Here is a 72,089-nt window from a genome sequence, read left to right as displayed (position 1 = left end):
ATATGTCTATAAAATTGTATATGTTAACTTAAAGAGCCCGGAAAAGGAAAACAAGACTATTTTATGGTTAAATATAATTCAAGAGGAACTAAACAAAGTGGATATTTCAGAAGTGATGAAGCTTCTGCTTTCTGAATATTTGTCAGCAACTAAACAAATGAATTAAAATTTGGATTTTAGAAATATAGTAGAATTTTTCAGATATAGGGAAATAAATTCTATAAATCGTGCATTAAAAAAATGGTATCCAAACGCTTTGATTTTCTGCCCTAAATGTAAGCATAAGATATTTTTCTTATATGAGAAAAAGGAAAGACAGGCCAACTCCTATTTTATTAATACAGTAATTTTGGGGTGCAGATATTTGATCCTCAAATCGTGGAAGAATAATAAGGAACCTTCTCTTAATAAACTTATTTAATGCAAACACAAGCAGTAATAGAATAATTGGAACAACAAAGGAGGGGGCGCCCTAATGGGGGATAATCAATAATCCTAATAATTATATAAGTGACTTAGTCAGTCCTCTATAGCCGTCAATGCAGGCAAGATATAAATATATATCACACAACCTCATATGAGAAAGATAGATTAGATTGTATTGTCTTCTGTACTAGCACTCCAACAATTGTAACAGCAAAATAGATATAATATATATAAAGCACAACCTCCTAAGAGAAAGACAAAGATAGATTAATATACAATAATAATAAGCGGTGATTAGACCTAAATAAGCAAACTCTCAATATGGTTTGTACATTGATTGATCAATGCACTATATTATATAGATAAAATATAAAATCAAATAATGAGAAAGTCTCTATTGATAAAAAATGAAGAGTCACTGAGGTGAAGATCAAGGCAGCTATCTGTAGAGATCCAGGCCGGGATCCAAAGCAGCCATCTACAAAGACAAGAGAAGACAGATGCGCCACATGGCCTAATATTGTTTGGTCCAAAATGTATTGATAGATGTACAAGGATTGAACTCACATTGGTTTAAGCACCTCAATTAGTGCTATGGAGACAGTCTGCGATCTCTTACAGTCACCCAGGGGACCAACCTCCGGTATGATGTCTGTATCAAAACGACATAAAGAGACACAGGTGCCTATATGGCCTAGTATTGTCTTGACAAGGTGATCAATGTGATAAGATGAAATGGTACTCACAATAGTTGTAGCATCTCCTTTGATGCTATAAAGGCAGGATGGGATCAATGAAGTCACCCACCAGACTTATGCAAAGGCCCACTGGATACAGATGGAAGTCAGGAACCACCAGTTGTCAGGAAGACCCAGGATAAGAACCCCCTCTCAATCAGAGGGATAGAAGGCAAGCAAACAAGATGGTAGCAAGTGTTCAGGATATAAAAGAAGTTTTATTAAAATAATAAAAAACAGGGCAACGCGTTTCTCAGCTCTAGGCTGTTTCATCAGGCTTCATAAAAACATTTCATTTCTATCCCTCTGATTGAGAGGGGGGTTCTTATCCTGGGTCTTCCTGACAACTGGTGGTTCCTGACTTCCATCTGTATCCAGTGGGCCTTTGCATAAGTCTGGTGGGTGACTACATTGATCCCATCCTGCCTTTATAGCATCAAAGGAGATGCTACAACTATTGTGAGTACCATTTCATCTTATCACATTGATCACCTTGTCAAGACAATACTAGGCCATATAGGCACCTGTGTCTCTTTATGTCATTTTGATACAGACATCATACCGGAGGTTGGTCCCCTGGGTGACTGTAAGAGATCCCAGACTGTCTCCATAGCACTAATTGAGGTGCTTAAACAAATGTGAGTTCAATCCTTGTACATCTATCAATACATTTTGGACCAAACAATATTGGGTCATGTGGCACAATAGAATAATTGGATCTGTCCATGTGTTTCAAGAAAAAAAAATCAAAATGATGTAAGAAAATGGTCAAGCTTTATTAAAATATATAAATAACAGTACACAAAATCATTTTTTGACCCCATTACAAAATGTAATCTATCTGGATGTACATACTGAAGTAGATTGATGACCAGTTAAAATGTTCAGGGACTCCCCCACCCCGATCTGCTTTATTATATTGTTATTTTCCTTAAGGAACATTAAGAGGTGTATACCTTTGAGTGCCTCATCCTTTATAAATCAGAATTCAGATTGTTGTGTTTGATGCCACAAAATGAGTTGAATGTTGGTTGATGATTTAATATGCTAAGTCTATTGTTATTTGTATAAATGGAATCTCTCAGGTGAGAGGATTTAACATTAAGAAGAAAAATTCAGAAGATATGTTATATTGTTTATTTGTATTTTATTTTAGTTTTTTTCTCTTTAGTGATCTGCAAATCACACTTTTGTATTATGAATTTTTAAGTGGCATTCAATACAGGATGCAAATAGTTTTTTTTAATTCTTTCAATAAAAAGACTGAAACAGAGAAATAAATTATTTTATATAAAACTGAACACATTTTTTTTTACAAATGTCTTTATTAAGGTACTAAAGCACAAACAGGGAGGGTATTTAAACTACTTTGAATAATTTATAATGGTAGCAGTGTACTATACCGTTACAACCCCTAATAAAGTTTATTTTCTAGTAGACAAGTCCCTCTCTTAAAACCATATATTAATTTTGCCTTTATAGCCAGGCGATTACTTCAAATTTAAACCTAAGGGTCTTCAAGTTAAAATAATAAAAACCAATTAAACTCTAGTGTTAAGCATGATTAATCTTTCTCCACCCATTGGATGTTACTAAATAAGTAAATGGCTGGAAACTTACAATTCAGTAAATTATTGTCATGTTTTCTAATTCTTTATTTTAAAGGGCATACCATCCTTCCTACATATTTGATATTGTCACTTATACAACTTAGCAAAAGTGCTGGTATCAGAACGCATTTTTAACATGTATTTCATTAGAGGCAAAATTGTAACTTCTATATGGACAGTTATCTTTATGAAAAACATTTTCTATCCAACCAAGAACCTTTGAAAATTAAAAGGCCTTTCTCAAACCTTTCCTTCCTATGTAATGTCAATGAGAAAGTTATTGTAACCACAACTATAAGCATGGCTATCAACAATATTTATGACTCATTACAGTCAAGTTTTAAGACAAGGCATAGTACTGAAACTGCACTGATACGTCTACTAAATTATCCAATGATTGGAAAAGACAGGGGTGAGTGCTCAATACTAATCCTCCTTGACCTCTCTGTGCTTTTGACACTGTGGACCAGGGAATTTTACTAAACCACCTGCAATATGTCTTTGGGCTGAATGGTACCATTCTAAGATGGCTCAAATTATTTCTGCCTGACAGAACCCACAGAGTGACATCCAGAGTTTGCACCTCTGCACCTTTCCACTGTCCACTTGGTGTGTGGAGTCCCACAGGGTTCCTTCTTTTTTTTTTTATATAATTTTCTTTTTATTGAGGTCATAAATCATAAACATATTAATGTATATTTGTCCAGAAACTTAAGAACAATAAGAAGAATACACCAAAAAGCAAGGATACAAAATACACAAGGTATTCATACATATCTTATAAAAAAAAGAGAACAATAGAAGATAAGTTTCCCCTGATACACACACACACACACACATATATATATATATATATATATATATATATATATATATAGGGAGTGCAGAATTATTAGGCAAATTAGTATTTTGACCACATCATCCTCTTTATGCATGTTGTCTTACTCCAAGCTGTATAGGCTCGAAAGCCTACTACCAATTAAGCATATTAGGTGATGTGCATCTCTGTAATGAGAAGGGGTGTGGTCTAATGACATCAACACCCTATATCAGGTGTGCATAATTATTAGGCAACTTCCTTTCCTTTGGCAAAATGGGTCAAAAGAAGGACTTGACAGGCTCAGAAAAGTCAAAAATAGTGAGATATCTTGCAGAGGGATGCAGCACTCTTAAAATTGCAAAGCTTCTGAAGCGTGATCATCGAACAATCAAGCGTTTCATTCAAAATAGTCAACAGGGTCGCGAGAAGCGTGTGGAAACACCAAGGCGCAAAATAACTGCCCATGAACTGAGAAAAGTCAAGCGTGCAGCTGCCAAGATGTCACTTGCCAGCAGTTTGGCAATATTTCAGAGCTGTAACATCACTGGAGTGCCCAAGAGCACAAGGTGTGCAATACTCAGAGACATGGCCAAGGTAAGAAAGGCTGAAAGACGACCACCACTGAACAAGACACACAAGCTGAAACGTCAAGACTGGGCCAAGAAATATCTCAAGACTGATTTTTCTAAGGTATTATGGACTGATGAAATGAGAGTGAGTCTTGATGGGCCAGATGGATGGGCCCGTGGCTGCATTGGTAAAGGGCAGAGAGCTCCAGTCTGACTCAGACGCCAGCAAGGTGGAGGTGGAGTACTGGTTTGGGCTGGTATCATCAAAGATGAGCTTGTGGGGCCTTTTCGGGTTGATGATGGAGTCAAGCTCAACTCCCAGTCCTACTGCCAGTTTCTGGAAGACACCTTTTTCAAGCAGTGGTACAGGAAGAAGTCTGCATGCTTCAAGAAAAACATGATTTTCATGCAGGACAATGCTCCATCACACGCGTCCAAATACTCCACAGCGTGGCTGGCAAGAAAGGGTATAAAAGAAGAAAATCTAATGACATGGCCTCCTTGTTCACCTGATCTGAACCCCATTGAGAACCTGTGGTCCATCATCAAATGTGAGATTTACAAGGAGGGAAAACAGTACACCTCTCTGAATAGTGTCTGGGAGGCTGTGGTTGCTGCTGCACGCAATGTTGATGGTGAACAGATCAAAACACTGACAGAACCCATGGATGGCAGGCTTTTGAGTGTCCTTGCAAAGAAAGGTGGCTATATTGGTCACTGATTTGTTTTTGTTTTGTTTTTGAATGTCAGAAATGTATATTTGTGAATGTTGAGATGTTATATTGGTTTCACTGGTAAAAATAAATAATTGAAATGGGTATATATTTGTTTTTTGTTAAGTTGCCTAATAATTATGCACAGTAATAGTCACCTGCACACACAGATATCCCCCTAAAATAGCTATAACTAAAAACAAACTAAAAACTACTTCCAAAACTATTCAGCTTTGATATTAATGAGTTTTTTGGGTTCATTGAGAACATGGTTGTTGTTCAATAATAAAATTAATCCTCAAAAATACAACTTGCCTAATAATTCTGCACTCCCTGTATATAAATATATATATATATACATATATATATATATATATATATACACACACATATATATATATATGTATATATATATATATAAAAATACATTCATGGGGGCGTGTCTTGGTCGTGGCCGTGACCAGGAGCAAATATATGGAGCTCCTTAAGTAATCTTACTAATCTATAGTTTATCCTCCTTTGACCTCTCCATCCTGCTTTGTAACTTGCTAATTCAACAAAGGAGAAGACATGAAGCTGTAGGATGTCTCCATTTTTCGGAATCTACAAGATGGGCCTAAACTGTTAGGACCGTGAACATAGGCCGCGACATCATCACACGTGTACATCACCCCCCTCGGACACCTACAAGTTCCGAGTAGAGCAGTATTTACCTGCTATAACCTTCTGCATGCAGGGGAACATCATATAACAATAGCAACATGGAGTATTTTAATGCTATTCTAAGGGCTAAACTGGAGGCCTTGGGGCACCTAATGGACTGCAGGTTCGCGGATCTAAGTAGCACATGCCTAGTGGCCATGAGTTCGTTAGGCCCCATCGCGAATGTTCCAGAGGCTAGAGGCACGGAGTGGCCCATTGGGACCGCAGATATAAGACAAGAGATGACCCAGCAGACGCTGATGCACAGCTATAACCAAAAACAGAATTCCAGAACACGAAGCTTACCTGTGAGGTCTGACACGGAGTATGTTGCGCTGCCCTCGGCTCCCCTGGAAGGGGATGCGGCCGGTCCCCGCAGGGGAAGAGGGGGTTTTGCTGTCAGGCGAGAAGCTAGAGCATCTGATCTCACCGGACATTCTGTCAAAGTCGGGACTATGGCCCCTAACATACGGCGAGGCAGATGCAGAGAGGGATTGCAAATGACTGATCGAATGTGGATCCGGGCGGGCATGCTTTTTGTCTGGGTCTTTTCTCCGGACCGGCATGTCTCCCGGTATGTTTGCAACTTGCCTCGCAGAAGCTGTACAAAGGTTGGAGTGGGGTGAATTTAGACGGTTTGTAGCTGAAGACCTAATACCTAGAATCAGGTATCTATATAACTGTGTTTGCTGGACTCACTAATGAGATCTAAATAGTTTGATATGTGGGTCCTTAACTTTCTGGCTCTTGCAATTTTCATATCTTTTTGACTTATTTTGCTTTATATACACACTCATGTTGTTTACAGTTGGTATTTAGCAAATGCTGTGCAGCAGTATGCTGGAGGTCTGGATTGACTTTACTGGAGTTTACAGCTCTTCATAGCCGACGGAACATACATTCATCTTTGCAACTGTGGTCACTGTGTCAAGCTGCATGGTTTAGTTTATATATACAAATATCTTGCTTAGCAAAAATCTTAGGGATATAAAGCATATAATGCATGTAGTTGAGATCATTTAAGTAACAACTGAAGCCTTACCTTACACATTATGTGCCACTTGATAAACATAATTCGAGCTATATAGGGGACATGTTATACAGTAAATGTCAGAATATTACCCTAATTTTGACTGCAGTTTACAATGCTCCTATCATGAAGGCTAGGTATATATTCCAAATAGCCTCCCTATAGTTAAAAATGTGTGTAGTCACCTCCAGGCTTATCTGGATTCTATTTTATTTTATTTTCTCTGCATTTATCAGTGCCTAGTTGTTAATAATTTGCTTAACTAAGGCCTAAGAGATATAAAATTAGACACAGAGGTAAACTAAGCCCCAGCAAGAGCCCTTTATATTTTCTATACCACTTTTGTTATATCCTATTTACTGCCAAATTAAGTATTCTCTTGTAGTTACATAGGTGTTTGAGCACACAGCAAATTAGTATTTTAAGATATGGTTGCTATTTATTATGTCCTTGCTGTTATGATCATGGGATGTTCTTGTGTATGTATGATAGGTACTTTGAACCACCATCATTATGTCATAATTTATAAGATATAACTCCCCTCTATTGCAAATATACCCTCTTTCTCAATTTTCATAAATAGAAGTTCGATATCATACTATAAGGTGTCCTTTTGCACAAGGAGAAAAGTTTTTTTTTTTTTCTAAAGTATTTTCCTCTTATGTAACATAAACGTGAATAGGTTCCAGAGTAATCTTATATGTTAAAGTGAATGTAAATTTTACTTATTAAAATTAAACCTACTTGCTCACAATGTTATAAATAGTCAAACCGCATTAATATAATTATAATAAAGACAAGTTATATAGTTTTATTTAATTTATAACTTATCTCCGTTGTAAGCACTCAACTCCTCCCAACCGTCTTCTTCCTGGACTGCAGCCCTATATCCGATGCCTCATTTCAATATTTTACGCCCACCCCGTGACGTTTGTTTGAAGCTCGTTCACGACCAGGGCCTACATTTGCGCATGCGTTTAAAAAATTCAGGAGAAAACGCGCATGCGTATAGCGAGCTAAACTCTCTAAAGCTCTGCACCTCCTTTCCCATTGCGCATGCGTTTAAACTCCGTAAGGTATTTGGATATAACTGTTTTTAATAAATAAAGTTATATAGTTACGATCGAGACATGGTAATAAACAGATGAATTCATAAAGCAATATCTATATTTAATTTTCGTTAGAGTATTGTCTTCGATGTTTGGTTGCGATTTTAAAGACATTTTTTACTTATGCAGTGCAAGCGCATTTGGCGGAGCGAACGATACTTACTTGCAATTGCTCTACAGGTCTTAGAATAAATGAGATTCTATCGGTATTGCGCATGCGAGAATTGAGGACGAGCATTGAGTATGCTACGTCATCGAGTAGTTCACGCATGCACAGTTAAAGAAAGTGACGTGGAGAACAACCAGCCTGACGCCCCAGGGACGAAAAAAAGATTAATACAGCGAAGTGTCAATCAGATAAGAAAAGTGGGAGCAAAAATGCAGGCGGAGGAATCGGCGAAAACAATAGCAAGTAAAATTAGATATTTTGACTTTTATTTACATCTTGAAAAAATATGATGAATGAAACTAACGTTTATTTGGGCAATTAAACACTTTGATGCAGACCTATTTGTTTGACTTTACATGCACTTTAAGTGAAGAAACATGGTTTATGGTGTCAACTATGCTGTATATTTTATCTCTTGCTTATTACTACTATACTTTAATTAGTATTTTGCACCCTACGGGGTAAAAATGTATCTCTCATTTATGATCTATATTCTACATGTGACAGCTGAAAATATCATACTAATGGACAGAACACTTTGCTAATGAGGTACTATAGTAATATTCTGTAAAAAAAAAAAAAATATATAAGGTATCAATGTAAATCTTACAATGTATATATCCGAGGTATACTGGTAATATAGTAGGATATACATGTTCTCAATATGTCTATCATGATTTACTATTGTTATTAGCCATGTTCATTTTGTAATAATTTGTTTTCTTGTTTATATGTGGCTCTTGTTTTGCTAATTACCTTAATAAAAATCTTTGATTTAAAAAAAAAAAAAAAAACATTCATGACAAAAATATGTACCAATAGACATGAATCATTAGCGATCCATCAAAACAAACTGAGAGAAATAAATTATTCTGGACCAATAAGTTGTGACCCCTTTATTTTATTTAAAGGGACACTATACCCAAACATTTTCTTTCATGATTAAGGTAGAGAATATAATTTTAAACAACATTCCAATTTACTTCTATTACCTCATTTGCTTTATTCTTTAGATATACTCTAATGAAGAAATAGCAATGCACACAGTGAACCAATCACAGGAGGCATCTATGTGCAGCTACCAATCAGCAGCTATTAAGCATATCTTGATATGCTTTTCAGCAAATAATATCAAGAGAATTAAGCAAAATAGGTAATAGAAGTAAATTAGAAAGTTGTTTATAATTGTATGCTCTTTCTAAATCATGAAAGAAAAAATTTGGGTTTCATGTCCCTTTAACCCCTTAACGACCGAGGACGTGCAGGGTACGTCCTCAAAAAAAAGGCAGTTAACGCCTGAGGACGTACCCTGCACGTCCTCGGTGTGGAAAGCAGCTGGAAGCGATCCCGCTCGCTTCCAGCTGCTTTCCGGTTATTGCAGTTATGCCTCGATATGGAGGCATCCTGCAATAACTTTTTTAAGCCATCCGGTGCAGAGAGAGCCACTCTGTGGCCCTCTCTGCACCGGAGATCGGTGGCTCACTGCGTTGGTGGGTGGGAGCCGGACCGGGAGGCGGGTGGCGGCCATCGATGGCCCTGGTGATGTGGAGGGGGGGCGGGATCGTGGGCGGGGATGACCGGGGGCGCGCACGGACGCGCGCGCGTGCACGGGAGGGCGGGGGCGGGCGCGTGCACGGGGAGGGAGCGGGTGGGAACCGCTACGCTACAGAAAATGCATTAATAAAAAATGTTAACAAATGTTAAAAAATTTCTAAAAAGTTTAAAAAAAAAAAACCATCAGCAAGGTGGTGGGGGTTTGTCTGTGTGTGGGGGGGAAGCTACACTACAGAAAAAAACCAAACAAACAAAAAAAAAGCACTTTTTCTTTGCAAGCTGTCTGCCAGTACCCAAGATGGCCCCCAATGAGGCAGAGGGGAGGGTTAGAGAGCGGTTTTGGGGGGGATCAGGGAGGTTGGGGGCTAAGGGGGGATCCTACACAGTAGCATATGTAAATATGCTAAAAAAATGTTTTTATTTTTTTTTAAAAACCCTTTTATTTTAGTACTGGCAGACTTTCTGCCAGTACTTAAGATGGCAGGGACAATTGTGGGGTGGGGGAGGGAAGGGAGCTGTTTGGGAGGGATCAGGGGGTGGGATGTGTCAGATGGGAGGCTGATCTCTACACTAAAGCTAAAATTAACCCTACAAGCTCCCTACAAACTCCCTAATTATTATGTAATGTAATTTAGTTTCCTCAGACAGTTTTGTCTTTGTTCTTTGCACATCCTTGCACGACTCTCTCTGTTACCACAATTTATCTAATCAAGTAATCCCCAGAGTGCTATAAATGTAGTCTATCTCAGATAGGGTAACCTAATCTATCTGTTAGTTTTTTGTTTAAACTCCCTAATTAACCCCTTCACTGCTAGCCATAATACACGTGTGAGGCGCAGCAGGATTTAGCGGCCTTCTAATTACCAGAAAGCAACGCCAAAGTCATATATGTCTGCTATTTCTGAACAAAGGGGATCCCAGACAAGTATTTACAACCATTTGTGCCATAATTGCACAAGCTGTTTGTAAATTATTTCAGTGAGAAACCTAAAATTGTGAAAAATTTTACTTCTTTTTTCAATTTGATCGCATTTGGAGGTGAAATGGTGGCATGAAATATACCAAAATGTGCCTAGATCAATACTTGGGGTTGTCTACTACACTGCACTAAAGCTAAAATTAACCCTACAAGCTCCCTAAAAGCTCCCTAATTAACCCCTTAACTGCTGGGCATAATACACTTGTGGTGCGCAGTGGCATTTAGCGGCCTTCTAATTACCAAAAAGCAACGCCAAAGCCATATATGTCTGCTATTTCTGAACAAAGGGGATCCCAGAGAAGAATTTACAACCATTTATGCCATAATTGCACAAGTTGTTTGTAAATAATTTCAGTGAGAAACCGAATGTTTGTGAAAAAATTTGTGAAAAAGTGAACGATTTTTTGTATTTGATCGCATTTGGCGGTGAAATGGTGGTATGAAATATACCAAAATTGGCCTAGATCAATACTTTGGGATGTCTACTAAAAAAAAATATATACATGTCAAGGGATATTCAGGGATTCCTGAAAGATATTAGTGTTCTAATGTAACTAGCGCTAATTTTGGAAAAAAGTGGTTTGGAAATAGCAAAGTGCTACTTGTATTTATGGCCCTATAACTTGCAAAAAAAGCAAAGAACATGTAAACATTTGGTATTTCTAAACTCAGGACAAAATATAGAAACTATTTAGCATGGGTGTTTTTTGGTGGTTGTAGATATGTAACAGATTTTGGGGGTCAAAGTTAGAAAAAGTGTGTTTTTTTCCATTTTCCTCCTATATTATATGATTTTTTTATAGTAAATTATAAGATATGATAAAAATAATGGTATCTTTAGAAAGCCCATTTAGTGGCAAGAAAAACGGTATATAATATGTGTGGGTACAGTAAATGAGTAAGAAGAAAATTACAGCTAAACACAAACACCGCAAAAATGTAAAAATAGCCTTGGTCATAAACGGACAGAAAATGGAAAAGTGCTGTGGTCATTAAGGGGTTAAGAAAGAAAGAGCAAAGCAAAAGTGAAAAGAGTAGAAGAAAGGAAGAAAAAAAACCTGGTGGGAGAGCAGGGGGAGGAAGGAGAGAAAAAAAATAAAAAAATATATTTTTTTGTTGTAAAGACCAGCTCATACAGTATCCTCCTTATTCACTGAGCCCTAAGTTTTGAAATGGGGTCAAGAGTTGTCTCTGAGAGTTACTCCTATATAATTTAAGAAAGTCCTGCCACTTTATACAAAACTTATCCTGCCTTGTTTCTGTGTTATTGGAGCTATCAAACTGTTCAATTATGTACTGATTTTGTGACAAAAAGGTTAGGTTATTAACAATTGGTTCCCTTTTATTCTTCCAATTCTTAAGAAAAAGGTATCTCCTTTATAGTTCTGTTTATAAAGTCAATGTTATAACATTCGTCCTCTTTATCAAATAAGAAAAATATATGATTTATCTCCAACATAATGTTAGCTCTTATCACTTTCCTCAGCCAAAATTGAATACGTTGCCAAAATTTTTGTATTTTGGGGCAACTCCAGAACATGTGAACCAGGTTGGCCCCATGTGAGCAACACAGAGGGCATAAATTATTCAGCAATGGGTACCATTTATTTATTCGGGAGGAGGTAGATATGCCATGTTGATCGATTTAAAGTGGGACTCTCGCCATACTGCAGAGAGGGTAGCGTTCTCTACGTTTATAATACTACACTTCACCATATATTACCGTAGAGACAGACTGCCATTTTAGGCCGATGTCTAGCATGTTGAGCTTACCAATATTAGTTAATATCATTTTATACCAGTAGCTGATAGAATGTTTGCCCATTTTAAACAGAGATAGGCCCATCTTTATAAATGGATGTGACCAAACCATATTAAAATCTTTAGTTATTTCAAAAAACTAATGACATACCTTTAGATATGCATAAAAAAACCACGTTCCTAAGACCGTAACGTGCTTTAAGAGTTTTGAAAGTAAACACTCTAGGTGTATCCATTTCATTAAATTGCCACAGATATATCAGCCCACATTTAGCCCAACGATTAAATAGCTTACTAGTAATACCTCCAATAAAACACAGATTGTTTGCGATAGGCACTAGGTCAGAGATAAACGTATTACAGTTTAAGTTTATTCCAATGTTCTACCAGGCGTTAATAATAGAGTATAGTGTATCTTTTCTTAATTTTTTTTAGGAATAAGCCTAGTAGGACAGTGTAATAAGGCACTTAAAGAAAAAAGGATAAACTAGTTTGTGTTCCACTTCCAAAAAGGCAATATAGTCCCCTCCATTGAGCCAATCCATAGCTACTTTAGCTAGACACATATTATTATATATGGATATTAGGGGAAGTGCCAGTCCTCCATATTGCCTTAGTTGAGCTAACTTTGACAGAGCTATACGACTTCTGCCATTCCCCCATATAAGTGACCTAATACCCTTATCTAGAGCCTTGACATCTTGTTTAGTTACTAGGATGGGTATATTTTGCATTAAGTATAGAAGTTTAGGCAGGACAATCATCTTAACTTAGTTAGCCTTTGCCGTGATAGAGATTGGCAAGGTGGCCCACTTCATTAGATCTTGTTTGATTTTCGCGAGTAGGGGGGAATAATTTAACTTGTACCAATTTGAGGGGTTTGTACCAATATTTATCCCAAGGTACGTGATGTATTCTGTGGCCGTCTTAAACTGGAAGGAGGGATGAACCTGTGTTGGTCTCTTAAGCCAGAGAATTTGTGATTTGGAGGCATTAATTTTATAACCAGAAAAAGAGCCGAATTCTTAGACTATGTCTAGGATCTTGGGTATCTCTAATTTTGTATTGTTAAGAAATAAGAGCAGATCATCTGCGTATAGCAACAATTTAAGTTGTTTACCTCCCAAAAATATCCCCCTCAGAACTTGCCTAAGTATTATAGCCAATGGTTCAATAGCTATATTAAAAAGAAGTGGAGAGATTGGACATCCTTGACGTGTTCCTTTAGCAATAGGAAAAGACTCTGTGAGAGAGCTATTTATAAGTAACGATGAAGAAGCATTTACATATAATGACGATACAATTTAAGAATTGGTCTTTAAAACCAAACTGTCTCATAATATAGAATAGGTGATCCCATGTGATTGAGTCAAACGCTTTTTGAGCATTGACAGAAAGCATAGCAAAATTATGAGAACATTTGGTACCCCTCTCGGCAGTAGAATCTATGACAAAGTCCAATAAAATAAAGATTTTTCTAATATTAGCAGAGGGATTTCTATGGGTCATAAAACCGACCTGGTCCGCATGTATCAGAGAGCCCAAAACTACTTTTAATCTGTATGCTAAAATGGCTGTCATTAATTTGTAGTCTACGTTTAACAAGGAGATTGGGCAATATGAATCTATTAACTCCGGGTCTTTGCCTTTTTTTGGTATTAGCGTAATCCTAGAAGCAGAAAAATAAGAAGAGGGGACTTTACCATTACAAAAATAATCGTTAAAGAGGTTCAACAGGGTAGGGGTTATTTCAGATTTGAGGATTTTATGTAACTCCCCAGGTAATAAATCTGGCCCTGCTGCTTTATCTAATTTACTCCTATCTATTGCCTGATGTATTTTGCGTTCTGTGATGGGTGTGTTTAAGATATCTATCGTCTCCATAGAAAGCAGAGGCATAGAGATTTTCTGCCAAAACTTGCTTTTATTGTGGTTATTTATTTCTTGAACAGAATACAATTGTTAAAAATAGTTTTAAAAAAAATGCAGAATTGATTGCTTTAATGTTAGTTATTCTAACGCCGTCTTTCTTGATTACCTTTATAAGCTTATATTGCTCCTGGGTTTTAGCAAACTTAGCTAAGAGCTTCCCTGTCTTGCTACCATATCTAAAGAATTTGGCTCTAGATCTAAGTTCCTGAATAGCTGTTTTCTGCATATTAATAATTTCCCATTCTTGCTTAGCTTTAATATATCTATTCCAATTCACCTGGTTGGGCAGAGATATATAAGAATTATATTTATTTTTAAGATAGTTTGATAACTCAACTTCCTTGGCATAGTATTTCTTCCTCAACCTAATAGAATATTTCTTAACTTCCCCTCTAATAACAGCTTTAGCCGTTTCCCAAAATATCTCTGATTTGTGCGAATATAACTCATTTTGAATAGCATATTCATGCCATATAGCAACAAGCCGTTTTTTAAAGTCAAGATTATTAAATTAATAACGAGGGAAGCTGTCACTTCTAGATGGATTAAAACTCATGTCACCCCACGTCAGGTGCAATGATATAGGTGCATGGTCCAAAATAGTAAAGTCCCTGATCTGCGCTTTTAGATTAAGCCCAAAAACCTTATCTGAAACTAAAAAATAATCAATACGAGAGAAGGATTTGTGTTGTTTAGATTCACATGAGAAGGCACGATTATCTGAATTATAAAATCGCCATACATCTTGATTTTTAGGGTACTACAGAAAGTTTTAAGGATTCTAGCAGCTTTTTTACATGTTCTGACCCCATAGTTGTTCGTTTTTTGCAATCTATCTAAGTTATTAAAGACCATATTAAAGTCACCAGCAATAATTAATTTTGAATTTGCATATTCAAAAACATTTTCTTCAATTGTACCCAAAAATTTTCATCAATTTTGTTTGGTCCATAAACATTACATATAGTAATTAAACACTTTCCACAATTGATTTTTAAAATGATAAAGCGCCCCCTGGGGTCTAGCTCCTGACATGTAATTTGATAATCTAATCCTCATCTAAACAAAATTGCTACACCCTGTTCCTTCTTATCTCCCATGTTATTTGCAGTGTATATACTTCCAATGGAATATATCATAAGGTAGTGTGGCCTCAGCTACCACTGTTTTGCAGATGACATACAAATATACATCGCCTTCAAGCCAAACTCAAATGTTCCAGTAGAAACAGTGAATACATGTCTTGGAATGGATGAGTGTAAGTTGGTTGAAACTAAACCCAGACAAAACAGAAGTATGTGATGGGTAGAGATAGTATGATGATAACTAAGCAGCAGCAAGATCAACAAATTGGTCTAGAATGTGGAGGATCAAAACTACAAACATCAAATCTAGTAAGAAATCTTTGTGTTATTCTTAACAGTGAACTTTCTCTGAAACATCAGATATCAGCCACAGTACAAACCTCATTCTTTCATTTAAAGTAATGGTAAACAATATGAATGTAACTTCAAGCAGATAGTTGTAACTTAAATTGCATTCTTATTCTTTTAAATAATTTTTCGATTTTAAAATAAAGCAATATTTAGAATCTTTCCGTCATTACCTTCTCTCAGGCTTCTTTCATTATTCGGTCTTCACTTTCCTGTCTTCTGACTGCTCTACACATCATGAAGTAGCAGAAAAAAAAATTCACACAAAAAGGGCCAGATTACAAGTGTAGCGGTATTTTGCATTTCCGCTAGAGTTCTAATCAAGCTAGAATTAAACTTTTTGCACTCGTCATATTGCGATAGTATTATGAGTTGAAAGGTAAAACGTATTGCTCCCCCGATAACCCGACGAGCATAAACAGCTTACTTCTAGCTAAATTAGACTGTCACGCAAACATAACCTATTCCCCCATATAAATCAATGGAGAAAAAAAAGTGAAAAAAACTAACACCCGACTCGCAGCCAAACATGGTCGCATATTTTCATATGCGCGTACCCGATCGCATATTCTAATATGTACAAACCCAACATGAAAATATGAATATTGAATTAATATGCTTTTACATGTTTTCATCTACCTAATGGCAAAGGGCTCCGATGCACTTATATATATGCGTATATATGTATTTATGTTTTTATACGTATATATATATATATATATATATATATATATATATATATATATATGTGTAAATAGATATATACACATATAAATAATTTAGACATGAGTATGTACAGGTATGTGTCTCAATGTTAAAGCCCTTTGTCTGCTTTTTTTTTTTAAAACCTGAGACCACATATCTTTGAGCCCTTAAAACATTTGTGTGCAATTTTAAAAAAAATAATTTTTATTAGATGGTGTTATTTATTAGATGAGTGTAATTGTACTTTGTAATGTATTTTTATGTGTTTTGTGACAGTTTTTTTACTCGTGTAACAGTTAACCACAGCTCTGAGATTGCGGTAATGATTCTAGCATAAATTGTGCATGCCCTCATGCGATCGCGCTCAACTTGTATTATGAGCGCAATTTAACCAGTGTGCAAATGATTGTGACCCCACCCCACTTGTAATCTAGCCCAAAATATGGTATGCAAGCTTTTAGTCATGCCACCTCATCTCTATGGAACACTTTTCCCAGCACAGTGAAAGAAGCCACTTCTCGGAAAATTATAATACAAAGACTCAAGAATTACCTTTTTGCACAAACCTTTCAGAAATAAAATGTAATGTCTAACCCTCTTATGTAAATATACCTTGTGTAAAGCGCTTTAAGTTCAACCTGGAGAAAAGTGCTATAGAAGTTGTTATTATTAAAGGGATACTAAACCCAATTTTTTTCTTTCATGATCCAGATAGAGGCCTCTATTTAACAAAGTCTGGCGGACCTGATCCGACAGTGCGGATCAGGTCTGCCAGACCTCGCTGAATGCAGAGAGCAATATGCTCTCCATATTGCAACCCCGCCCCCTGCAGACTTGCGGCCAATGGGCCGCCAGCAGGGAGGTGTCAATCAACCCGATCATACTCGATCGGGTTGATTTCCGGCGATGTCTGCCTGCCTGCTCAGAGAAGGCGGACAGGTTATGGAGCAGCGGTCCTTGTGACCGCTGCTTCATAACTGCTGTTTCTGGCAAGTCTGAAGACTTGCCAGAAACACGGGGCATCAAGCTCCATTTGGAGCTTGATAGATAGGCCCCAGAGCATGCAATTTTAAGCAACTTTCTAACTTCCTTCTATTATCATTTTTTCTTCGTTCTCTTGCTATCTTTATTAAAAAAGCAGGAATATAAGATTAGCAGCAATCCCATTTTTGGTTCAGAACCCTGGATAGCACTTGCTGATTGGTGGCTACATCATTGAAGAAAAAAAATTGTGTTTAGTATCCCTTTAATATTAATATTAGGTGATGTGCCACCATTGAAATATTTAGCATAAAGTTTCCTATTATAGAAGCCATCTTGCTAATAATTTAAACCCATCATCATCTTCATATAAGACAGAGATTACATTTTTAATAATCCTCCAAATTTGATAGTACTCTTTACTAATCTGTGTTACAAAACAACATCCCTAGTAGATAATAAATTAGATGTTAGTCGATAAAGGTGAAATAAGACAAACGTTTAACCATTATATATCCTTTTATTCCTGTTTTATAATAAAAGCCTGCCAAGTGAACTGACAATAATACCTTTGAAAAGACTACCCATGTAACAAGCCTTTGATTTAGCCAGAAATATAACTAAGCCAATTTTAAAGTAATCAACTGAATTGCCAGCTACTACCTCCTCATACAAATAGTTCCACAGTTTGTTTAAATGGAGATTAAAATCACCCAGACACTCATAAATTTGGGTGATTGACATGCCATAGTTTCGCACAATTGGTTGTGTGAGAGCAGGGGGCAGCATTGCACAACAAGTCTTGTGCAATGTTACATTTTACCACGCTATGCTGCATCTCAAGTGGAGACTGTAGGCGGATAGCTTCTCTACTTGATAACTTGTCCCTAGAGTCTGTCTAATCTCTGCTCACAGCTAATAAGGACAGTAAACAACCCCCTCCCCTGGCTGCATTGCTTGTACCCCTGAATACAGCTTTAATCCATGCCATACAAGTAAATGAACCTGCTATCTGACTTTTAAAACACAGTATTTTACTTATTATTTTGAATCTTCATACTGCCCATCCAGTTCTGTTCTCTTTTTTTCTGAATTAGCCACCAGGCATTACAGCCAGTTAGAAGCCATACTGCTGGTCTATTAATCAGTCATAGTGCACACTTTGGTTTTTCCCCTGGATGAAATGAAGCTGCCTGCCTGCACTCTCAAGCTAGCAATCAATACACAGCCAGCAAGATGATAAAGCAGGTAATAGAAGATCTATTGTTGATTTTGATAGGCTGTATGACAAGATTATTAATTCAAAGATAAACAATCAAAACAAAGATAAATGATCAAAGGGTAGCCTGAAGATTCAAAATTGTAAGTAAAAGACTGCATTTTAAAATACATAGCACATTGTTTTACTTGTGTGGTATGGTTTAAAGTGCAGTTCAGGGTAAAGTGCAATGCAGGGTGTTTTTTTGTTTGTTTTTTTTTGTTTACAGTTTTACTGTCTCTTTAAATCTTCAATTTATTTTACTAATTCTGTACTTTGACAAATATAAATTCTGCTCTTTCATGTGCATTCCAGAATATTTTTGAGTAAAAATGTCCATTTAAAGGGACACTGAACCCAAAATTTTTCTTTCATTATTCAGATAGAGCATGCAATTTTAAGCAAATTTCTAATTTACTTTATTATTAATTTTTCTTCGTTCTCTTGCTATCTTTATTTGAAAAAGAAGGCATCTATGCTAAGGAGCAAGCAAATTGTTGGTTCAGAACCATGGACAGCACTTGTTTATTGGTGCTGTCCAATCAGCAAGGACAACCCAGGTTGTTCACCAAAAATGGGCCGGCATCTAAGCTTACATTCTTGCTTTTCAAATAAACATACCAAGAGAATGAAGAAAATTTGATAATATGAGTAAATTAGAAAGTTGCTTAAAATTACATGCTCTATCTAAATCACAAAAGAAACAAATTGGGTTCAGTGTCCTTTTAAGTAACTCTCACAATCTATTTTAATAAAAGTAAGCATTTTAGGAAAACAACTCAGTTATAATTAACCTTATTTAGAAATAATCACATGAATCAAAACAGCTAATAGAGAAAGCTTTTAGGGAACTGATGTGTCACAAACCATTATAAATAATAAAATAGAAAACAGATGAGTTATTTTTATACAGCACTGTATGGTTTTCCAAAATTACCTTAAGCAAGCTTGCAGCACTACTTCCCATGCAAAAGGCAGACAGTTTTTGGTATGTGAACGTGAATATATTTTTAAGTCGGTCCCAGTGAGCTGAATCTGACATTTCAGCATGCAAGAAGCAAACTTTAATTATCTTACTATGCCAAACAATAATACAGTAAACCTGGTAATAGGGAGTAGATGCTCATCCACAAGAGAACAAAGAATAATGAGCATTCCTAACAGAGCAGTAGCTTAGTGATATCTCTATGGTAAATTTCAAATCATTATTTGATATTAAAAATGCCCTTGCTAATCATTTATTAATCAAGAATCTCATAAGTGGTTGTGAAGTCAGTAGATACAAAATTAAGTTTTAATTAGTTTCTAGGAAAATAATATGTATGTTTCTGTCAGAGCTCATACAAGATAATAGGAATCTAGTCAGAGAATATATTACAAAGGCTGTAGCATAGATTGCTAGTGTTTGATGGACATATACTAATGAAGCAGTGTCAATTCTTTTTAAATTAGGGACCACACTGATTTCTTTTTTACTCTAGGAGCAAGTAAAAATGGATCTTCCATCCACACATACATGACATGAATGAATAATCTGTAGATACACAGTTCCCACCCAACCAGCATTTTATAGGATGGTAGCTCTGCCCAACAGTTCTTTGTGCCACTTTCCCTTCTCTGTGAAACCGAGCACCACCTTAAACCTGCCAGCAAAGATCCCCCTATGAACTACTGATTGGCCAGCCACACCATTAGATTTGACCCCTGACCCAGGCGGTCATCACTTGTTATCTTACGCCCCCAATGCATCCTACTAGACTCTGGGCTACTCCAATTTTTGTTACATTGCTTCCAGCTTCATGTTTGCCAAAATATCCAATAACTTTCTAGTGAACCCCCTCTGTTTTTTTGTGTATTTTATACTTTTACTTTAATTGAATTATTGTATACTTTTTAAAACTCTATTTACCCATAACTCCCTCATTTTTATTCCTGTTACAGTCAAGAAATTGGTTAATTTTAAGTCAATCTTGTATGTATAGCATGTATTATTTATTTGTCAAACATTTCTTAAAGGAACGGTGTGCCATCCAATTTTCTCTCCTTCTCCCCTTTAATGTGTTTCCAATTAACATTTTTACTTGCTGGAGTGTATTAAATTGTTTACAAATAGCTAATTTAGCTTTATTTTATAAATTGAAATAGCAAATTTTGCCTTTACCTGTCTATAATGAAAATGTCAAAATATTGGCTATAGAAAGCCTAGGTAAACAAGAGCAAGAAGAAGAAATTACACTTCCAGGGAGGGGGTTGGAGTGATATGAAATAAAATGCTAATTTTTAATTGTTCTCTCGCAGTATTGGGCTTTGGTATACAGACAGAGAAAGCATATTTGTGTGTAGAAAGTGATAAGATAAGGAAGTCTGATCTTCCACAAGCTCAGCTATTTAATAAATAAATATAAACAAAAAGGAACAAGTTCCCCCTACATTTAATACTTTACAGTTGGTATAGCAAATCATTGGAAACACATTAAGGGAAAATCAATTTTACAGTACAATGTCCCTTTAAAGAGAAAGTCTCCAATTAAGGAACAAAAAGTAAAATCTTCATCTTAATCTAGTTAGAAATATTCTGCCATCTTTATTACTTCTGATAAAAATGCCAGATCTCCTCTTCTCCTACAGGGTCACTAATAGGAGAAAAACAAAGCAAAAAACAGAATACATAAGGAACATTACTTTTCCTTTTCAAATGAGGATGACAGTATCTTTGAGGACAAAAAAATGTAAATCCTTGAAAATTCACAATATATTGACTACACTTACATTAGTTTATTCTTCTTTAATTGTCAAGGGAAAGATTGTTTAAATACTGATAACCTTTATCACCCCCAATCGTCTGACTGATCCTTTTTTAAAATATAAGGAACAGTGTTGCCCTTTTTGGGAACAAATGGGTCCTTATCACTACAGATCATTGGGTTCTTCAAATAATTTCAGGACTCTTAATAGAGTTTACCTCATACCCTATCCTACAATATAAAAGGCCAAGTGTGTTTGTCCGAAGCTGTCATGCGCAGTAGAGACAGCACAGGACAAACATACCTGGCCTCACCTGACATGCTGTTTGTGGCGGTGGGGTGAAAGTGGGCGTGGCCGTGCGGGGCATAGCCAGGCATGGTTGGGGGCATGGTCGGCGCGAGAGAGAGGGGAGAGAAATAGAAAGAGAGGGAAGAAACAAAAAGAGATAGGAAAGGGCTAAAGAGAGGGGAAAGAGCAGAAGAGAGGGGAAGAGAGAGCAAAAGAAGAGAGAGGGGGAGAGAGGGGGAGAGAGCGCAAAAGAGAGGGATGGAGAGAGAGCAATAGAGAGGGGAAGAGAGAGAGCAAAAGAGAGGGGGAGAGAGCGCAAAAGAGAGGGGAGAGAGAGCGCAAAAGAGAGGGGGAGAGAGCACAAAAGAGAGGGGGAGAGAGAGAGCAAGGGGTGGGACCACTGTACTGCAAAAAATGGCCAGTGTAAACAGGCTTTAGGACTAGTTCATCTTATAAATCATCATCCCATCTCTTTTTGTGAGACAGAAAAAATCCAAATAATTCCAAACCCTCAAGACCATTATATATAGAAATAAATAGTTCTTCTCAACATAAGAGAATAAGCTGTTGTCCCTTATATCGCTTCAGGAAATTGATTGACTAGAATGTCTGGATCTTACAGATACCTATTTAACAGTCCCTGACTCCCGCAACATTGGAAATTTTTGAGTTTTGCATGGGAGATAACCGTTTACAACTTTACTTGCCTTCTATTTGGTCTCTCCTCGGGCCAAATGGATTTTTTAAAACATTTGAAGCCCACCATTTATTGATTTCATTTCAGAGGGTTTCATTTTATCATATATTTCAGTCATAAAAGAGTAGACCTGAAACTTGGGAGAGGGGGAGTTTTTAACAAATACTAATCCATCCTTTGCCCCACAAAAATATATTTCTTGGTTTATAATCCAACAAGAGCAGTACATGTTTTGGTGTTAAATGTATACTATAACTCAAGATTCCACTTAAGAAAGAGGAAAGTTAAAACCACAGTCTAATGACTTAAGAAAGGCCCACATGTGAAAGTAAAATCCTGAGTACTTAATCCTCTGTAACATAAATCAGATGACGTCTACATTGCCATTGTGTTTGTGTAACATACCACATAAATGCTACCTTAACTACCTATACATGTTATTGCTGACAGAAAATATTTGACCTTTAATGACTACAACGTACCCTGTGCGTTGCTGGTCATTAAGGGTTTTTTGGCTGTAATAGCGTGGATGTCAGCGACAGCTGCAAGACCGCACTATTATGACCAACCTCCCTCCTGCAGGCCTCCTGATAAAAAAAACAGCCCATTATAAGACCAGCAACGTAAAGGTTATGTCACTGGTTGTTAAGGGGTTAAAAAAAAATTAGCGCAGTCTTCTGAAAAAAGAAAAAAAGAAAATTTATGCTTACCTGATAAATGAGATGTCATCAATTACTAGTGGGAATATCACTCCTGGCCAGCAGGAGGAGGCAAAGAGCACCACAGCAAAGCTATTAAGTATCACTCCCCTCCACACAATCCCCAGTCATTCGACCGAAGGGAAATGGAAAAAGGAATAACACAAAGGTGTAGAGGTGCCTGAGGTTTAATAAAAAACTACTGTCTAAAATTTAAGGGTGGGGTTGTGGACTCACCAAATACTGAAATAAATAAATTTATCAGGTAAGCATACATTTTATTTTCTTTCCTAAGATCAATTACTAGTGGGAACCAATACCCAAGCTAGAGGACACAGATGACTAGGGAGGGAAAACAAGACAGACAGACCTAAACAGAAGGCACCACCATTTAAAGAATCTTTCTCCCAAAAGAAGCCTCAGCTGAGGCAAAAGTATCAAATTTGGAAAATTTGGAAAAAGTATGCAGAGAGGACCAAGTTGCAGCCTTGCAAATCTGTTCCACAGAAGCTTCATTTTTGAAAGCCCAAGAAGAGGAAACAGCCCTAGTGGAATGAGCCGTAATTCTCTCAGGAGGCTGCTGACCAGCAGTCTCATAAGCAAAAGGAATAATACTTCTCAACCAGAGAGAGAAAGAAGTAGAACTAATCTTTACACTTTTCTGAGAAACAAACAAACAGGGCAGAGGACTGGCAAAAATCCTTAGTCGCCTGTAGGTAAAATTTCAGAGCAAGCACAATGTCCAAGTTGTGCAACAAACGTTCCTTATGAGAAGGATTAGGGCACAGAGAAGCAACAACAATTTCCTGATTAATATTTCTATCAGAAACTACTTTAGGAAGAAAACCCAACTTCGTACGAAGATCCGCATTATTAGCATGAAAGATAAGATAAGGTGAATCACACTGCAAAGCAAAGTTCTTAAACTCTCAGAGAAGAAGAGCTAACAAAATCTTCCAAGATAATAACTTAATATCTATAGAATGCAAAGGCTCAAACGGAGCCTGCAACAAAACTTTAAAAACAAGGTTAAGGCTCCAAGGAGGAGCAACAGACTTAAACACAGGCCTGATCCCAACCTGGGCCTGACAAAAAGATTGAACATCTGGCATATCCGCTGGACACTAATGTAACAAAATAGATAATGCAGAAATTTGACCCTTCAGAGTACTTACTGGCAATCCTTTCTCCAAACCTTCCTAAAAAAAGACAAAATCCTAGGAATCCTGACCCTACTCCAAGAGTAGCCCTTGGATTCACACCAATAAAGGTATTTACGCCATACCCTATGGTTAATCTTTCCAGTAACAGGCTTACGAGCCTGAATCATGGTCTCAGAAAAACCACGCTTAGACAGAAGCATTCAATCTCCAAGCAGTCAGCTTCAGAAAAATGAGGTTTGGATGGAGGATTGGACCCTGAGTTAGAATGTCTTTCCTCAGAGGCAACCTCCAATGTGGAAGAGATGACATCTTCACTAGGTCTTAATACGAGATCCTGCAAGGCCATGCAGGAGCTATTAGAATTACCAATGCTCTCTCCTATTTGATACAATACAAGTAAGGACTCATGCAAGTAGAACAAATGGAGGAAACAGATATGTTAGATGCTCTGGCGGCTCCTTGGGATTTCAATCTATCAGGGCGGCCTGCGAATTTTGTGACCTAAAACCTTATCTTGGAATTCTGCCGAGACGCCAACATATCCAACTCCAGCACCCCCCAATTGAAGGATAACCTGGAGAACACTTCTAGATGGAGAACCCACTCCCCGGGATGAAACAACTGTCTGCTCAGGAAATCCGCTGCCAGTAGGAATGTGGATGGTAGATAGAAAGCAAGTGTGAGCTTTCACTCACAGAACAATTCGAGCCACTTCCTTCATGGCTAAGGAACCCAAATTCCTCTGTAAGTCACTGAAGTGACGTGGTCCGACTTGAACAGATAAACCGGGCTTAGGACAACTGAGGCGAAAACCTCAGAGCATTGAACAATTGCTCTCCACTCCAAGATTTTTATGAAGAGAGCAGACTCCTCTTGAGTCCAAGGTCCAAACGCCTTAACAAGTCCCATACTTCTCCCCAGCTCAGCAGGCTGGCATCCATTGTCACAATCACCCTGGAATGCCTCCAGAAGCATACAACCTGAGACAGATTCTCCTGAGAAAACCACTACGGGAGATTCTTAATGATGAACTAGATTTATCCTCTAAGAGAGATCCGAATGGTCATCCATTGAGTGAGTAAGCATAACTGCCGAGCTCTCAAATGGACTTGAGCAAAGGGAATGATGTTTATGTAACCATCAGACCAATTACCTCCATACATTGAGCCACTGAAAAGAGAAGGGAAAGTCAGCTGCAGCTGAATTCAAACTCCCAACCCTCTGGTTGCAAGATGGCTAAACTCTCTGCTATCAACTGTTCGGCCAACAGCAAGCTCTAATGGTTCGGGAGATAGAGGCAAAAGGAAGAAATCTTTTATTTTCTGACCATTGTTAGAGATATTCTCCTAGCTAGATAATCTATTAAAGGTCCTTAAGAAATCACCCTTGCAGTTGGAACAAGAAAACTCTTCCCGAGATTCCATTGCTATCCATGGAAACGTAGAAAAGACAAGATCTCTCGAAAGAGAGTTTGCTCAAAGGAAAAATGACACCTGAACCATATATAGCCACTCCCTGTCCAGGAGGGGCATCCCTGTAATTCCACGAGACCTGAAAGAGTCTCTCGGATGGTGAATCTCAGGAACTAGAGAAGATCCTGTAGAATGGAAACATGAAGATACACATCCTTCGGGGCTACGTTCGTCATGAACAGACCCTCTTGAACCAAAGGAGAAAGGAATTCTATTTTGAAGGATGGTACTCTGAGAAAGTTGTGAATGAATACCTAGACCCCATTCCCTTACTGGAATTGGAACTATCACTCCCAGGGAGGAAGGTCCTGAACCCAGTTCAAGAATGTCTCCCATCATACCTGGACTACAGATACTCCAGAAAAGAGAAAACAGACCCTGGAAAGAAAGCTTATATTACTTCCCCCTGGACCAAGACTGATTGGTTACCAAGAAAAACTGGACTGTAGTAAGAGGAAAAAGAAGAGACTTTCCTTTAGTCTATTTATCTTTACGTGTGGTAGAAAAAAACACTTTTCCACCCATAAAGTCAGAAGTTAATCTGCCAGACCAGACCCAAACAAGGTCTCAACTTGTAAGGAAACTCCAGAAACTTAGACTTGGAGGTAACAAATATATTCCAAATATGGCCGCGAAAGATCTCAGCTAACAAGAGTTTGGCCACAATGCCCTGCGGGCTAGCACAGCAAGTCTAATTAGACAAGGCATCGCACCAAAAAGATGCCGCACTTGAAACAGTGGCAACACAAACTCTGTAGGTTTCCATGAAAACCTAGATGATCAAACAAATCTCCAGCTTCTTGTCTATGGATCCGTAAATGAGCAGCTATCCTCTATAGGGATCAAAGTCTTTGAGCCATAGTAGAAAAGGGCCCTTCTACTTAAGGCACCAAGCATTTAATGGAGCCAGTGACAGGAAAAATCCTTAAAAGGATGGAAGACAGGGAGAAAGGTAACCCTAGATTCTCCTATTCCTGTGAAAAATCGCCATAGCACGACAAGAACACTTCCACATAGGAAGGAACATCATAGAAATTATAAAGTTTATTAAACTTCCAGGGGTTGACAAAGACAGTGGAATCAGTGTCATCAAAGTCATAAAAGTAGCCAAAACCTCCTTTAACAATACATGAGGTGTTCAAGCATACAGCTGATGGATACCACTTCAGCATGAGATGAAGGATTTATACTGTCCGAATCTGAGAATTCACCATAAGAAGCTACCGTTGAATCCTCCTCATCAGCCCTATGAGAGAGAGCATCATATCTGTACAAAGCTTTGAAATATGTAGCACAGAATTGCATAGACCAATTAATCTGTCTAAAAATTGTCCTGAGGGATATGAGGCTCAATAAAAGGAATTCATTTTAAATATAAGGGACAGAAATGTTAAGCAAAAACAAAAGAGAAAGAGAGAGAAGTGAGAGAAGGAAAGAGATAGAGAGAGAAGAGAGGGAGAAAGAAAGAGAGAGAAGAGAGAGAGAGAGAGAGAGAAAGAAAGAGAGAGAGAAGAGAGAAAGAAAGAGAAAAAGAGAGAAGAGAGAGAAATAGAGAGAAGAGAGAGAAAGAGAAAGAAAGAAAGAAGAGAGAGAAAGAGAAAGAGAGAGAGAATTTTAAAGAACGTGTCTACCAGAGCACGTTTGCACCATGCTTAAAGCTGATTCTCTGAATGTTCAGAATAAGCAGAAAAGAAACGCTGCTCCGTTCTCACACCGGAGAACGAGGCGGGGTTACAGCTACTGACACAATAATATCCTAAAATGGCATTGCTTCTCTGAGAACAAGGAGGTGGGAGCATCGTCATGGGGATGAGACACACATATATCGCACTGCATCCTTCCGAGAAAAATACTAGCCGAAATACTTTTAAGTATTCTCAGAGACCAGTAAAAAATGTTCTTACAGGGCAAACAAGTAAAAACAAATAAAAATAGCGCCACTCCGCTTTCTTTCAACAAGCGGAAGAAAAAGGCACACCACACTAGCCCCATAAGAATGGTGCCGAAAGTGACAGAGCGTGCTCTCTTAAATGTCTCCGCTATAGATTCACCAGATTTAGCGTAGGATTAACCCTCAAAGTTTAAATAAACAGAGTTTGTTGTTTAACAGTTTTTAAGCAATGTTCTTTGAAGTATAGTCAGTGAATCTTAAAACTAATTCTGAGCACCCAATAGAGGGTTAACTCCATCCTTGCATTGAAGAAGATTAACCCCTTAGTCTCCATAATCACATGTCAATATAGTGCCTGCCCACTGCCTTCCTCTATGAAGGATTTTGTGTCCCAAATTAAATGCAGGGAGTCTTTAACCCCTTCAATGCCAGCCTCCTAGCCCCATAAGACAAAAGGCACTTACCTGCACATCTAGCTGTCCAGCAGTAAGACAGCTCACATGGAGTAAAAGGATGCCACTCCTTACAGAGACCTGTGGGAAAAAAGAAAGAACAGAGTAAACCTACTCTTGCTTTCTATACAAGGGCAGCAGCATGTTAGGAAAATGCAGCAAGGCCCATCTCACAAGTTCCTAACTGCTTTAAAGCGACCACTGCCCTTCTGAAGAGGCCAATAGGGAGTACGGGTAGACCCAGTCCTTGAAAAAGGGTAAAGAACAGAGTAAACCTACTCTGGCTTTCTAAAGTAGTTAAAATCTTGCTTGTAGCGAAATAAATCCAATTTTCTTCAGACACCAAAACTTCCCCTCCTCCATGCACCAAGGCAAAGAGAATGACTAGGGATTGTGGGAAGTGGAGTGATACTTAACAGCTTTGTTGTGGTGCTCTTTGCCTCCTCCTGCTGGCCAGGAGTGATATTCCCACTAAAAATTGATGACGTTGTGGACTCACCATATCTTAGGAAAGAAAAGCAAGTTTAAAATTATGTGGTCATTAAGAACTACTGTAGATAATGAGAAAGTTGTTTGAATGCTTTTTATACTAGTTTTAACTAGGCCCAGATTTTCAAAAACTCTCCAGCATAGAGAGAAATCACGCAAAAAAAAATGGGATATTTAATTTTTTTATTATATTGTAATGTCCTTCACACCTAGGGGCCGATTTATCATCCTGTCCGCCGCACATCAATAAATGCCAACAGCATACTGCTTCTTAACTCCTGTTTCCGAGAAACAGGTGCATTAGGCTCAATAAGGGCCATAATAAATCGGCCCCCTAGAAACATGCATAGTGAGATAAACAGCTTTAAAGCTAAAATTTGCTGTTAATCTTGCCAAACTTGAGAGCTTTAGAGAATTGGGTTCTAAATGAGAATACAAATCTTAAATTTGTTAATTGCTCTTCAATGAAAAAGATAATCAGGGGGGGGCGGAGCCGGCCGGGAAAGAACATGGCCGCAACTAACTGAAGCTCCGGCTACATCCACTTGATATAAGCACAGCTAAGGGGGCTAATGCACAGTAAACAGGCATGAAATAGCGTGCCATAACCACTACAACAGGGGGTTAGGTGTGGAGACCGAAGGCAGACGTATAAACGGCGGAGGAACCCAGGCAGCACCGGTTACTAGCAGAGGCCTCTCTGAACTACCCACGTGGCGAGCAGTATCTCCCGGTTGGAGAAAGACCGACAAAACAGGTCTGGGGCTTATAGAGCAGAGCACTTAAAAAGGCAACTCCAGACATTGGCTTTAAAGACAGTAATTACTGCCGCTAGCCGGATCGCTGACAAGACGCTACAGACCCCATTACAGGGAACGAGCAGGTACAGAAACAAACCTGTGACAAGCAGGAGAGAGCAGCAGCAACACCAAAATTAAGTAAGTTGAGCAACTCAACTTTATCTTACTTTATTAGATACACGAGCAAAGAGAGAGGCTCTGCACACTGAGCGAACTGTTAGCTAATGGGACATAACCCAAAACCACATAATATAGACGGAGCTGGTCACCACGCACGCACGAAAATAGGCCCTGGGGGCATAACTACACAGCGACACATCAAAGCTATATTCAAAGGGATATATAGAGGAAAAGGGCCACAAACTTCAAGGAAAAGACATCACAAGGGAACCCCGCTTAGACCAACATTATTGTTAACACTTTATGTTAATATTGCCACATGGCTGCCAGAAAACAGAAGCCTGACAAGCTGCAGAAAACTGCAACCCCTGGTGGGGGGAAATTAAATTCATTCTTTAAGCCATTTGACAATGTAAATGCGCTTTCAGTGGAAACTGCACAATTGGACATGTCAGACCTAACAGATCACGCAACTGACCCCACACCTATAACGCGGGCAGACCTGAGCCTATTACCCACTAAAGATGACCTAAGCACATTCATGACCCATGTCAGCAAGGCAATAAAGGACGGTTTAGCTGAAGTTAAGAGCGATGTTAATGCACTGGGTCACAGAGTACTGCATTTGGAAGAGCAAGCAGAGGAGTACACCAGAACCACTGATGACATGACTATAGCACTACAACAGCAGAACACGACAATATTGCAACTGCAATCCCAAGGCGAAGACCTCGATAATAGAGGCAGGCGCCAAAACCTGAGAATTAGGGGGGTGCCAGAGGAGATTACACCGCCACAAATCCCATCATACCTACAAAATCTATTCAAATTTTTACTAGGTCTAGGCAAAGATGATATGATATCTTTAGACAGAGCACACCGTGCCCTTAGACCCAAACCATCGCCATCGGCACCACCCAGAGATATAATCTTATGTTGTCACAAGTTTGCAGACAAGGAAAAAATTATGCTGGCGGCAAGGAAAAGATCCCCACTTAGATTCGGGGAGGACTCTCTACAGATCTTCTCAGATTTGAGCCCCCTGACATTAGCAAAGAGGAAGGAGGCGAGATACCTTACATTGCACCTAACAGACTTAAACATACCCTACAGATGGGGTTTTCCCTTTGCTATAAAAGTTATTAAGGACAATAAAACCTATACATATAAAGACCACGAAGATCTAGAAACATTCTGTCAACAGCTTGATATCCCGCAACCTACGTTGCCTTCAATAAAAGATCTCATCCCAGATAAACCTACACAAAAGAAAACTCTGAAAATTAATTAACAATCAGACTGGTCGACGGTACCTAAGAAAAGAAGAAACAACACCACAGCCTCGCAGGCCCAATCGGAAGCTGACTCTGAACCAACATGAAGGGAGTACTTTATTTCTTTTTATATTTGACTTTCACTTGATATAACTCCCTAATAGAGTTCTGAACAATGACTGTTGTGGAAATGTCCATCCAAACTCAAAGACTCTAGTACTTAATACAAATCCGCAATAGATTGCTTAGTGACATGTGGAGATTCCCCCCCCTCCGTCTTCCCCGCCCTATACCCCCCCCAACTTATAAGCTAGCCCCCATGACCACAACAAGTGTCTTAACATAATATCAAGAATGGATAGGCATAATAGATGCCTTTCTCCCCCTACCGCCCTTACCTCCCATCCCCTCTCAGCGGAAACAAGAAAATCCATCTTCCTAATTCCCCATTACCTTGCCCTCCCCCTAATTGTACGATGATGGAACATTGTACTTTACGACATCTGGAATGTTATTGTTATTGCTGTCTGTTACTTTTATCTTTGTTGATTTGCTTACATGTTTTGTTTATTTATTTCAGTATTGGAACCACCACCCATCCTTTCTCTTTTTTCTGTGTCATATCCGGAGAACGGAAAACAGCCCTCTCATCTACAACTCTCCTCCACCTTTACCTATTCTGTGCTAGTAGAGTGTTGCAACCCAAGCTACAGATGATCCTCCTGAGGGTAAGACCACTGTGTTCACTAACATATATACTCCAGCATGGCTAACCCAGTAGTAAACATTATATCTCAGAACACGAAGGGCCTCAACTCACCTACGAAGAGAGCGATTGCGCTGCGCAGCTTAGCTAAGCATAACAATTCAATCATATTCTTACAGGAGACACATTATATAAGGGAGTCAGAACATAAATTCCACTCGAAAGAATTCACAACAAGTTATTACAGCTCAGACAGAGTTAAAAAAAATGGGGTATGCACCTTAATACATAAAAACATACAATTCCAACTTAACAAACAGATAGCAGATACAGAAGGCAGAATATTAATCCTAACAGGTTTGCTATTCCACCAACCGGTGACGTTGGTGAATGCTTATGCCCCCAATGGCAAGAAAGCCCAATTTTTCCAAACATTACAGAACCTAGTAGTAGAAAATAAAATTGGTACCCTCATTTTAGGAGGAGATTTTAACATCACTCTAAACCCTACACTGGACGCCTCCTCTCACAGACCAACAGCCCAAACACGGCCTCCTAACCTAGTATTCAAATTCAAACGCATTTAGGCTTACTCGATACATGGAGACTAAAACACCCGTCACAGCGCAACTACACCTTTTTCTCCTTTCCCTGGTCAGTATACACCAGAATTGATTATATCTTCATAGATAGAAACCATCTCTCTTTACTTAAAGACGCAGATATCCAGCCAACAACATGGTCAGATCACTCCCAAGTTAGCGCCCAGCTACAATGGCCCGATCACCCAACGACCCCATTTATTTGGAGAATGGACGACTCGTTATTGCATCAACCACACACAACTGACGCATTGGCGACCTTACTAAAGGAATACTTTAGTATTAACGCGACACCAAGCACTTCTCCACACACGTTATGGGAGGCCCACAAAGCGGTAATCAGAGGCAATTGCATCAAACACACTGCATATAGGAAGAAGAGGTACAACCAGACAATAGACGCCCTGACTACACAATTAGCCTGCCTGGAACTCTCCCATAAAAATTCTCCGAAAGACAATACATTACTAAAAAGGGTAACAGAAACCAGACAAGAACTCAATAAAATACTCTTGAAAGAGGCCCAGAGACGAGCATTGAGTCTTAAAAAAATCTACTTTTTCGAGGGTAATGGAGCAGGTTCGCTCCTAGCCAGAGACTTAAAAACCCAGACACTAAGAGCACAGATACATAAGTTATCAACCTCTGACAAGCGGGATATACTAGACAGTGAAGGTATTGCTAACCACTTTAAAGAATATTACGCCAAGTTATATAACCTTAGCAAAGAAGACACACCCGAACACCTAGCGCAGATGCGGGCATACATTAGCAAAGCAGACTTGCCTTCTTTACAGCCAGAGCAACGCACTACACTGGAAAACTCAATAAGCTTGTTAGAGGTCATGTCTGCAATAAAAGATTTACCTTCGGGCAAAAGCCCGGGACCAGACGGCTTCTCAAACACATATTATAAGATTTATAAACATATCCTAGCCCCACACTTACTTAATTTATTCCAAACATTAGAGAACGAGGGTTCTCTTTCTCGCAAGACATGCTGTCGGCACATATTTCTGTAATACCCAAACCCCAAAAAAATTTAACAGGCCCCAGTAGTTATAGGCTGATATCCCTCCTAAACACGGATATAAAAATTCTAGGCAAAATCTTAGCAAAAAGAATCAATGTAGTACTGCAGTCCCTAATACATACGGACCAAGTGGGATTTGTCCCGGGACGGGAGGCGAGGGACAATACAATCAGAGCCCTGACACTAATATCATATGCCAAACATAACAAAATTCCATCAGCCCTCTTGGCGGTGGACGCCGAGAAGGAGTTTGACCGCATAAACTGGATATTCCTTGAAGAGACACTAAAGGCGATAGGATTTGGACCACACATGATTTCCCGTATACTTAGCCTTTACACAAGTCCCACTGCAAAAGTTAAGGCAAATGGAATGCTGTAAGATCCCTTCCGGATTCAAAATGGCACACGCCAGGGTTGCCCTTTGTCACCCATACTCTTTATTTTAACCATGGAGGTCTTTGCAGCCCATATTTGAAGTAACAAAGAGATACATGGTGTAAAGATAGGCCCACACGATTTTAAAATTGCACTATACGCTGACGACGTACTCTTCACAATCACTGATCCACACCACACAGTACCTATGATCTTAAAGGAAATTAACACCTTTGGCCGGTTCTCGGGTTTCTCGATAAACCCGCAGAAATCGGAGATTCTAAATGTCTCCATGACCCGGAAGTCTTTTTTCAATGGGACTTCCATAGCGCCGATATTACAAGCTTTTCCTGGGAGGCCAAAATGTGAGCGGTACACCCTATACCACCAAGATTCGTAACGCATTCTAAAGTCAGTAGTTATGAGTTTTACGCTACAAAGCTGTAACATAAAACTCATAACTAAAGTGTTAAAAAGAACACCCATTAACTACCTATTAACCCCTAAACCGAGGCCCTCCCGCATCGCAAACACTAAAATAAAATTTTAACCCCTAATCTGCCGCTCCCGACATTGCCGCCACTAGAATAAACATATTAACCCCTAAACAGCCGCACTCCTGCATCGCAAACACTAGTTAAATATTATTAAGCCCCTATCTGCCGCCCCTAACATCGCCGCCACCTACCTACATTTATTAACCCCTAATCTGCCGCCCCAACGTCGCCGCCACTATACTAAATTTATTAACCTCTAAACCTAAGTCTAACCCTAACCCCCACTAACTTAAATATAATTAAAATAAATCTAAATAAAACCTACTATTAATAACTAAATAATTCATATTTAAAACTAAATACTTACCTGTAAAATAAACCCTAAGCTAGCAACAATATAACTAATAGTTACATTGTAGTTAGCTTACGGTTTATTTTTATTTTACAGGCAAGTTTGTATTTATTTTAACTAGGTAGAATAGTTACTAAACATTTATTAACTATTTACTAACTACCTAGCTAAAATAAATACAAATTTACCTGTAAAATAAAACCTAACCTGAATTACACTAACACCTAACCTTATACTACAATTACAATTAAATAAATTACCTAAATTAAATACAATTACCTAAATTACAAAATAAAACAAACACTAAATTACACAAAATAAAAAACAAATTACAAGATATTTAAACTAATTACACCTAATCTAGTAGCCCTTTCAAAATAAAAAAGCCACCCCAAAATAAAAAAAACCCTAGCCTAAACTAAATTACCAATAGCCCTTAAAAGGGCCTTTTGTGGGGCATTGCCCCAAAGTAATCAGCTCTTTTACCTGTAAAAAAAATAAAAACAACCCCCAACAGAAAAACCCACCACCCATACTACCAACCCCCCCAAATAAAAACCTAACTAAAAAAACCTAAGCTCCCCATTGCCCTGAAAAGGGCATTTGGATGGACATTGCCCGGACATCCATCGTCAACTAAGCCGGGAGAAGTCCTCAACAAAGCGGCAAGAAGTCCTCAACAAAGCCGGGAGAAGTCTTCATCCAAGCCGGGAGAAGTGGTCCTCCAGACGGGTAGATGTCTTCATCCAGACGGCATCTTCAAGACATCTGGCGCGGAGCATCCTCTTCTTACGACGACTAACGACGAATGAAGGTTCCTTTAATTTACGTCATCCAAGATGGCGTCACTTAGATTCCGATTGGCTGATAGAATTCTATCAGCCAATTGGCTGTTCCAATCAGCCAATAGAATGTGAACTCAATCCTATTGGCTTATTGGATCAGCCAATAGGATGAAAGCTCAATCCTATTGGCTGATTGCAACAGCCAATAGGATTTTTTCAACCTTAATTACAATTGGCTGATAGAATTCTATCAGCCAATCGGAATCTAAGGGATGCCATCTTGGATGATGTCACTTAAAGGAACCTTTTAAAGGTAAAAATTAGCACCGCACCCCTCATAACACAAAACTCGTAATCTAGCCGATTGTACCCTCATAGAAAAACATGCATACAAAAACAAAGGCGATTGTAAGATACTGGGGTAGATTTATTGCGCTGCATACACAGCTTTTTGGGTTATGTGGAGCAGGTTTGCATCAGCTAGCCTGCTGCAACATATTTATAAAGCAGAAACCTTTTTCTTTTTCCTCTTCAACACCACACTAGCCCCATAGGAATGGCGCCGAAAGTGATAGAGCGTGCTCTCTTAAATGTCTCCGCTATAGATTCACCAGATTTAGCGTAGGATTAACCCTCAAAGTTTAAATAAACAGAGTTTGTTGTTTAACAATTTTTAAGCAATGTTCTTTGAAGTATAGTCAGTGAATCTTAAAACTAATTCTGAGCACCCAATAGAGGGTTAACTCCTTCCTTGCATTGAAGAAGATTAACCCCTTAGTCTCCATAATCACATGTCAATATAGTGCCTGCCCACTGCCAGAAAACATCCTCTATGAAGGATTTTGTGTCCCAAATTAAATGCAGGGAGTCTTTAACCCCTTCAATGCCAGCCTCCTAGCCACATAAGACAAAAGGCACTTACCTGCACATCTAGCTGTCCAGCAGGAAGACAGCTCACATGGAGTAAAAGGATGCCACTCCTTACAGAGACCTGTGGGAAAAAAGAAAGAACAGAGTAAACCTACTCTTGCTTTCTATACAAGGGCAGCAACATGTTAGGAAAATGCAGCAAGGCCCACCTCACAAGTTCCTAACTGCTTTAAAGCGACCACTGCCCTACTGAAGAGGCCAATAGGGAGTACGGGTAGACCCAGTCCTTGAAAAAGGGTAAAGGACAGAGTAAACCTACTCTGGCTTTCTAAAGTAGTTAAAATCTTGCTTGTAGCGAAATAAATCCAATTTTCTTCAGACACCAAAACTTCCCCTCCTCCATGCACCAAGGCAAAGAGAATGACTAGGGATTGTGGGAAGTGGAGTTATACTTAACAGCTTTGTTGTGGTGCTCTTTGCCTCCTCCTGCTGGCCAGGAGTGATATTCTCACTAAAAATTGATGACGTTGTGTTTAAAATGATGTGGTCATTAAGAACTAGTGTAGATAATAAGAAAGTTGTTTGAATGCTTTTTATACTAGTTTTAACTAGGCCCAGATTTTCAAAAACTCTCCAGAATAGAGAGAAATCACGCAAAAAAAATGGGATATTTAATTTTTTTATTATATTGTAATGTCCTTCACACCTAGGGGCCGATTTATCATCCTGTCCGCCGCACATCAATAAATGCCAACAGCATACTGCTTCTTAACTCCTGTTTCCGAGAAACAGGTGCATTAGGCTCAATAAGGGCCATAATAAATCGGCCCCCTAGAAACATGCATAGTGAGATAAACAGCTTTAAAGCTAAAATTTGCTGTTAATCTTGCCAAACTTGAGAGATTTATAGAATTGGGTTCTAAATGAGAATACAAATCTTAAATTTGTTAATTGCTCTTCAATTAAAAAGATAATCAGAATGGTAAACTATTTGCTTTAATACATTTATATGAGCAGTTTTAACTTGGGTCTTGCAAATGATAATTTTGGAGCTAGACAATAATCACATAAGGTCTGATTATCTAAAGCTTTTGGACTTTTTAAGAAATCCCGCTAGTACTATGAAGCCCCATCTTATTGCTCTAAACAGCAGTTTTTACCTTGAGAACAGTGTGTCTCGCTAAGGGGCGTCCCCTGCTTTTAAGTATTTAAAGGCGATCTATACATAATAATAGGGCTCACAAAAAATCATAATTAAAAAATAAAAATATGCAGTAAAATAATGACATTGTTTAAATGCATTAAAATTGAAATTGTTCTGCAAAAATCTTATTTAAGGCACAGAAATCCTAATAAAACTACAATGCACATGCTAAAAAGCACAGTTAAATTTGTATAATATGAAATTCAAAGCGTGTTGTTTTCCTTATTGTAAAATCAGTTTCCCCTGCTAGTTAGCTAAACAGGGGCGTTACATAGGAGTTGCTGAAACTTCTCCTCCAAGCTTGGTGCATTCTCTGAAAACTTTCCCCTGCAGTTCTTGCTGTTTTATCTCACAAACTGAAAAACAGCAAAATAAGTAAAACACTTACGGCTAGATTACGAGTTTTGCGTTATGGTGAAAAAGCAGCGTTATCAGGTTATAATGCTGCTTTTTCACTATAGCTGCTATTATGAGTCTTGCAGGTTTAGGGGCATCGCAACTTTTTTGGCCATAACGCAAATCAACTTACGCAAATTGCGTAAAGTCTTTTTTCAATGGGACTTCCATAGCGCCGATATTACAAGCTTTTCCTGGGAGGCCAAAATGTGAGCGGTACACCCTATACCACCAAGATTCTAAAGTCAGTAGTTATGAGTTTTACGCTACAAAGCTGTAACATAAAACTCATAACTAAAGTGTTAAAAAGAACACCCATAAACTACCTATTAACCCCTAAACCGAGGCCCTCCCGCATCGCAAACACTAAAATAAAATTATTAACCCCTAATCTGCCGCTCTCGACATTGCCGCCACTAGAATAAACATATTAACCCCTAAACAGCCGCACTCCTGCATCGCAAACACTAGTTAAATATTATTAAGCCCCTATCTGCCGCCCCTAACATCGCCGCCATCTACCTACATTTATTAACCCCTAATCTGCCGCCCCAACGTCGCCGCCACTATACTAAATTTATTAACCTCTAAACCTAAGTCTAACCCTAACCCCCACTAACTTAAATATAATTAAAATAAATCTAAATAAAACCTACTATTAATAACTAAATAATTCATATTTAAAACTAAATACTTACCTGTAAAATAAACCCTAAGCTAGCAACAATATAACTAATAGTTACATTGTAGTTAGCTTAGGGTTTATTTTTATTTTACAGGCAAGTTTGTATTTATTTTAACTAGGTAGAATAGTTACTAAACATTTATTAACTATTTACTAACTACCTAGCTAAAATAAATACAAATTTACCTGTAAAATAAAACCTAACCTGAATTACACTAACACCTAACCTTATACTACAATTACAATTAAATAAATTACCTAAATTAAATACAATTACCTAAATTACAAAATAAAACAAACACTAAATTACACAAAATAAAAAACAAATTACAAGATATTTAAACTAATTACACCTAATCTAATAGCCTTTTCAAAATAGATTCCGATTGGCTGATAGAATTCTATCAGCCAATTGGCTGTTCCAATCAGCCAATAGAATGTGAACTCAATCCTATTGGCTTATTGGATCAGCCAATAGGATGAAAGCTCAATCCTATTGGCTGATTGCAACAGCCAATAGGATTTTTTCAACCTCAATTACAATTGGCTGATAAAATTCTATCAGCCAATCGGAATCTAAGGGATGCCATCTTGTATGACGTCACTTAAAGGAACCTTTTACAGGTAAAAATTAGCACCGCACCCCTCATAACGCAAAACTCGTAATCTAGCTGATTGTACCCTCATAGAAAAACATGCATACAAAAACAAAGGCGATTGTAAGATACTGGGGTAGATTTATTGCGCTGCATACACAGCTTTTTGGGTTATGTGGAGCAGGTTTGCATCAGCTAGCCTGCTGCAACATATTTATAAAGCAGAAACCTTTTTCTTTTTCCTCTTCAACACCTCAGAAGTAGCGAGATCAATCACTCGGATACTCGCTCGTTCGTGGTTATTGACGTTCCCTTCTCTAGCACAATTGATTGCACTGGAGCAGGGGGCGACATTGCACAAGAAACCTTTGCCATGCGATGCAACATCACAAGTGACAATTGCAGGCAGACAGGTTCGCTACTTGCGAACCTGTCCGCCAGCAGGGATAGTAAATTTACCCCACTATATGCTGAAAATAGAGTATCATCAAGCCCATGGTGAGAAAGGAATCTGTATAAAAATAAGCTTGTTCTAAATATCATTAATAAAAAAAATACAGTTAAGAAACTGCACGTTAGTTTTAATTAATATAACTGAACAAAACAGAAACAATTCCACTCCCTCGAACACAAATCCCAACAGTGATATTTATTTATAAAAAATACTAACCATGCACATCTGCAGCAATATCCCTAAAAAAAGCGGAGCGTGAATTTATGGCACCCGCAAACGAGCAAATTTGCCCATTTGCGAGCACGCGATAAATAACCCACCATTACAATTACACAAAAAAGAGAAAGTATGGGGGCTTAGAGCACTATAACCTACTGATAAAACATAGCCTTTATTTATAAATTTAAATCATTAACAGAAGGTAATATCAAATCGAATCACCCTGCTCACATACCACCCTCCCACTGGGTAAGGTTATATAGTACAGAAAAAAACAGAGTAAATAAGAAAATGAACAGAAAAAGCTAAAAAAGAAAGCATCACACTAATAACAAAGAGTCCTGGCTGATATACTGGAACCTCGGCATCAGGTTAGTGAAGAGGCAAGTTAGAAAAGATAGTGCAGCAAACAAGTTTCAGCAATATATGGCCTTTTTCAATGCTAAAATCAACCAGATTGCTCTCCTAATCTGCTTTAAATAGGGAATGATGACTAACAGAACACCAATCCAATTTCGAGACACAAACACTATCTTAAGTGAATTATATGCAACACGCCTATCTATTGGTTTAAGTCCTAAAATGGAGTGTATCAATCTAGATCCATATCCAATTGCATCTCCTTCCAATAATAGGCATGTTAACTCTTTGAAGATCCAATAAAAAGTGTAGGCTGTCCTGACACACCTTTATATCCTCCAATCACGGAGTACATCAAATACAAGCCCCCATCAGCATGTCATACTGACATCCACAGACTTAACATGCAAGTATATAGAACAAGAGACAAATAAAGAGTATTTGGGGTAGATTTATCATATCCCGGGTGGACATGATTTGTTATAGCGAATAATGTCTGCCCTGCATCGCTGTCGGCATTTAACATTGCACAAACATTTCTGGTGAAATGCCACCCCCTGCACATTTGCATCCACTAGCAGGGGGTGTCAATCAACCCGATAGTATCGTATATGCCCAAAGCGATCAGTTACTTGAGTTTTTTTCACCATATATTGACACGCTTTATAGTGACCACATGCCAATGATCCCTGGAAAATAGATTTTTTTTTTTTTTGCCTTGTGATTAAAATGGCTATTAGTTAGGAGATCTTTTAAATTATTAGATCTCCTATATGTAAAGTATGACAATATATGGTGAAAAAACTCATGTAACTGATCGCTTTGGGCATAACAGGAAAATTAAGAAATTCATTAATTGTAAAACTAAAAGGTATAATATACTGCCTAACTTGTGAATTTGAATGTTTCTATATAGGAATGTCTACCAGAAACATGGGCACTAGAATTTTAGAACATATAGGTAATATTCACAATGCCCGGGATGAGAGACAATGGGAGGGTCATCTCATCGGTGGCCAGAAATGTCAGGCAGATGTACAACTCAAATACCAACAAATTTAAATGTTGGTGTCTGGAAAAAGTAAAAATGGTTATCAGGGGAGGTGACCCTGAACTAATACTGTTAAAAAAAGCAATATAAGTGGACATATTTAATGAATGCAGTACATCCATATGGTATGAATGAATTTAACAATTAGTGGACCTATCTTTAAGTGTTTTAACAGGTAATTATACTGTAGATCCAACATGACATCATTATGATCTACAAGTGGAAATATAACTCTGGATAGCATCTAATTTTATCTCTATAAACACGTTATGACTGATATGTCCGTTGGTGGACTGGCACTTGATGTGCGTCAGGGTCAGCTCATTTGAAGAGACAAAATGGGTCATATATATCCAATATGATAGAGACAACACATACATAATACTGACTTCCTTTACACAATGTCATGGAGATATGCTCATAAATACATATATACAGTATATATGGGTAAAGTTGTATACCTTACTAATAATGAATAGACAGATTTTTTATCTGTCTCTTATTATACAATATGAATATAATATTCTGAATAGCACCTAGTTTTATCTCCATAAACACATGTTATGAATGATAGGTCTGTTGGTTGACTGGCACTTGATGTGTGTCACGGTCAGCCCATTTGAAGGGACAAAATGGGTCTTGCATATTCATTATGATCGAGACAACACTTACACATAGCACCCAATTCTGTCTCCTTAAACACATGTTATGATTGGGATGATTGTTGGTGGATTGGAACTTGATGTGCGTCAGAGTCAGCCCATTTGAAAAGGATCTGATTTCATTTACACAATGCCATGGAGATATATATGTATATATATATATATATATATATATATATATATATATATATATATATATATATATAAATCCAAAGGAAAAAAGTAGATGGCTCCAGCAATGTTTCATAAAAGTGAAATAACTTTTATTGCGGTGACATAATGAACAGACAGCAACGTTTTGGGTAACGCAGACCCTTAATCATGCTATGGATTGCTCTGCAACACAGCTTTTAATAGGCTAGATAGCTTAATTACAAACACATTAACTCCATAGAGGCCAAATATTAATTGACTATGTGTTGATATTTTTACTGCCATCTACTGGGCCAATTCATGTGTTACACACTTAAACAATTTGACTACATTTTTTTCAAGTCTAGACAAATGTTAAACACATAGGTAAAGTTAAACACATGAGCAGTTATTTACACATGTATCCCCCATGAGGCAGGTATTCAGGCTACTCTTGAATCTATTAAACAAGAAACAAATTTTTCTTTGCAACAAAGTAATTTTATTGAGGATTTACTTAATATACTCTTATATCTCAAATATTTCCTTTTCCAGGACACCTTCTACTTGCAAAAACGTGGAAACGCTATGGGTTCAAATATGGCCCCTTCATACGCCAACATCTTCGTTAGCCAATTTGAGCAAAGAAATGTCTATACCAATCAAGACTTTAAAACTAAATGTAGGCTATGGCTTCGCTATATAGATGATGTGTTTGGCGTATGGAGGGGCCCTATAACATCTTTAATGGATTTTGTAGAGGACCTTAACAAATGTACTGACAGCTTGAGATTTTTCTTTAAATTTTTCTGACACCTCTATAAATTACCTTGATACTGTTATATACAAAAAAGATTCAGTTCTTAAAACAGATCCTTATGTTAAGCCAACTGATCGCAACACATTACTACAATATAACAGCTACCATCCTAAGAGAGTCTTTTCTTCTATTCCAAAAAGCCAATTTATAAGAACTATTAGAAATGTACAAGATAAGGATATGCAAGATATTAGACTTGAGGAGATGGCTAACAAATTTAAAGAGAGAGGATATCCCCAATCTATGATCACTAAATGTAAAAATGAAGTCTTACACAATACAAATGTAAAAATAAAAAAGGATACTAAACGTGTAATTTTTTCTTCAGAATTTAATACACATAGTGATCATATCGCTAATATCATAAAAAAGCACTGGTACCTTTTGGGTAAATTTAACCCACACATACCTGAGTTTAAAGTTCCCCCTATGCACTCATACAGACGGGTGAAAAACATTAGGGACACCTTAGTTAAGGCTGACATTGGTAGCACTAATACTAATAGAATTACCTATCTTACTACCCCTAAGAAAGGTTCATACCCCTGTCTCCATTGTGCGCAATGTAATGCGATGATAAAAGTTAAACACATAGCACAAACTAATGATCGAAAAATTCGAGAAATTAATGGGTATTATACCTGTGATACAGACTTTGTGGTCTACCTGCTAAAATGTCCTTGTGGGAGGGGCTATGTAGGGGAAACCACACGCCCCATTAGAGATAGGATTAGTGGGCATAAATCATCAATTAGATGCCAAGATAGAATTCTTCAAGTCTCCTCCCATTTTCTAGAAATGGGACATACTGTCAGCCAACTTAGGTTCCAAATAATATATCATATACCTAAACTTAGGAGAGGAGGCAATAGGGAACTTGAACTTAAAAAGAGGGAGGTATGGTGGATTCAACATTTAAAAACTCTACATCCTGTAGGTCTGAATAGAGATTACGATCTCCATTTGTTTTTATAAATTTTATTTCTTTATATGTATATATGTATTTTAAATTCTGGATATCATGATTAAACTTTGCATCACTGCTCATGTGTTTAACTTTACCTATGTGTTTAACATTTGTCTAAACTTGAAAAAAATGTAGTTAAATTATTTAAGTGTGTAACACATGAATTGACCCAGTAGATGGCAGTAAAAATATCAACACATGGTCAATTAATGTTTGGCCTCTATGGAGTTAATGTGTTTGTAATTAAGCTATCTAGCCTATTTAAAGCTGTGTTGCAGAGCAATCCATAGCATGATTAAGGGTCTGCGTTACCCGAAACGTCGCTGTCTGTTAATTATGTCACCTCAATAAAAGTTATTTCACTTTTATGAAACAGTGCTGGAGCCATCTACTTTTTTCCTTTGGATTTATATATTGGAGGTGAGCAGGGCCCTCTGGCTACCGTGCACTCTGTTACCTATTCCTGAACTGTTGGCTGGTGCAGGACCTATTGCTTCTTTTATATATATATATATATATATATATATACACACACAATGCCCTGCAAAAGTATTCACCCCCCTTGGCATTTTTCGTGTTTTGTAGCCTCACAACCTGGAATTAACATAGATTGTTTGAAGATTTGCATCACTTAATTTATGTTGGTATATTCCTTTCTTTGCATAGTCTTCAATCTTTCTGGATCTAACTTGTATAGAATACCATCTGAATGTACACCAATATAACAGATATAAATTTGGCTGCCCTCACTTTAAATATTATATGCAAATATAAAATGCATACTTAATCTGATATGAGGGTATTTATGCTTTTTACTTGGTAGATTTCTTTTGACCTGTTCTGTTATTTTCATTAGACAACACTGTATTATATATCTTCTGTTAGTAGATTCAGTTATCTGTTTTGGTAAACTTTATTATTTAAATTTTTAGCTTATTATTTCTATTTTTTAATAAGTACAGTTTTCTATATATGTCTTTTTTAGTTGCTATTTAATTATGCAAAGTGGTTGTTCCACTACTAAAAGCCATATATATGTGCTCTGTATTGACTTATTGACTTATATATATTGACTTATATATTCAGCAAATTATTTGTATGTGAAGGGAATGAAGGAGTTAAATTTCCTTGTGCACCAGTAGGCGTTGGGCTATTTAAGGAGCCCCCGAGTGTTTGTAATTTATGGTCTATAAATATGGCGTGAAACTCAGCCAAAACATGTCAGACCGCTTCTTTTACTCTGTTATTTGTTGGTGAACCAATAAATATTTTCTCGTTTTACTCATTTGGAGAAAATGTCATTTTTGTTCCTAAATAAATAGAATGACTCTTTATTTGTCTCTTGTTCTATATACATGCATGTTAAGTCTGTGGATGTCAGTATGACATGCTGATGGGGGCTTGAATTTGATGTGCTCCATGATTGGAGGATTTAGAGGTGTGTCAGGACGGCATACACTTTTTATTGGATCATCAGAGCTAATACGTGTGTATTTGAAGGAGATCCAATTGGATATGGATCTAGATTGACACACTCTATTTTAGGACTTAAATCAATAGATAGGCGTGTTGCATATAATTCACTGAAGATAGTGTTTGTGTCTCGAAATTGGATTGGTGTTCTGTTAGTCATCATTCCCTATTTAAAGCAGATTAGGAGAGCAATCTGGTTGATTTTAGCATTGAAAAAGGCAGTGTATGGCCGAAACTTGTTTGCTGCACTATCTTTTCTAACTTGCCTCTTCACTATCCCACCTGATGCCGAGGTTCCAATACATCGGCCAGGACTCTTTGGGATTAGTGTGATGCTTTCTTTTTTAACTTTTTCTGTTTATTTTCTTATTTACTCTGCTTTTTCTGTACTATATAACCTTACCCAGTGGGAGGGTGGTATGTGAGCAGGGTGATTAGATTTGATATTACCTTCTGTTAATAATTTAAATTTATAAATAAAGACTATGTTTTATCAGTAGGGAATAGTACTGTAAGCCCCCATACTTTCTCTTTTTTGTGTAATTTAATTGTTATTTTGGAGGATGAGCACCTTATCTCATAGAAATATTTTAAGTTTTTCCCACTCTTTTGGATTGTAATGCCGGTTAGCTCTTATCTGTTAATTAATCAGTCATTACAAGTGTCTGGTTGATTTTTTGAGCACTTATTGCTACTGCAAGCTCATGTTAGAGATAACCAGAGGTCAGACCTCTGGTTAATTTTTTTTAAATGTGCCCCAACTGGCCCCCAAAAAATGTGTAGTTTCTTTTACAAAACAAAAAATTGTGGCATCTTTTTAAAAAAGAAAATATAACTGCACAAGGCAGTTTTTGGGGGCTAAAGTTGGCGGCTGTGGGGTATTAGAAAAAAAAATGGCACTGCCAAGTGCCTTTAAATAGCGCTCTATGAGAGCTGTGTGTTCCCTGTAAATATATATGTATATGCTTATATATTTGTGTGTTAATATGTGTATATACACATATTAGCACATAAATATATGTGTAACTACATATTCATATACATTTAAATTTGCTGACCATCGCTGTGCTTAGATTCTGTGCTGTGTATGAAAGCATCAGAACGAGGCTTCCATTAGTGCAATGCTTTCATGCAATGTGAACGCGAGGTCGCGTTTGCATTGCACCTAACTCATAATAAATAGCAGTTTTTTGGGTTATGTGGAGCAGGTTTGCATAAACTAGCCTGCTGCAACATTTTTATAAAGCAGAAACCACTTCTTTTTCCTCTTCGACACCTCAGAAGTAGCGAGATTAATCAACCGGACACTCGCTCGTTCAGGGTGATTGACATTTCCTGCTTTAGCACAATTGATTGCACTGGTGCAGGGGGCAACATTGCACAATAAACCTTTGCCGTGCGATGCAACATCAACAAGTGGCAATTGCAGGCAGACAGGTTCACTACTTGCGAACCTGTCCGCCTGCAGGGATAGTAAATCTACCCCCCTATACGCTGAAAATAGAGTATCATTGGGCCCATGGTGAGAAAGGAATCTGTATAAAAATAAGCTTGTTCTAAATATTATTATTTAAATATATATTTAAATGTGCTGCCCATCGCTGTGCTTAGGTTCTGTGCTATGTATGAAAGCATCAGAACGAGGCTCCCATTAGCGCAATGCTTTCCTGCAATGCGAACGCGAGGTCGCATTGCACCTAACTCATAATACCAGCACACAGTTGAGCGTCAATATCACTTTCACGTAAGCGATATTTTGCGCTGAACTTGTAATCTAGCCCTAAATGTCAAAAATAACAAAATGGATTTAAGTTTTTTAAGCACATGCAAAAAAATATGCAAAAATTCAAATATATTACAATACAAGGCTTTAAACAGGAGGGGGGAAAAAGCATCTTTAGGGGCTAGTGTGATCATTAAGTAACATGTGTTTCAAACCTTTAGATAGTAACCCACTGAACCGATGGTCATAAATAATTCATTAAAGGTTTAACTTAAAGTTTAAACAAACAATGATTTAAGGGTTTTTTGGTTGTGTTACACAAGACACAGATAAATGTAATATTACATGCTAACTTTATTTAGTGCCATCTTGTTGACAAATGAACTACTATCAGAGGCATAATTAACTAGTATAAACATGCTTGCCCAAATCTTCTATACCCTGACTTACATTTGTTAGGGGAACACCATACATACAATCTTATACATTCACTGGGGGAGCCTTCCAGACAGAGACCATGACAAGACGCAATATTGTCACCTAATGACAAAAATCTCATGATTAAGTCTATATTTAGCATCCATTCTATCTAAATTTAGCATCCCTCAGTGGGAGCAACAACAAAATATATATAGAGAGTAGAACATGAAGGTGCAATGGTCTGGATTATTGTTATCTGGCCGAGGCCTTACTTTGAATAATCTGTTATCATGCATATGTAATTCTGCAGATTGTTAGTGTAATTGTTCTCCAAAATAATATGTCAGACTTCTCTAATTTAATTGAGCTTCAACTGATTTTGCACTTTTATGAGGGCTTTTAGGGCACTTGTTTCTTACTGTATTTGCAGCAAAGGAAAAATTTGAATGAAGACCAGTCCTATTTTCCATTGAGTCCACAATCCCCATTTTTCTCAGGGGGATCACTGGGATGCTCCTTCTCCCAATATTTTTTTTTTTAATTAAATTATAATGAAAAAAATCCAGATTGTTGCTGTATAAGTACTGTATAACACAATTGACTAGACAATAGAAACAATTTAAAAGAGGGCTACTAAATAGTACATTTAGCAGATGTGTTACCTAACCACCAGCAGAGTCCACCAAAAAAATCTACTGGTGTCCTGGTAGGCCAGACCAGCCTTGGTTCCATAGGAGTTTGTATCTAATGCTTCATTCCATCATGACACCAGATATTCAACATAGATCTCATGCATGATTCCATATCTTACATTTGCACTTTGAGATGTTTTTGCTAGTCTGTACCTTCTCTGGGACTTTCACTAGGACTGAAAGAAGTCTGAATCTAAACAGGAACCTGAAAAAAAAACTTCAGACAAGATGTGTGGCAAGAAAGATGACAGAGGACAGCAGTAGAATTTGGGACAACTTATATTGTATTTGTCTGTGATCAATGTTGTACTTTTTGTTCATAAACCACTGGGGAGGTAATGTGAAGCTCCAAGCTCTTAGTGAAGAAGCAATGGAAAAGAGGAGTGGGCTGGAAACTTAAATGGGCTCAATGGACTACTCATTATTTTGCTTCAGCTTGATAGTCTGTTAGAGATTGTGTTTTAAATTAAATGCTGCATGTTTTACCTTCTGTTTGATTATATACCAATGTTCATATTAGCTATATACTTGCTACCTATACAGTGTGGACATAGAAGAGAGATCAATTAATTATATAATCCATATTTTATAGAGGCCTAATTATCCACTTGCTGTTTTTTTTTTTTAGAATCAGTGCAGGGTCAAGTATCAAGCAGATCTAGTAATGCAAGCATGATAATTACTTGCAATAGGCCACCATCTAGCCCTTTAAATCAAAATATCAAATTACTTTTCTTGAGGTCAGTGACGATTATAGGACATGAATGGTTTTCATTTGCTAATGCCATAGTAGGTCATAACTATCTTAGTAGGTCATATCTCTAAAAAGGTTGAGCAGATCACGTTGATGTCAACTTGTTATATAAATTCGGATAAAAAAAAGAAAAAACATAATTTATGCTTACCTGATAAATTCCTTTCTCCTGTAGTGTAGTCAGTCCACGGGTCATCCATTACTTATGGGATTATATCTCCTCCCTAACAGGAAGTGCAAGAGGATCACCCAAGCAGAGCTGCTATATAGCTCCTCCCCTCTACGTCATACCCAGTCATTCGACCAAAATCAAACGAGAAAGGAGAAACTATAGGGTGCAGTGGTGACTGGAGTTTAAGATAAAAAATTTTAGACCTGCCGTAAGCAACAGGGCGGGCCGTGGACTGACTACACTACAGGAGAAAGGAATTTATCAGGTAAGCATAAATTATGTTTTCTCCTGTTAAGTGTAGTCAGTCCACGGGTCATCCATTACTTATGGGATACCAATACCAAAGCTAAAAGTACACGGATGACGGGAGGGAAAAGCAGGATCTTTACACGGAAGGAACCACTGCCTGTAGAACCTTTCTCCCAAAAACAGCCTCCGAAGAAGCAAAAGTGTCAAATTTGTAAAATTTTGAAAAAGTATGAAGTGAAGACCAAGTTGCAGCCTTGCAAATCTGTTCAACAGAGGCCTCATTCTTAAAGGCCCAAGTGAAAGCCACAGCTCTAGTAGAATGAGCTGTAATCCTTTCAGGAGGCTGCTGTCCAGCAGTCTAATATGCTAAACGTATTATGCTACGAAGCCAAAAAGAGAGAGAGGTAGCCGAAGCTTTTTGACCTCTCCTTTGTCCAGAATAAACGACAAACAGGGAAGAAGTTTGACGAAAATCCTTAGTTGCCTGCAAATACAATTTCAGGGCACGGACGACGTCTAGATTGTGCAGAAGTCGTTCCTTCTTTGAAGAAGGGTTAGGGCACAATGATGGAACAACAAGCTCTTGATTGATATTCCTGTTAGTGACTACCTTAGGTAAGAACCCAGGTTTAGAACGCAGAACTACCTTGTCTGAATGAAAAATCAGATAAGGAGAATCACAATGTAAGGCCGATAACTCAGAGACTCTTCGAGCCGAGGAAATAGCCATTAAAAACAGAACTTTCCAAGATAACAGCTTGATATCAATGGAATGAAGGGGTTCAAACGGAACACCTTGCAGAACGTTAAGAACTAAGTTTAAGCTCCACGGCGGAGCAACAGTCTTAAACACAGGCTTAATCCTAGCCAAAGCCTGACAAAAAGCCTGAACGTCTGGAACTTCTGACAGACGTTTGTGAAAAAGGATAGACAGAGCTGAGATCTGTCCCTTTAACGAACTAGCAGATAAACCCTTTTCTAAACCTTCTTGTAGAAAAGACAATATCCTAGGAATCCTAACCTTATTCCATGAGTAACACTTGGATTCGCACCAATGTAAGTATTTACGCCATATTTTATGGTAAATTTTCCTGGTAACATGTTTCCTAGACTGTATTAAGGTATCAATCACTGACTCCGAGAATCCCCGCTTTGATAGAATCAAGCGTTCAATCTCCATGCAGTCAGCCTCAGAGAAATTAGATTTGGATGTTTGAAAGGACCCTGAATCAGAAGGTCCTGTCTCAGAGGCAGAGACCAAGGTGGACAGGACGACATGTCCACTAGATCTGCATACCAGGTCCTGCGTGGCCACGCAGGCGCTATTAGAATTATCGATGCTCTCGCCTGTTTGATCCTGGCAATCAATCAAGGAAGCATCGGGAAGGGTGGAAACACATAAGCCATGTTGAAGACCCAAGGTGCTGTCAGAGCATCGATCAGTACCGCTCCCGGGTCCCTGGACCTGGATCCGTAACAAGGAAGCTTGGCGTTCTGGCGAGACGCCATGAGATCCAGATCTGGTTTGCCCCAATGCTGAAGCAGTTGGGCAAACACCTCCGGATGAAGTTCCCACTCCCCCGGATGAAAAGTCTGGCGACTTAGCAAATCCGCCTCCCAGTTCTCCACGCCTGGGATGTGGATCGCTGACAGGTGGCAAGAGTGAGACTCTGCCCAGCGAATTATCTTTGAGACTTCCATCATCGCTAGGGAACTCCTTGTCCCTCCCTGATGGTTGATGTAAGCCACAGTCGTGATGTTGTCCGACTGAAACCTGATGAACCTCAGAGTTGCTAACTGAGGCCAAGCCAGAAGGGCATTGAAAACTGCTCTTAATTCCAGAATGTTTATTGGAAGGAGTCTCTCCTCCTGAGTCCATGATCCCTGAGCCTTCAGGGAATTCCAGACAGCGCCCCAACCTAGCAGGCTGGCGCCTGTTTTTACAATCGTCCAATCTGGCCTGCTGAAGGGCATCCCCCTGGACAGATGTGGCCAAGAAAGCCACCATAGAAGAGAATCTCTGGTCTCTTGATCCAGATTTAGCATAGGGGAAAAATCTGAGTAATCCCCATTCCACTGACTTAGCATGCACAATTGCAGCGGTCTGAGATGCAGGCGTGCAAAAGGTACTATGTCCATTGCCGCTACCATTAAGCCGATTACCTCCATGCATTGAGCCACTGACGGGTGTTGAATGGAATGAAGGACACGGCAAGCATTTAGAAGTTTTGATAACCTGTCCTCTGTCAGATAAATTTTCATTTCTACAGAATCTATAAGAGTCCCCAAGAAGGGAACTCTTGTGAGTGGCAATAGAGAACTCTTTTCTACGTTCACCTTCCACCCATGCGACCTTAGAAATGCCAGAACTAACTCTGTATGAGACTTGGCAGTTTGGAAACTTGACGCTTGTATCAGAATGTCGTCTAGGTACGGAGCTACCGCTATTCCTCGCGGTCTTAGTACCGCCAGAAGAGAGCCCAGAACCTTTGTAAAGATTCTTGGAGCTGTAGCTAACCCGAAGGGAAGAGCTACAAACTGGTAATGCCTGTTTAGGAAGGCAAACCTTAGATACCGGTAATGATCCTTGTGAATCGGTATGTGAAGGTAGGCATCCTTTAAATCCACTGTGGTCATGTACTGACCCTTTTGGATCATAGGTAAGATGGTCCGAATAGTTTCCATTTTGAACGATGGAACTCTTAGGAATTTGTTTAGGATCTTTAAGTCCAAGATTGGTCTGAAGGTTCCCTCTTTTTTGGGAACCACAAACAGATTTGAGTAAAACCCTTGTCCGTGTTCCGACCGCGGAACTGGGTGGATCACTCCCATTAGTAAAAGGTCTTGTACACAGCGTAGAAACGCCTCTTTCTTTATCTGGTTTGCTGACAACCTTGAAAGATGAAATCTCCCTTTTGGAGGAGAAGTCCAGAAGATATCCCTGAGATATGATCTCTACCGCCCAGGGATCCTGGACATCTCTTGCCCAAGCCTGGGCGAAGAGAGAAAGTCTTCCCCCCACTAGATCCGTTTCCGGATCGGAGGCCCTCACTTCATGCTGTCTTAGGGGCAACAGCAGGCTTTCTGGCCTGCTTGCCCTTGTTCCAGGACTGGTTAGGTTTCCAGCCCTGTCTGTAGCGAGCAAAAGTTCCTTCCTGTCTTGGAGCGGAGGAAGTTGATGCTGCTCCTGCCTTGAAGTTACGAAAGGCACGAAAATTAGACTGTTTAGCCCTTGGTTTGGCCCTGTCTTGAGGCAGGGCATGGCCCTTACCTCCAGTAATGTCAGCGATAATTTCTTTCAAACCGGGCCCGAATAATGTCTGCCCTTTGAAAGGTATGTTAAGCAATTTAGATTTAGAAGTCACATTGGCTGACCAGGATTTAAGCCACAGCGCTCTACGCGCTTGAATGGCGAATCCGGAGTTCTTAGCCGTAAGCTTAGTTAAGTGTACTACGGCATCAGAAATAAATGAATTAGCTAGCTTAAGGACTTTAAGCTTGTCTATAATCTCATCCAATGGAGCTGAGCTAATGGTCTCTTCCAGAGACTCAAACCAGAATGCCGCCGCAGCCGTTACAGGCGCAATGCATGCAAGGGGTTGTAATATAAAACCTTGTTGAACAAACATTTTCTTAAGGTAACCCTCTAACTTTTTATCCATTGGATCTGAAAAAGCACAGCTATCCTCCACCGGGATAGTGGTGCGCTTAGCCAGAGTAGAAACTGCTCCCTCCACCTTAGGGACCGTCTGCCATAAGTCCCGTGTGGTGGCGTCTATTGGAAACATTTTTCTAAATATAGGAGGGGGTGAAAAAGGCACACCGGGTCTATCCCACTCCTTGTTAATAATTTCTGTAAGCCTCTTAGGTATAGGAAAAACGTCAGTACACACCGGTACCGCATAGTATCTATCCAGCCTACATAATTTCTCTGGAATTGCAACCGTGTTACAATCATTCAGAGCCGCTAATACCTCCCCTAGTAATACACGGAGGTTCTCAAGCTTAAATTTAAAATTTGAAATGTCTGAGTCCAGTTTACTTGGATCAGATCCGTCACCCACAGGATGAAGCTCTCCGTCCTCATGTTCTGCAAATTGTGACGCAGTATCAGACATGGCTCTATTATTATCAGCGCACTCTGTTCTTACCCCAGAGTGATCGTGTTTACCCCTAAATTCTGGCAATTTAGATAGTACTTCAGTCATAACATTAGCCATGTCTTGCAAAGTGATTTGTAAGGGCCGCCCTGATGTACTTAGCGCCACAATATCACGCACCTCCTGAGCGGGAGGCGAAGGTACTGACACGTGAGGAGAGTTAGTCGGCATAACTTCCCCCCCGTTGTCTGGTGAAATTTTCTTTACATGTACAGATTGGCTTTTATTTAAAGTAGCATCAATGCAATTAGTACACAAATTTCTATTGGGCTCCACATTGGCCTTTAAACATATTGAACAAAGAGATTCATCTGTGTCAGACATGTTTAAACAAACTAGCAATGAGACTAGCAAGCTTGGAAAATACTTTTCAAATAAATTTACAAGCAATATAAAAAACGTTACTGTGTCTTTAAGAAGCACAAAAAACTGTCACAGTTGAAATAACAATGAACCAAATTAGTTATAGCAACCAAATTTTCACAGTAAATGCATTAAGTTAGCAAAGGATTGCACCCACCAGCAAATGGATGATTAACCCCTTAGTACCCAAAAACGGATAACAATTTAATATAAACGTTTTTATCACAGTCAAAACACACTCTCACAGGTCTGCTGTGAGTGATTACCTCCCTCAAAACTAGTTTTGGAGACCCCTGGGCTCTGTAGAGACGTCCTGGATCATGGAGGAAGAAATAGGAAGACTGTGACTGAATTTTTACTGCGCAATAAAGCGCTAAAATAGGCCCCTCCCACTCATAATACAACAGTGGGGAAGCTCAGTAAACTGATTTTATTCAGAAACAAACGACAGCCATGTGGTAAAAATCATGCCCATAAAGTTTTATCACCAAGTACCTCAGAAGAAAACGATTAACATGCCAGTAAACGTTTTAAAAATAAAATTATGAAATGTTATTAATAAGCCTGCTGCTAGTCGCTTTCACTACAGTGGAGGCTCAAATATAACTTAAATGTATACAGTATTTTCTTAGTGAAGTTCCATTCCCCAGAAATACCTCAGTGTAAACATACATACATATCAGCCTGATACCAGTCGCTACTACTGCATTTAAGGCTGCACTTACATTATATCGGTATTAGCAGTATTTTCTCAGTCAACTCCATTCCTTAGAAAATAATATACTGCAACATACCTCCTTGCAGGTGAACCCTGCCTGCTGTCCCCTGTTCTGAAGTTACCTCACTCCTCAGAATGGCCGAGAACAGCAAGTGGATCTTAGTTACGACCGCTAAGATCATACACAAACTCAGGTAGATTCTTCTTCTAATGCTGCCTGAGAAAAAACAACACACTCCGGTGCTGTTTAAAATAACAAACTTTTGATTGAAGAAATAAAAACTAAGTTTAACAACCACAGTCCTCTCACACGTCCTATCTATTAGTTAGGTGCAAGAGAATGACTGGGTATGACGTAGAGGGGAGGAGCTATATAGCAGCTCTGCTTGGGTGATCCTCTTGCACTTCCTGTTAGGGAGGAGATATAATCCCATAAGTAATGGATGACCCGTGGACTGACTACACTTAACAGGAGAAACACTAGATTTCAGCCAGTAAATTGCTAGCTTTATTGTGTTGCAATTGTTGAGCTTGCTACTGTTATTTCACTTTGATCCAGAGTGCATTGTTAAGCTCTTCCATAAGCTTAGTTATTTATTTTCGAGTCCACAAGATACTTGTGTTTACTTTTAGTCTTTTTTTCTATAGTATATAAGATATAAGATTCAAGAGTGGCTTCACATGTTTTTTTAATTATATAGTGTAATGCAATGTCTGTAGTCAAATCTATCTTAAAGAAGCATTCAACTCAACATTTAATTTACATGCTATTTTTTTCTAATTAAGGAAAATAAAACATTGCAGTATAAATAAATTAATTCATTTATGTTTCCTGCTTTTGCTGTAAAATACCTCTAAATCTTGTTTGATTCCACTTACCCTAAACAGACTTGAGTGCCTCCATCATAAGTACGGTGAAATACACCTGAACTTGAAACATTCAAGTATGGTGAAATATTCTACATAGTGATTGGTTAAATCAGAGCAGAAACTCACATCTATCCCTAATTGGCCAGGAACATGGATTCCGCAATGCTTTTTTAAAGAGGGGTATTCCAAAAGTGCTCTTGATTTGCAAAAGTTTGTAAAGTGTGGTCCTAAAATGATAATTATATAAAAAAAAAAATAATGTTTGCAAAACATTGCCTAACCCCTTCACTATTAAGCCTGTTTCACATACCCTGTGCTAAGAAAAAAATGTTAGCTGTTTTTGCTGCTTAAAGGGATATGAAACTAAAAAAAAATATGTCCAATTATGATTAACTGTCTAATTTACTCTTAGGGCAAAATGTATCAAAGCGTCAACTATATTGCATTTGCGGGTGTCAATACGCTCGCCTAACATCGTTGCCGCGGATCTGAATATGATCTCCATATTTATAAATAAAGCAATTAAAAAAAACACGCACCAAGTACGGGGCGATGAGCATCGGACTGTTGTTAACTAACAGTCATCGATGATGCTGCTATTCATGTTTTTCCCAACTTTATTTATACCATTTCACTAAACGCCGCCACTATACTAAAATGTTTAACCCCTATCCCACCACCGCCGCAACATAAAGTTATTAACCCCTATCCTGCCGCTCCCTGACACCACCGCAACCTAAATAAAGTTATTAACCCCTATCCCGCCTCTCCCCGACACAGCCACAACCTAAATAAACTTATTAACCCCTAAACCTCTGGCCTCCTACCTCACCACCACTAACTAAACCTATTAGCCCCTAAACCATCAGCCCCCCACATCACAAAAAACTAAATTAAGCTATTAACCCCTAAAACTAACAACCTCTTAACTTAAAATTAATAGATCCCTATCTTAATATAAATTAAAACTTAACTGTAGAATTAAAAGAAATTAATTTTTAAACTATTATACTAAAATTACATTAAACTGCCAATTAAATCAAATAAATTACATTTTAAAAAAACTAACCCTACTAAAATGATTTAAATATACAATTAAACCTTAATTAAGAGTACTAAATTACAAACAAAAAAAAACACTGTTACCAAAAAAAACCCACTGTTACTAAAAATAACAAACCAAATTTAAAAAATAAAAAAGAATTACACCTAATCGAATAGCCCTGTCAAAATAAAAAAGACCCCACAAATAAAAAAAAACCCTAGCCTACAATAAACTACCAATGGCCCTTAAAAGGGCCTTTTGTTGGACATTGCCCCAAAGATATCAGCTCTTTTACCTGTAAAAAAAAATACAACTCCCCCAACAGTAAAACCCACCCACCACCCAATCCCCTCAAATAAAAACCCTAACTCTAAAAAAAACCTAAGCTACCCATTGCCCTGAAAAGGGCATTGCCCTTAAAAGGGCATTTAGCTCTTTTACATTGACCAGACCCTAATATAAAAATAAAACCCACCCAAAAAAACCTTTAAAAAAACAACTAACACCAACCGCCGACGATCCACTTAAGTTCTTGAAGTCCCGCTTGAAGGATCCATCCAGCCGGCGAAGTCTTCATCCAGATGCATCTTCTATCTTCATCCGGCACGGAGCGGGTCCATCCTGAAGACATCCGGCATGGAGCATCCTCTTCATACGGTCGGCGCTGTACACTGGAACTTCAATGCCAGTGACGCCATCAAAGATCTAACATCTAATTTTTATTTCAGCATATAATTCAAAAGATAGAATGCGCCTCATGGTACAGACCAGTATAATGTCAAGCAGGAATAGTGAAATAAAACAATCCTACTCACATGTGATGATGCACTAAGTGTGCACAATATGCAAGCCGGATCCAAAGAATCGTCCGGCAGACTTACAACCAGCAAGCAACAGGGGCGATCCTCATCCAGCAAAGCCGGAGTCCAGGGATCCAACGGTTAGCAGCAGCAACAATAGCAGCAGACCAGCTATCAAGGCAGGTCCAGGAGCAAGTGATTGATGTAGCAGCACATAAGATTAAAAAGGTTTATTAAAATAAATAAAACCAACAGCAATGCAATTCTCTGTGTCACAGCACAGTTTCCTCAGGCTATGTGACATGGAGAAACGCGTTGCTGTTGGTTATATTTATTTTAATAAACCTTTATAATCTTAGTTGCTTTAGTTTTGTTTTTTGCTTTTGTATTTAATTTTTCTCATTTTTTTTGTATATACAGGCAGTCCTCGGGTTACAGACATCCGACTTAAGTACAACTCATACTTACATACAGAGAAAATAGAGCTTTATCGACAATCCTTCTTTCCAGGATAATCCAAAATACTGAAAATCCAATTGTCACAAGGACAGAAAGTGATGTGAAATTTTCTGAACAGGGGCACAGATAGCAAAACAAACTTTATCCTATGCTATCCAAAACAAAAAAAAAATGTTTGGCTAGAGTTTCACCTAAAAAAAGTGCCTGCTCCAACTTACATACAAATTCAACTTAAGAACAAACCTAAAGTCCCTATCTTGTACGTAACCCGTAACACTGAACCCAATTTTTTTCTATTGTGATTCAGATAGAGCATGCAATTTTAAGCAACTTTCTAATTGACTCTTATTATACATTTTTCTTCATTCTCTTGCTATCTTTATTTGAAAAAGAAGGCATCTAAGCTGCTTTTGGGTTCAGAACTCTGGACAGCACGGTTTTATTGGTGGATGAATTTATCCACCAATCAGCAAGGACATAAGCAATTCCTGTTAACTTAAAGGACCACTCAATGCAGTCAAACTACATACTTAACAATTACATAATAAAAGACAATGCAATAGCACTTTTAAAATTTCAAATAAGCAGTAGATTTTTTTCTGGCCCCCTGTATCACGTGACAGACATCAGCCAATCACAGACTAGTATAAATATAACCTGTGAGCTTGTGCACATGCTCAGTAGAATCTTGTCCCCCAGAAAGTGTGAATATAAAAAGACTGTGCAAAATTTGATAATGGAAGTAAATTGTTAGTGTCTTGAAACTGCATGTCCTTTCTGAATTACAAAAGTTTATTTTGACTTGAGTGTCACTTTAAAGGGATATGAAATTCAAAATTAAAGTTTCATAATTCAGATACAGCACGTAATTTCCCAACACTATTAAATTCCCTTCTATTATCAAATGTACCTTCTTCTCTTGGTATCCTTTGTTGAAAATCAAATAAACATATCCTCAGATGCAGCAATGCAGGCAACCCACATATGCCTCTAGTCATTGGCTTACAAGATGTGCACAGCTAGCTTCCAGTAGTGCATTGCTGTTCTGGAGCTGACTTTAGCTACGTGTTTAATCCCTTTGCAGAATTCAAACACAAAGAGATATGCAAGTAATAAAGCAATAATAAAATGTTCTAACATATTGCACCATTTTCTTATTGCGCTTTTATGTCCATTTAAAATAAAAATAAGTAGTTTCAGTTAACATTTGTTTGACATAAAACACAAACAGGTTTAATGCATGATAGATAGTTGTGAAGTTTTCTGTCCCTTCAAACTCTGAGGTTGTCACCAACTGCATAATTATTTATCAATGAGTTGCTCTGCTTTCATCTGCTCTAGTAAATGTGTGTCTGTCTCTTCAATATTCTGCCTGGCTCCTACATTTTCTATAGATTTGTTAACCTCCGGGTTACTTGCATCCCATAAACCATAAAAACATAATTTATGCTTACCTGATAAATTTATTTCTCTTGTAGTGTGTTCAGTCCACGGGTCATCCATTACTTATGGGATATATTCTCCTTCCCAACAGGAAGTTGCAAGAGGATCACCCAAGCAGAGCTGCTATATAGCTCCTCCCCTCACATGTCATATCCAGTCATTCGACCGAAACAAGACAAGAAAGGAGAAACTATAGGGTGCAGTGGTGACTGGAGTTTTAATTAAAATTTAGAACTGCCTCTAAAAAAGACAGGGCAGGCCGTGGACTGAACACACTACAAGAGAAATAAATTTATCAGGTAAGCATAAATTATGTTTTCTCTTGTTAAGTGTGTTCAGTCCACGGGTCATCCATTACTTATGGGATACCAATACCAAAGCTAAAGTACACGGATGATGGGAGGGACAAGGCAGGAACATTTAAACAGAAGGAACCACTGCCTGTAGAACCTTTCTCCCAAAAACAGCCTCCGAAGAAGCAAAAGTGTCAAATTTGTAAAATTTTGAAAAGGTATGAAGTGAAGACCAAGTTGCAGCCTTGCAAATCTGTTCAACAGAGGCCTCATTCTTAAAGGCTCAGGTGGAAGCCACAGCTCTAGTGGAATGAGCTGTAATTCTTTCAGGGGGCTGCTGTTCAGCAGTCTCATAGGCTAAACGTATTATGCTACGAAGCCAAAAAGAGAGAGAGGTGGCCGAAGCCTTTTGACCTCTCCTCTGTCCAGAATAAATGACAAACAGAGAAGAAGTTTGCCGAAAATCTTTAGTTGCCTGTAAGTAGAACTTCAGGGCACGGACTACGTCCAGATTATGCAAAAGACGTTCCTTCTTTGAAGAAGGATTAGGACATAATGATGGAACAACAATCTCTTGATTGATATTCCTGTTAGAAACTACCTTAGGTAAAAACCCAGGTTTAGTACGCAGAACTACCTTGTCTAAATGAAAAATCAGATAAGGAGAATCACAATGTAAGACAGATAACTCAGAGACTCTTCGAGCCGAGGAAATAGCCATCAAAAACAGAACTTTCCAAGATAACAGCTTAATATCAATGGAATGAAGGGGTTCAAACGGAACACCTTGAAGAACTTTAAGAACTAAGTTTAAGCTCCACGGCGGAGCAACAGTCTTAAACACAGGCTTAATCCTAGCTAAAGCCTGACAAAAAGCCTGAACGTCTGGAACTTCTGCCAGACGTTTGTGTAAAAGAATAGACAGAGCAGAAATCTGTCCCTTTAACGAACTAGCAGATAAACCCTTTTCTAAACCCTCTTGTAGAAAAGACAATATCCTAGGAATCCTAACCTTACTCCATGAGTAACTCTTGGATTCACACCAATATAAATATTTACGCCATATCTTATGGTAAATTTTTCTGGTAACAGGTTTCCGAGCCTGTATTAATGTATCAATAACCGACTCCGAGAAACCACGCTTTGATAGAATCAAGCGTTCAATCTCCATGCAGTCAGCCTCAGAGAAATTAGGCTTGGATGGTTGAAAGGACCCTGAATTAGAAGGTCATGCCTCAGAGGCAGAGACCATGGTGGACAGGACGACATGTCCACTAGGTCTGCATACCAGGTCCTGCGTGGCCACGCAGGCGCTATCAGAATCACTGATGCTCTCTCCTGTTTGATCTTGGCAATCAGTCGAGGCAGCAACGGAAACGGTGGAAACACATAAGCCATGTTGAAAACCCAAGGTGCTGCTAGTGCATCTATCAGCACCGCTCCCGGGTCCCTGGACCTGGATCCGTAACAAGGAAGCTTGGCGTTCTGGCGAGATGCCATGAGATCCAGTTCCGGTTCGCCCCAACGAAGAATCAGTTGGGCAAAGACCTCCGGGTGAAGTTCCCACTCCCCCGGATGAAAGGTCTGGCGACTTAGAAAGTCCGCCTCCCAGTTCTCCACGCCTGGGATGTAGATCGCTGACAGGTGGCAAGAGTGAGACTCTGCCCAGCGAATTATCTTCGAGACTTCTAACATCGCTAGGGAACTCCTGGTTCCCCCTTGATGGTTGATGTAAGCCACAGTCGTGATGTTGTCCGACTGAAATCTGATGAACCTCAGAGTTGCTAACTGAGGCCAAGCTAGGAGAGCATTGAATATTGCTCTTAATTCCAGAATGTTTATTGGGAGGAGTTTCTCCTCCTGAGTCCACAATCCCTGAGCCTTCAGGGAGTTCCAGACTGCGCCCCAGCCTAGTAGGCTGGCATCTGTTGTTACAATCGTCCAATCTGGCCTGCGAAAGGTCATTCCTTTGGACAAATGGACCCGAGACAACCACCAGAGAAGAGAATCTCTGGCCTCCTGGTCCAGATTCAGTAGAGGGGACAGATCTGAGTAATCCCCATTCCACTGACTTAGCATGCATAGTTGCAGCGGTCTGAGATGCAGGCGCGCAAATGGCACTATGTCCATTGCCGTGACCATTAAGCCGATTACTTCCATGCACTGAGCTATTGATGGGCTTGGAATGGAATGAAGGACACGGCAAGCATTTAGAATTTTTGATAACCTGGACTCCGTCAGGTAAAACTTCATCTCTACAGAATCTATAAGAGTCCATAGAAAGGGAACCCTTGTGAGTGGTAATAGAGAACTCTTTTCCATGTTCACTTTCCACCCATGCGACCTCAGAAAAGCTAGAACTATCTCTGTATGAGACTTTGCATTTTGAAAACTTGACGCCTGTATCAGAATGTCGTCTAGGTACGGAGCCACCGCTATGCCTCGCGGTCTTAGTACCGCCAGAAGTGAGCCCAGAACCTTTGTAAAAATTCTCGGGGCCGTAGCTAACCCGAAGGGAAGAGCTACAAACTGGTAATGCCTGTCTAGAAAGGCAAATCTTAGGTACCGATAATGACTCCCCCGGATGAAAGGTCTGGCGACTTAGAAAGTCCGCCTCCCAGTTCTCCACGCCTGGGATGTAGATCGCTGACAGGTGGCAAGAGTGAGACTCTGCCCAGCGAATTATCTTCGAGACTTCTAACATCGCTAGGGAACTCCTGGTTCCCCCTTGATGGTTGATGTAAGCCACAGTCGTGATGTTGTCCGACTGAAATCTGATGAACCTCAGAGTTGCTAACTGAGGCCAAGCTAGGAGAGCATTGAATATTGCTCTTAATTCCAGAATGTTTATTGGGAGGAGTTTCTCCTCCTGAGTCCACAATCCCTGAGCCTTCAGGGAGTTCCAGACTGCGCCCCAGCCTAGTAGGCTGGCATCTGTTGTTACAATCGTCCAATCTGGCCTGCGAAAGGTCATTCCTTTGGACAAATGGACCCGAGACAACCACCAGAGAAGAGAATCTCTGGCCTCCTGGTCCAGATTCAGTAGAGGGGACAGATCTGAGTAATCCCCATTCCACTGACTTAGCATGCATAGTTGCAGCGGTCTGAGATGCAGGCGCGCAAATGGCACTATGTCCATTGCCGTGACCATTAAGCCGATTACTTCCATGCACTGAGCTATTGATGGGCTTGGAATGGAATGAAGGACACGGCAAGCATTTAGAATTTTTGATAACCTGGACTCCGTCAGGTAAAACTTCATCTCTACAGAATCTATAAGAGTCCATAGAAAGGGAACCCTTGTGAGTGGTAATAGAGAACTCTTTTCCATGTTCACTTTCCACCCATGCGACCTCAGAAAAGCTAGAACTATCTCTGTATGAGACTTTGCATTTTGAAAACTTGACGCCTGTATCAGAATGTCGTCTAGGTACGGAGCCACCGCTATGCCTCGCGGTCTTAGTACCGCCAGAAGTGAGCCCAGAACCTTTGTAAAAATTCTCGGGGCCGTAGCTAACCCGAAGGGAAGAGCTACAAACTGGTAATGCCTGTCTAGAAAGGCAAATCTTAGGTACCGATAATGACTCCCCCGGATGAAAGGTCTGGCGACTTAGAAAGTCCGCCTCCCAGTTCTCCACGCCTGGGATGTAGATCGCTGACAGGTGGCAAGAGTGAGACTCTGCCCAGCGAATTATCTTCGAGACTTCTAACATCGCTAGGGAACTCCTGGTTCCCCCTTGATGGTTGATGTAAGCCACAGTCGTGATGTTGTCCGACTGAAATCTGATGAACCTCAGAGTTGCTAACTGAGGCCAAGCTAGGAGAGCATTGAATATTGCTCTTAATTCCAGAATGTTTATTGGGAGGAGTTTCTCCTCCTGAGTCCACAATCCCTGAGCCTTCAGGGAGTTCCAGACTGCGCCCCAGCCTAGTAGGCTGGCATCTGTTGTTACAATCGTCCAATCTGGCCTGCGAAAGGTCATTCCTTTGGACAAATGGACCCGAGACAACCACCAGAGAAGAGAATCTCTGGCCTCCTGGTCCAGATTCAGTAGAGGGGACAGATCTGAGTAATCCCCATTCCACTGACTTAGCATGCATAGTTGCAGCGGTCTGAGATGCAGGCGCGCAAATGGCACTATGTCCATTGCCGTGACCATTAAGCCGATTACTTCCATGCACTGAGCTATTGATGGGCTTGGAATGGAATGAAGGACACGGCAAGCATTTAGAATTTTTGATAACCTGGACTCCGTCAGGTAAAACTTCATCTCTACAGAATCTATAAGAGTCCATAGAAAGGGAACCCTTGTGAGTGGTAATAGAGAACTCTTTTCCATGTTCACTTTCCACCCATGCGACCTCAGAAAAGCTAGAACTATCTCTGTATGAGACTTTGCATTTTGAAAACTTGACGCCTGTATCAGAATGTCGTCTAGGTACGGAGCCACCGCTATGCCTTTGTAAAAATTCTCGGGGCCGTAGCTAACCCGAAGGGAAGAGCTACAAACTGGTAATGCCTGTCTAGAAAGGCAAATCTTAGGTACCGATAATGATCTTTGTGAATCGGTATGTGAAGGTAGGCATCCTTTAAGTCCACTGTGGTCATATACTGACCCTCTTGGATCATGGGTAGGATGGTTCGAATAGTTTCCATTTTGAACGATGGAACCCTTAGGAACTTGTTTAAAATCTTTAGGTCTAAGATTGGTCTGAAGGTTCCCTCTTTTTTGGGAACCACAAACAGATTTGAGTAAAAACCTTGCCCTTGTTCCATCCGCGGAACTGGGTAGATCACTCCCATTACTAAGAGGTCTTGTACACATTGTAGAAATGCCTCTTTCTTTATTAGGTTTGTTGATAACCTTGACAGGTGAAATCTCCCTTGTGGAGGAGAAGCTTTGAAGTCCAGAAGGTATCCCTGAGATATGATCTCCAGCGTCCAGGGATCCTGGACATCTCTTGCCCAAGCCTGGGCGAAGAGAGAAAGTCTGCCCCCCACTAGATCCGTTTCCGGATAGGGGGCCCTTTCTTCATGCTGTCTTAGGGGCAGAAGTAGGTTTTCTGGCCTGCTTGCCCTTGTTCCAGAACTGGTTGCCTTTCCAACCCTGTCTGTAACGAGCAGCAGTTCCTTCCTGTTTTGGAGCGGAGGAAGTTGATGCTGCTCCTGCCTTGACATTACGGAAGGCACGAAAATTAGACTGTTTGGCCTTTGATTTGGCCCTGTCCTGAAGAAGGGTGTGACCCTTACCACCAGTAATGTCAGCAAAAATTTCTTTCAAGCCGGGCCCGAATAAGGTTTGCCCTTTGAAAGGAATATTAAGCAATTTAGATTTAGAAGTCACGTCTGCTGACCAGGATTTAAGCCATAGCGCTCTGCGCGCCTGGATGGCAAATCCGGAGTTCTTAGCCGTTAGTTTGGTTAAATGCACAACGGCATCCGAAACAAACGCATTAGCTAGCTTAAGTGCTTTAAGCTTGTTCATAATCTCATCCAATGGTGCTGTGCGAATAGCCTCATCCAGAGACTCAAACCAGAATGCCGCCGCAACAGTGACGGGCGCAATGCATGCAAGGGGCTGTAATATAAAACCTTGTTGAACAAACATTTTCTTAAGGTAACCTTCTAATTTTTTATCCATTGGATCTGAGAAAGCACAACTATCCTCCACTGGGATAGTGGTACGCTTAGCTAAAGTAGAAACTGCTCCCTCCACCTTAGGGACCGTCTGCCATAAGTCTCGTGTGGTAGCGTCTATTGGGAACATTTTCCTAAATATCGGAGGAGGGGAAAAAAGGCACACCGGGTCTATCCCACTCCTTGTTAATAATCTCTGTAAGCCTTTTAGGTATAGGAAAAACGTCAGTACACACCGGTACCGCAAAGTATTTATCCAGCCTACATAATTTCTCTGGGATTGCAACCGTGTCACAATCATTCAGAGCCGCTAACACCTCCCCTAGCAATACACGGAGGTTCTCAAGCTTAAATTTAAAATTTGAAATTTCTGAATCCGGTCTCCCTGGATCAGATCCGTCACCCACAGAATGAAGCTCTCCGTCCTCATGTTCTGCAAATTGTGACGCAGTATCGGACATGGCTCTCGTGTCATCAGCGCGCTCTGTCCTTAACCCAGAGCTGTCGCGCTTGCCTCTTAACTCAGGCAAATTAGATAATACTTCTGTCATAACATTAGCCATATCTTGCAAAGTGATTTGTAAGGGCCTTGATGTACTTGGCGCCACAATATCACGCACCTCCTGAGCGGGAGGCGAAGGTACTGACACGTGAGGAGAGTTAGCCGGCATAACTTCCCCCTCGTTGTCTGGTGATAATTTCTTTACCGGTAAAGACTGACTTTTCTTTAAAGTAACATCAATACAATTGGTACACATATTTCTATTGGGCTCCACATTGGCTTTTAAACATAATGAACAAGCAGATTCATCTGTATCAGACATGTTTAAACAGACTAGCAATGAGGCTAGCAAGCTTGGAAAATACTTTCAATAAATTTACAAGCAATGTAAAAAACGCTGCTGCGCTTTTTAAATATACAAAAAAACTGTCACAGTTGAAATAACAATGAACTAATTCAGTTATAGCAACCAAATTTTAATAGTAAATGTATGAAATTAGCAGAGGATTGCACCCACTAGCAAAAGGATGATTTAACCCCTTAATACCCAAAACGGATAATCAATTTAACAATTAACGTTTTTATCACAGTCAAACACACTGTCACAGGTCTGCTGTGACTGATTACCTCCATCAAAAATAAATTTTGAAGACCCCTGAGCTCTCTGGAGACGTCCTGGATCAAGGAGGAAGAAGCAGGAAGACTGTGATCGAATTTTAACTGCTCAACAAGGCGCTAAAAAAAGGCCCCTCCCACTCATATTACAACAGTGGGAGACCTGATATAACGGTTTCCATGCAGAAATATACGTTAGCCATGTGGAAAAAAATCATGCCCTAAAAGATTTATCACCAAGTACCTCACAAAACGATTAACATGCCAGTAAACGTTTTAAAAACAAACATTTCAAATGTTATGTAAAGTTATCACTAAGCCTGCTACCAGTCGCTTCTACTGCAGTTAAGGCTCATACATTATTTCAGTATTAACATTATTTTCTCAGTCAAATTCCATTCCCTAGAAAATAACTCTACTGTGCATACATTTATCAGCCTGATACCAGTCGCTACTACTGCATCTAAGGCTGTACTTACATCATATGGGTATCAGCAGTGTTTTCTTAGTCAATTCCATTCCTTAGAAAATATTATACTGCACATACCTCATTTGCAGGGGACCCCGCATGCTATTCCCTTTTCTGAAGTTACCCCACTCCTCAGAAGGTACGAGAACAGCCAGTGGATCTTAGTTACGTCTGCTAAGATCATAGAAAACACAGGCAGATTCTTCTTCTAAATACTGCCTGAGAAAAAAAACAGCACACTCCGGTGCCATTTAAAATAACAAACTTTTGATTGAAGAATAATTAAGTAAAAAAACTCCTAACTCCTCTCACGACCTCCTTCTTTGTTGAGAGTTGCAAGAGAATGACTGGATATGACATGTGAGGGGAGGAGCTATATAGCAGCTCTGCTTGGGTGATCCTCTTGCAACTTCCTGTTGGGAAGGAGAATATATCCCATAAGTAATGGATGACCCGTGGACTGAACACACTTAACAAGAGAAAATATGGGTATAGTGACTTGACTGTCAATTTGTAAATAGCCTATTTTCTATGGATATGAAAAGAGTCAAGAAAATGTAAATGGCTTTTCAATAGTGACATATACGTCATTCTTGGCTCCAATCTGCTTAACCAGCCATGAAAAAAAAATATTTATTTTCATGGTCATCTATAGATGACTCACTGATAATAATGAATTGCATAGTGTACCATGCTGCTATATGTATCTGTTCTGCTTCGTTGTGTAAAAAAAATGTCCTTGTTATTGTTCAGTGACATGTTACCTTTTCTTTACACAAAAAGATCAATCATAAGAACAACCTTTTAACTGAGTCTACTATATGATATACTGTAAAAGCGTGCAACAGAATAAAGCATGCCCTCAAAAGGCTCCTCTTAAACCCCAGTGAATTGCAGAGCTGTCAAAGGCTTAAAGGGACATTCCAGCCAAAACTGGAATTCACATGGATGCAATTCAGTTTTAAATAGAAGCATATTTGTAATAAACATGTATTAGCAAAAATGCTTCTAACAAAAGCTATAGCTGTTTCAAATGTGTATTTAAGAATGCACTGTGCACCAGCATTTTGAAAACATCCCTTTCTCAGAGCGCCTAAGGTGCTTGTATAATCTGGTAATGACTCAATTTGTTAATATGATACTAGCCCCACTGACACTGAACAGCTGCAGTAATGAAAATGCTGGTGCACTGAGAATATACAGCTATCATTCACGTGCACGTGCAGAGAAAAATGTTAACACAAAAACAGTGATAACTTTTACAAGAAACAATTTTTACAATACATGTATATTGCAAATATGTTTCTATTCAGTGATGTAATTCATCTATGTGCATTTATATTTTGACCGGAATATCCCTTTAAGGGGACATTAAACACTAGATACATTGTATAAACTTACTATTGAGGTTATTCCCAGATTCCCTATTGTCATGGTTGCTACCATGTTGAAATCTGTCTTTCACTACATTCCAATGTTGATGTGTTTGCACATCTGCAGATACCTGCAGTGCAACCTAGGTTTCAAAAGCAAACAAGTAAAGACAGGTGCATGAAATGTATATAATGTTAAATGTCCTATTAAAGGGACAGTCAACACCAGAAATGTCGTTGTTTTAAAATATAGATAATCCCTTAATTACCAATTCCCCAGTTTTGCATAGCCAACACAGTTATAATTATACACGTTTTACCCCTGTAATTACTTTGTATCTAAGCCTCAGCAGACTGCCCCCTTATTTCAGTTTTTTTGACAGACTTGCAGTTTAGCCAATCAGAGCTGTCTCCATGGTAAATTCACATGCATGAGCTCAATGTTATCAATATGAAACACGTGAACTAATGCCCTCTAGTGGTGAAAATCTATCAAAATGCATTTAGATTAGAGGTAGCCTTCAAGGTCTAAGAAATTAGCATATGAACCTCCTAGGTTTAGCTTATAACTAAGAATACAAAGAGAACAAAGCAAAATTGGTGATAAAAGTAAATTGGAAAGTTGTTTAAAATTACATGCCCTATTTGAAACATGAAAGTTTTTTTGGACTTGACTGTCCCTTTAAGAAGCTATGTATCCAAAGATATTCCCAGCTTTTACAACATCATTGAAATTAAAATGTGGTTGTCTTTTTAACCAGATAATTTTTAACCTATATAATGTTTTCTCTGTATACTAAAACATGAGCCTCAGCCAGTTCTATGAAGAAAGAAAAAGGATTACATATATTCCTCCAATTTCTATCAATGCAATAGAGTGACCAAGTTGTGGAGAGATCCGTTTTTGCATTTAGTGAATCTATACCATAGTTCTCCCCGGGAGGACTTGCTTCATATGTTTCTGTTGGTAAAAACAGAAACATATGAACAGACTCACATAGCATACTGGATTATGAAGAGATAACACATATATACATAATATTCTAAAGTGGCTTATATTTCTGTAATTATATAGGGCTCTGTATTATCACAATGACATAGTAACTCCAACAATCCAATCGAAGGTGAAAATGTTGTTGACAGTATCTTGTGCCCTTTAATTACTTCAGTCATTCATTGTGGTGTCAAAATTCTCACACTGATCTCGCTATAAAAAATGTTGCTCCTTAATGTGATTCCAGTGACTTGTTACACATTATAGATTATTTAATGTAAGGAAAATAGCTACTTTTTTAGTTAATTTTTTTCTCATTGAAACTACCACTCATTGGGGCAGAATTATCAATAATGGTGCTTGATGCCCCTGTTTCCGCGCAAGCCTTCAGGCTTGTCGGAAACAGCGGTTATGAAGCAGTGTTTTAAAGACCGCTGCTCCATAACTTGTCTGCCTGCTCTGAGGCTGCGGATATCAATCCACCTGATCCTATATGATCGGGCTGATTAAAATGCTGTCGGCATTTATCGATGTGCGGCGGACATGATATGCTACATGTCCGCTCGAACTTTCATAAATCGGCCACATTGTTTTAGAGAACATGCCAATTTAGGGCCAGATTACAAGTGGAGCACTAATAAAAGCTAACACTCGAGAGTTAATTGCGCTAGAAGTAAGCTTTTTGCGCGCGTTGGGCTGCACTCGTATCATGAGTTGAAAGTAAACTGTTTTTGCTTGCGCTCTAACCCAACAAGCGCAAAAAGCTGAACTTAGAATATCGTGTGCGCATTCACATATACCCCATAGAAGTCAATGGATAAAAAAAACAATCATGAGGAACTGAAAATGTTCATTGAGAATAGGGAAATGAAGGAGCTCATCCTGCAAATCTATTGAGGACATGAACTGAACCTGTTGGACTAGAGGTAAGACTATACGAATAGATACCAATTATAAAAAGTTGAAACTCTCAAGAACTGTATGGGACCAAGGGTTCTCTTTTTCTTAGAAAAATAAAGAGATTGGAGTAGAAACCTGACAGGTATAAGATGGATAACCCCCATGTGTTCTAGATCATGAACAGACTGCAAGAGGCAGTTGTCTTCAAAGAAGTTTGTAGAAGTGCAACAGAAAGAACTGTCCTCAAGGAGGCCTGGTTCGAAAACCTATTCTTTTTTCCAGAGAAAATCTAGATACATTGTTCCCATTGCAGCAAAGGATTCTGGGAAAGATATATAAATGAGGAACCTCATGCCTCACCTATACTTCAATCTGTATTTAGGAAAATTTCCCTTAAGCCTTTGCAACAAAGAATATACAGCTTTTAAAGGACCATTAAACCCAAAATTTTTATTTCATGATTCAGATAGAGAATACTGTTTTAAACAACTTTCTAATTTACTTCTATTATCTAATTTGCTGCAATCTTTAGATATCCTTTGTTTGTTAAAGAAATAGTAATGCACATTAGTGAGCCAATCACATGAGGCATCTATGTGCAGCCACCAATCAGAAGCTACTGAGCCTATCTAGATATGCTTTTCAGGAAAGAATATAAAGAGATTGAAGCAAATTAGACAATAGAAGTAAATTAGAAAGTTGTTTAAAATGGTATTCTCTATCTGAATCATGAAAGAAAAAAATGTGGGTTTAATGTCCCTTTAAGCTTAGTCAGGGTTAGTACAGCAATTCAGAAACAACCAAGGACAGCTGTTTTGTGATAATTATGCCACTCATTTTGGAGTAGGTTCAACTTCTTGTATCCCTGGGAGATGATGATTAAAAACCCAGGGATTTATAGCCGAAAAAAAAAAAATATCCTGGAAGAAAGTCAAACGGTCACCTATCGGATCTAAATCTGGGTCGGGGGCCGCACCTTCATGCAGATTTAGAGTTGGAAGCGGATATCTTGTTTAGCTTGTAGCACATTGCCTTATGGAAAGAGATTATAGTCTGTAGAAACCAAGACTACCAAGCAATATTAAAGCCCTAATGCTTTATGCTAGGAGAGAAAACGCATGTTTACCACATTAATATTAAAAGGGACATAAAACAGGTTGCCCTAAAAGGGCTAATTAATAGTTTGCATAAAAAATTGCTTAAAAATTGCTCCCAAGTTTTCTAAAATAATTTTCAAAAATAAGCAAAATTAATTACATAGCTAAGCTGCCTGGAGCAGCCAACTCCACCCCTCTAATCAGTGTTTAGACACAGGCATTGTATTTCAACTAAATTCATAGCTTCTAGGCATGCTCCAGCAGATAATCCCTGTTCACTTTTGCATTCTACCAAAAGAACAATAGATATAGATACAGCCATAGAAGGAAATGTGTGGGGGGAGTGCAGGTCCAAAAACAAGATCACCACAAGGCATAGCATTAAGTCTGATAAATTCCATGTCAACATCATAGATATATTTAAAAACAGTTTTCCTGTATGGACACACTTTCAGGAGATGAGCCTGGATTCAATCCAGTGCCCCCTTTGTTCCTGGTACTCTGTGCTGTCAGATCACCACTGATGGAAATGTATTCAAGTAGAGTAGAATGGCTTTGCAAACCTACAAATAAGTTCTCGTCAGGGAGAAAATCAATTAATTGGTTGTAAGATATCATCAGCTGACAAAATGTGTATATGCTTTTTTAGTATATTCACTACCTCATTATACTGTTGTATAATACGATAGTATTTACCACAGAATTCAGCCAACAGTATAATACTAATATTTTGTCAGCTGATGTTATCTTACAACCACATATAAAAAATTGCAAATTTGTTCCTAAAAAATCTAGGACTCTTGCACAAATGTTGTCACCCAGTCAGGATACAAAAAAAGATCATAATAAACCAGGTACCTGGCTAAACAAAATAGGTCATTTTAAATGTGGCAGTAGAATCTGTTATGCATGTCCCAACATATGTTTGGGAAAACAATTTACTAGTCAAGTAACAGGTAGGACCTTTGATATTAACTTCTATGCTAATTGTAGCTCTCAGTTTGTTGTTTATTTATTGACATGCAATATTTGCCTCTGCCAATATGTTGGTAAAACTACTAGAATGGTCAGAACCAGGATCAATGAACATGTGAGAGATGTCAAAAATTACAACAAAGATTCTGCTGTAGCAAACCATTTCAATGGTTTCCATTTCACACATATAGTAAAGTTGTCATTACAAATTATTGATGAAGCCAGACTCCCCCCTAGGGGAGGGGACAAAGTAAAAATTATTGATAAAAAAGAACTATATTGGATTCTTAAATTACAAACCTTAAGTCCATCTGGCATGAACAGAGAATGCAATATTAATTATTTTATTGATAATTAGCTGTTTCTTGAGTTTATGTTACACTTAATAAATTTGCCATCATCAATGCTTAAGAAAAGAAAGATCACACAATTATTGTTTTCTGTGTTATCTGTTTTGAGATTCAACATGAATGTCTGTTTTGCTCATGTGTTTATTTTTCTTTTTTCTTTTTCTTTTTTCTATTTATCTTTTTCTGCCATATACAAT

Source organism: Bombina bombina, chromosome 5, assembly GCF_027579735.1.
Source record: "Bombina bombina isolate aBomBom1 chromosome 5, aBomBom1.pri, whole genome shotgun sequence".
Classification (NCBI taxonomy): Eukaryota; Metazoa; Chordata; class Amphibia; order Anura; family Bombinatoridae; genus Bombina; species Bombina bombina.
This window is presented reverse-complemented; position numbering follows the sequence as displayed.